At 39.7% G+C, this 72,089-nt stretch overlaps 5 protein-coding genes across 11 annotated transcripts in view; 2 read left to right on the top strand and 3 right to left on the bottom strand.

Annotated features, from left to right (window-relative positions):
- Positions 1–16,976: 16,976 nt before the first annotated feature.
- si:dkey-28n18.9 (sorting nexin-6) lies at positions 16,977–28,951 on the bottom strand. The gene is made up of 14 exons (XM_035381169.1): positions 28,795–28,951; positions 27,003–27,116; positions 26,713–26,820; positions 25,872–25,941; positions 24,987–25,114; positions 23,511–23,594; positions 23,256–23,330; positions 23,134–23,164; positions 22,959–23,046; positions 22,710–22,749; positions 20,783–20,869; positions 20,031–20,120; positions 19,205–19,270; positions 16,977–18,929 (listed from the first exon to the last, which is right to left on the bottom strand). The coding sequence occupies exons 1-14, from the start codon at positions 28,798–28,800 to the stop codon at positions 18,786–18,788; spliced, it is 1,131 nt and encodes a 376-aa protein (XP_035237060.1). The 5' UTR covers positions 28,801–28,951; the 3' UTR covers positions 16,977–18,785.
- A 191-nt stretch (positions 28,952–29,142) lies between these two features.
- Positions 29,143–31,156, bottom strand: zgc:152986 (uncharacterized protein LOC101884054 homolog). Its single transcript, XM_035381894.1, has 3 exons — positions 31,109–31,156; positions 30,363–30,585; positions 29,143–29,917 (listed from the first exon to the last, which is right to left on the bottom strand). Exons 2-3 carry the CDS (start codon positions 30,571–30,573, stop codon positions 29,523–29,525), a joined length of 606 nt encoding a protein of 201 aa, XP_035237785.1. The 5' UTR covers positions 30,574–30,585; positions 31,109–31,156; the 3' UTR covers positions 29,143–29,522.
- Positions 31,157–31,563: 407 nt separating this feature from the next.
- crbn (cereblon) lies at positions 31,564–48,275 on the top strand. The gene is made up of 11 exons (XM_035381892.1): positions 31,564–31,718; positions 32,288–32,397; positions 32,590–32,789; positions 33,920–34,075; positions 39,482–39,644; positions 40,642–40,704; positions 41,161–41,245; positions 41,403–41,518; positions 42,848–42,912; positions 44,328–44,459; positions 46,072–48,275. The coding sequence occupies exons 1-11, from the start codon at positions 31,625–31,627 to the stop codon at positions 46,253–46,255; spliced, it is 1,368 nt and encodes a 455-aa protein (XP_035237783.1). The 5' UTR covers positions 31,564–31,624; the 3' UTR covers positions 46,256–48,275.
- A 7,679-nt stretch (positions 48,276–55,954) lies between these two features.
- LOC118207818 (vasopressin V2 receptor-like) lies at positions 55,955–59,478 on the bottom strand. The gene is made up of 2 exons (XM_035381893.1): positions 58,193–59,478; positions 55,955–57,958 (listed from the first exon to the last, which is right to left on the bottom strand). The coding sequence occupies exons 1-2, from the start codon at positions 59,058–59,060 to the stop codon at positions 57,750–57,752; spliced, it is 1,077 nt and encodes a 358-aa protein (XP_035237784.1). The 5' UTR covers positions 59,061–59,478; the 3' UTR covers positions 55,955–57,749.
- Positions 59,479–69,583: 10,105 nt separating this feature from the next.
- The window catches only part of tatdn2 (TatD DNase domain containing 2), a 7,429-nt gene continuing 4,923 nt past the window's right edge, over positions 69,584–72,089 (top strand). The window contains exons 1-3 of one of the 7 annotated variants that reach the window (XM_035380950.1): positions 69,584–69,736; positions 70,657–70,924; positions 71,544–71,966. In XM_035380950.1, coding sequence (XP_035236841.1) covers positions 70,667–70,924; positions 71,544–71,966 — 681 coding nt within the window. In that variant the 5' untranslated portion in view covers positions 69,584–69,736; positions 70,657–70,666. Of the gene's footprint in view, positions 69,743–69,980; positions 70,107–70,151; positions 70,469–70,573; positions 70,925–71,543; positions 71,967–72,089 lie in introns of those variants that run through there. The other 6 variants (XM_035380946.1, XM_035380949.1, XM_035380945.1 and 3 more) reach the window with 6 other exon arrangements.

The raw sequence follows: 72,089 nt of genomic DNA, 5'->3' as shown, positions 1-72,089 counted from the left end.
TTGACTGGATTCAGGCCAGCGTCTTGGATTGTGAATATGTACAAGCATGTGTACAGAGGACTAATTTACCCCCCTGGAGCAGCATTAAAAGCATAGCCTCTCCATGCTATTCCCATGTGTCACTCTCTGATCCACGTACACAGAAGGACGCAAATCCATACGCAGTTGAAGCCTTGCAGTACTTAGTAGTAAAAATGTTTAATTATTCCTCTTATACCAACAGTCTGTTCCCTATCTAGAATGCCAGTTACCACAAACTAAAATAAACTTAAAGATAAAACTCTTGTGCTATCAGAATGCTTGGACTTTGATTAGACATACATTTCATGCTTTTTCAATAATATGATCCTGAATCCCCCCCCCACTCATGGTGCTCAGGTGGTGACTTTGGATGAAGTGATGGACTGGCTATTAGCTTGTGCATTTGGATGTTAACATTAGGGGAGAGAGGAGAAAAGGAGAAATCTGATTGGCCACCATTGATGTCCTGCACATTCGGAAAAGCTTTTTGCAGTTTGCACACGTGCATCTTAACTCTAATGTTCCGGCAGTTTGCAGTAACTGCATCCTGTGTGAACAGAGCCATAGTTGATTTTCCATGAAAGATGTTTTTACAACCTGAGAACTTATTTCTGGCACAATTTCTTTAATAAATGCTATACTGAATCTGTCCTTTCAACAATTCTTACACAAAGCTTCCCTAATAGAAGATATTGGAGCTGCATTGTAAATTGGTTTAATTAATCACAGATGTGCATCCTGAGTAATTCTGTGCCCAGCTTGGGCCCCCTTTAAGATTTGTCTGGACATGTCACTGCTCCATGCTAATTTCACATGGTTTGCCCAAAGCAAGACAAAGTCTCCCTCCCTGTAAATCCATGCGATTTATTAACATAACTTCCTCCCCCTGAAATCCAGACAGATTAGCAGGGTGCACATCTACAGTATATCCTTCAGGTGTCCCGCCTTTTCTCTGTTGCTGTCTCTCTGTCTGAGACAAATAAGCACCATATGTTAGCAGCCAGATTCCAGGATAATGGACAGGAGGTCAGACAGGTGAGCCATGGTAAAGAGTGCCCTTCAGTGTCTGGTCTCAGGGCCTGGGAGAGCGGATGTATGTGAGGGGGCACACAGCAAGAACTACTCAGGAGAAAGATAAATGTCTCCCCTTCCCCACGAACAGCAAGTAACATATACTGTTACACATAAACTCACAACCAATCTGACAGAAGTAATCAACCAACCCAATCAGCCTCTGTAGTTTGACAGTTCCGATCTATCTTAACTGTCTGCACTTGAAAACCCGCTTTAGATCACTGTGCTTGTTGTAAACTCCCAACATCGTAAACACTGACATCATTCCTGCCATCTCTGCTAAGCCCAGCAGTATTTTCCATCAGACCAATCAGCACCAGACATCGTTTTACAGGTCCATCTTTAAACCTTTTATAGTCATATAAAGAGAAAATTGGTTTGGTATCTCTGTCATATACAGCCCCTATTCAAAGCCATTATAGAGCATCATTTTGGTAAAAGAATCAGTGTGCTGACACTTCAGCGCTCTTGTGATGCGCGGTAGCACTCTACTTGTGTCCGATGGTCAGACTCATGGCATTACTCGACTTTGAGCTGCAAGTGCGTTTAATGATTTGAGTTACTGCAGATTAATACTTCAAGAGTGCAACTCAATAAGTGGTTTGTTTGCGTATAATCTCAGACGTATCAAACATGGACTATCAAATATTTCAGCAGAAGAGCCCCTTTTTGGAGACTTTTCTGAAGGGGAAGGTTCCGCATCAATCTATGAAGGGGTTTATTGAAATCTGCATTCCAGAATCCGTGAATCAAATAAAAAGTATCATTCCAATTCCATTTACGGACGTTTTATTTTGTATTCGCCTTGGACAGATGCCTTTAACATATAAAGGTTTATGATGCGGCATCTGTTCCTGTTGTTAAAACGTACTTGTGTGCTCTTTTCAGATAACGAGGGGCCGTTTGTTCTCTCTTAAGTGAACATTTAAAATTGTTTGAAGAGACTGGCCTACAGCACGGCAAAATCACTTCCCTGCTTGACTCAGTGGTGTAGCAAATGAATCCGAATAGAGTGCGCTGGTGTTGTTTAAACAGATTTAATCAATGGTGGCCAGATGTAACTGATTGATTTTGATCAAATGGGAGCAGGGAAAGTGCCTCTCTACCCTTGGCATGCAGTCAACGTTCCATAAGGCTATTGATTACTGATGTGCGCGCCTGGGCGCTGTGTGTTTTTCAGGTTTTTATTTTTATTTTCTTGCATTAGCTCACAACTGCTTCATGGCAGCTCGGTCCACTCGGTGCCGGTAAACAGCTGTGATCAGCAGAAATCTTGAATCTCTGGCAATAAAAGCTGATTCCATTTCTCCAATACCCAGTGGGATAAGACAGTGGGAGCCTAATTGCATTGACAGATGAATAAAGGCGGGGAGCGCTGAGCTTTTTAAAGAAATATCTCGCTTGTTGTTTTCTCCTCGTGATAAATCATACAGCAGAGCCGCATGAGTCCGGGTGACAGGCGATTCCCACCGTGAAGTCTGCAGCCATCTGCTAAACCCGCCTGCTGGCCAGTCTGCAGATGTCCGTTATTCATCAGTTACCCATGCATGGATAACGGCATAACAGCACGATCACAGGCGTGTAACTAAAGAGGAACCGCAGGATCATTAATGAGTAATGAGGCCATGTTTGGAGCACCCTAAGGATGCTAAAAGGTCCTGTGCTTTTTGGTTTTTAGTGTGGGCGGCTCTGAGTTAGACCTGTGTGGCACCATGAAGCCTATGGAGGCTGGCACTGGGGAGCCCATCCCCGTGACATCACGAGTAACCCCATGAAGGCACATCACCATTCTGACATCAGACCCCTATTAGTGCAAGTGCATTTGTACGCAATGTTATGAATATGCTGTCCGCTCAGAGAAAAGGCTGTAGTCAAATGCAGTTTTAATGTTTAATTAACCAAGCACCCTGAAGAATTCTACCAAATGAATTTAAATTACTTTTGGATGCTATGATTACAATCTGACAGACAGTGAAATTAATTATTTCCTTTTAATTAGTTTGTTGCATCTCGTTCTGCTCTAACCTGTAGAGGACAGGATAATTACTGGCAGCCACCTGCCCCCCAACAGTCACAATGTAGTTCGGATTCAGTTTTACAGGGAGCTTATACAATTACACTTTTATATCATGAAAGAAATTCACAAACGAACCTAGATAACTATGAGCATATACACATACCGAAATGCAAACCTTTGGTGGAGGCTGCTCTTTAAATGGAATGAAATTATATTCAGAGAATACAGTAAGATACATCTGAGGTTCACAGAACATTAAATGTTCTATTTTTCACAAAGTCTTTTAGAGTGTCAGGACATTATTTGCAGCCAACCCTGCTTCTTTCCCTGACCTCCCACAGTTACACATGTTGGATAAGATGGCTAGCAAGCAGGCGATGGGACCTGTCTGCCTCAATAATTTAGAAAATGGAGAAAAGACAGTTACATAAAGTGTAAGATTAATTATTCAGGCTGTCATGCATTATTTACTTTTGGAGGGAAAAAATATTGTGACTTGATTGTTTTGATACAAACGGGACATAACGGCATAGAATGTCAATGAATATTGTTCACATCTTTTTTAAGTCCCTTCCTTGAGGCTACAGATTGATCTTAGCCCACAGTTGAGCACACCACTGAGATTCAGACTTTTGTAAGCACAATAAAGTTTTGTTCATTGCAAGAGACGCATCACATTTAATTAATATGCATATGCAAGGAACACTTCCACATTTACAGGGCTTGCTGCTGTAACAGAAACATTAAACACAGAACGGTTCAATAAAGACAGTAGCATCACGTGACTGAAACAGACTGAAGCATCCCGTTATTGGCTCCCCAGAGTTTATTGGGTGATGGTTGGTCCTCAGCAATTCCTCTATTGAACCTGCTCCTACTTTTCCTCCCCTTGGTGAAATTCAACTGACGGCACTGAACTCTAGTTCTTGAATGACCCCTGTCAGCTTGTCTTTTTGCTTCGCTGTATCTGGGCAGCTTCGCTAGCTAGCACTCCTCTGAAATATGATCCCAAACCACAGGCTCTGTAGCCACACCCAGAGAGTGCCATGTACAGAAACATCCCTAATGCATTTTAGAATAACAAACACATGTAAAAAGGCATGAATTTGGCAAAAGTGCATGAAGACAGAGATTGCCAGTGCATCATGGATTGCCTTAGCATGGTTATTTTATAATATTTTCAAGGTAAAAATCCTACACAGTATGCCATTACATTTAGGGTTTTTCTTTTTTGTTTTTGAAAAATGGGAAGAGACTAAGAAGGACCTACTAATATGTACCAACTCAGGAAGAGATTGAAATTCAATGGGTGTATAACTGATTTTACATGAGTGAGTCTTAAAATTCTACATGATTACACTGAATGTTGAGTCCTTCCCACTAGTATCAGAGCACACCATCTTTTTGCATATTTGTTTATTCTTGCAAATGCCCCTCAAATTGCTATTTGCCAAATTATAGAATGTATTAGGCATTTTCATTGCTATATTATGCTGAGCTACTTTGAGACAGAAGGAGATTCAAAGAAAGTAATTTTTCACTTTGACACCATAAAACAAGCTTTTAATCCACAGTGATATCAAACTGTCCTAATGTCATTACAACAGGGTTCAGCCGGTGGTAGCTAGAGGGAGTTCCAGACAGAAGAAAGGTAAGCGATTCTTGCACTGCTGATTAAATTATATAATCAGCCTTGTATATGAGTGATGGACAGTGTTTGAAATTTATCAAATAAATTGTGTCTCTGCCCTTGTATATCCCCATTAGGATTGATGTAAAACAATTCACCAAGGCACACTAGCCCTACACCAGTGACAATGGATTGTAAAGAGTTTCTTGTGTCAAACAAGAAAGTGTATAGACCACAAAATAACCTTTTGTTGTTATCTAAACAAAAATTGCTTGTTATTTTTTGGAATATTTATTGGAAATCACATTCATACAATCTTCATCTTTTCTGATGTGAAGTCAAATACAACTAAGAGGTCCCTCAGGCAGGAAAAAGAGAAATTATTCATGAGTTGAAAGTAAAAGACAGAATTATGCTCCAAGCTCATGTGCTTATTGTTTGATTGTTAGTAACAGTAAAGAGAACTACTCAAAGAATATATTTAATTGTAGAACTCAACTGTGGGAGAGCAGTGGCAGTTTTCAGCTATACTGGGTAGTAGTTGAATATAGCCATTTCACAAATGTGTCACACCAGCACAGTGTCCTATCGGGGGGAAAGGGTAGTTGATAGGAATTAACATACCAGGGGTATGTCCGAACAGCTACGAAAGGCATGTGTCTTTATCATCAGTAACCCAATACTTGTGGGAGAGGAGATGAGTTGGTCAGAGAGCATGAGGTGAGGTTTAAGAAAAAACCCAGCCGTAGTAATTTATCATGTCCTGACTAGAGGCCTCGATCATAATTTATTTGAAAGAATACACATTACTAATGACCTGCATTATGTGAGAGCCCAGCCTCCATCAATCTGCATATTTACTAAAAATGCATCATCACTGAGCTGGAAAATTGCAACACTATTTGGGCCCATTAGCCCCAGGTACATGGCACTGCCACTTGAACTGAAACTACTGTTCTGTTGATACTGTACCCTTCCTTACAAAAGACCATAGCAGATGAGGCATCCTGTAATGTGGATCATTCTGTGGGATGATTTATTGCATAGTTTTTAGTTAATGCTGAAGAGGTTTCATTTAGATTTTCTTCGGCTTGTCCACTTCAGGAAGCCGATGATGTGATCAAGTGTTAAATGACTGACTTTGCCTTGGTTGAGGCATTTGTCATCCGTTTTCCTGTGTCTGCTGTAGCAGCTGCTGCATCTCTTCAGGCAGGGGAAGGAGGCTGCAGGACTGATGGGACTGTGATTCAGGGAGGGGGGTTATCCTTCCATGAGGCATTTTAGCATGTACCAAAACACTTCCCCCGGAGTGTGTACTAAAGGTTTACTGTAAGCAGCTTTGAATCCGTGATACAGCATTTAAAAGTGTACTGCTATTTGTCACTGCCACTTTGGAACTGTGCACTAGACCTGGATCAATTAATCATTGATTAAACAACTTTATTTTAAAATTTTGTTTTAATCTAAGGCTGTGTTGCTGCAGTGTTTATAACTCATTCTTTCGGGTTATGTACTGCTACAATCTGGCCTAGGTCTCTTCAACAACAACAAAAAACTTCATCAGTATTGGGGAAAGGTTAATAACAAATTGTAGTGAATGAACACAGACAGAATATAATGCCCTTAGCAGCATGTGAATCTTTGTACCATATTTTTAAAATGTAAGCCATAATGCCCCAGACAGTAGGATCCACCCATGTGTCTGACAATTCAGGAGCTCTTTTTTACAACACTGGTCTTGTGAGATTTCAACAGACAACAACAAACATGGGCCAGGCTGGGAAAGAGAAAAATAAACAGTATGCAACAAAAAGTAGATGCAGAGAAAAATTACTCAAAAGATATAAAAGGTCTGTTTAATCTTAAAATGCTGCTCACGGTTTCATGTGCAGTATGGTGGTTGAATAACTGCATATTTTGTTTTTCAAATGATTCTTTTAATTGCAGATTTCAGAAAATACAATTGTTGGCAGTTGAAGTTCAGCTGATAACTCAAAAGCATTCAGAATTTGCAAGACCTTTTCTCTAAGTGAAAAGGGTTCAGCAGGTCAGCGAGTTGAACACACAGCACACCGTGCAAGTTCTCATGCAATCAAGCAGGAGCCTTCCGAGTTGTTCCGAGAGTCCCTTTAAGATGACACGAAAAATCAGTGAGTCAGATAATCAACTACAACTTATGAAAGAATCATATTATAAATCAAAACATTTTTTGTTGTCATTTCCCACTCGTAAAGCATGTATTCATTCACTTTCCTCCCTTTGCTTGTTTATTTGCTGTTGGAGCACACAGACTCTTCAAGGACTGCAGCACACTGCTTCCACTCTGATCTACGCTTCCCAAAGAAGCTGCCAAAGATTACCCATTACCTCCACAAAAACACACAGAAGCTTATTTCATGGCCAAGTAGTGCATTATAAACCAGGATTTTAACGGAGGGCAATATATCCTTCGGTGGAATATTTTAGAAGAGCGGCGTCAGTTGTATTAGAAGTGATTGAAGTGTAATCTCTCAGGCAATTTGAAAAAACACACGGGGAGCCAGTTGTCTGCCAGGACCATGGGAGTCTAATAACACGGGTGATTGAGAGGGGAATTGTGATGGAAGGCAGGGTATTGCTGATGAAAGAGTGGAGATTTTGGATTGTTATTAGCTATGAAAGATGCCCTTGAACTGAACAGTTCATATACATTAAACAGCAAGTCAAACCAAAAGCTAGCAGGTGAGAGACACACTGGATTATTCAGTTATGTTAATCACTAGCATCACTGTACATTAATCACTGATGAACCAGATTGCTTTTAATCTCTTACCTTTACACATATAATCATATTCGCGTATCATATTCTTGCATGAGGAAAAGTTCTCTGGAATAATTTCCATCTCATTGTATTTTTTCACTCAGTGAAATACGTTTAAGTTTGACAGTGATGGATTCTCATAAATCTTACCACTTTTATTACCACCACTGAGATGAATAAGACGGTCATCTCCAGTATCTAACTTTATCACTATGTATTGTATTAAGGCTTTTTATATTTAGAGTACAAACATTTCAAATAGCTTTGTGGATGAAATTCAGTGCTGCTTTGGTGTCATTAGATATTAGGGACAATAAACAGCATACAAAAAAAGCTGTTGGGAAACCTTGTAAAATAATGATTAAAAAACATTTTTACAAAAACAGACATCATACAATTGTTTTATCATTGTCAAGGAGAAAAAGCAAAATGATTGCGTGGGCAAGCTCTGGCTTTATGTGAACATTACACAGTTGCTTGACAGTTCAGATTAAACAATGTGCATGGGTGGCAGAGGCTGAGACAGGGATATGGGTCACTAGCTTTACCAACTTTTAAAGAGTCAAACTAATTTTCCAGTTTTTTTCCTCACAGTGGCTACAAATTGAAAATTTTCTTTTTTTGCGCAGTTTTCTATTCTCTCTGAAAATGCTAATTGTCCATTCAAGCTCAGTGTGATAACCTTTTTATATTTGTGGCAATACAAAATATTGATTGAGTGATTGATTGATTAATTGATTGGGAAGCCTATTTTCAATACATGGTTCCAGAAATAGCGGTAGTTGCAAAGGCAGTTCGATCTTTCCTGGGTTAGAGGTGCAAAATAACATCTTTCAAAATGATTGTGGGATTATGCAGAGCAGCACTGGATATTACAATAAATAGTCTATCTTTCTCTTCTTTAAACACATACACTCCTGGCACTAGAAAATCTTGCTTCTGCAAATTTTGTGAGTTGCCTCAAAAACAATGATTGCACTTACCAGAGAGTCTACGTACACCCAGGATCATGTGGCAGACAGGAATTACAAAAAAAATCTTCTTGCTGTCAGGGGAAATTTTAATATCTATGACAGCCTAGGGAGTTAATACCTGGCTTGACTCAATAAGAAGAGAAGAACGTGTCAGACCCAGACATCACAAGACTTAAGAGAGAGAAGATAACTTCTGTGTGAGCAACAACAGGAGCGCTGTCATAGTGGCCAAACTGAGCTAAATTCACACAGGTGAATAAAATGGGTATTCCTACTATTACTCCTGTGGGCTGGAGAAGTATAAAATAAGAGAATCTGAGACTGCCGTGAGACAAGGTAGCACAGCAGGAGGAGATTCAATAGGAAAGATTCTCTTTCTTCACAAACCTCAAGAGAGTAAAAAAATCTGCACACAGGAATAATGCACCCTCTCAGAATGTTTCCTTTGAAAAATTAGAGATGGCAGTATAATAGCAGAGGAGTTGTAAATCGCTTGGCACGGATGGGTTCGGAGCAGCATTTTAGCTATTCCTTTTATGACACACTGTGGAGAGTATTTAGAGTGGACAGCTCTCAGCTGCTGCAGGCTGGTGGTGTCTACTGCCACATAATGGGAATATCAAGGACATCAATGTCCCTATTGTGCCTGGATTATAAAATCCTCTAATTCAGCTTCAGTGTAAAATGGGCTTTTTGTGCTCAATAATTCACGTTAGCCAAATCAACTGAAACACAAACTAGTAATTTTTGACATTTTACATTTTCATTTTTTTTATCCAGTGTATGCAGGGAACCTTCATGAGAAAGACCTGAGGAGGTGTGGAAGGCAAAGCCAAAAGGACGATTCCAGAGGTGTCAGTGACCGTAGAGGGAGAATGCTGGTGGTAAACAATTCATCCCATGTTACGCTGTAATGTTCTCTTTATTTAGTTGTACAGTATGAACTACTCATAACAGGCAGCCAGTCTCACCAAACTCCGTGAACTGATATGTATTTTTGACAGCTCTTGGCTGGGGACGCAGGACGTTCCACTGGCCCTGGATTACGGAGGACACATATTTAAATTGTACCTGCCCTGAATGGGGAACTTCTGAAGTTAACCAAACCCGTTACTGTTTAGATTTTTTATTTCTCTTGAAGTTTGGGGAAAAGTAAAGACTGAGAATGCAGTGTTTCATCACTTTTTGTTAGCTACTTTTTCTATACTTTTGTATGATGTATAACAATATGTATCTTTCTTAACTTATGAAAGTGTCACCAAAAATCAAACACAAAAACACCATCTGAGTCCTTTGTGCTTGACTGAGGACAGCACAATGAGACCAGATTGTTCAATAAATCAACTTAACCTGAAATCCGAGGAGACGAACATACACACGTGTTTGATCCATGAATGTTCCTCCCAGCCCAGCTGTTCACAGCCCCTGGTGGAGACTGTAATGTTTTCTCTCAGCACAACTCCCTGGACTCCAACGCCAATTCAATTTACTGAGAGCCAAACCTTTTTATGTGGACAACAAAATTAAATTACTGTACAAGACAACATGTCACAGTTAATGTTAGGGAGACAAATTTACCACATAAACACTGAACAGGTGTTTTATGGAGTAAGACGTAGCTAACATTGGCCATCAAAGATTTATTTTTTCCACAGTGAAACTATAAGGATGACCTCTCAAGTTAGCATACCTCTTTACATCAACCGAACAGCATTAATCTGAGTTCAGTGTGCTGGTATTTCACATTTTCCCCCTGACAAATACGGTTTTTGGATTTTTTTAACTGAAAATCGAAGTGTAGTCCATCCATCCATCATCTATACCCAATGTTGGGCAATGTTGAGTCTCCAACTAGCTTACCTGCATGTCTTTGGACTGTGAGAGGAAACCGGAGTACCCGGAGGAAACCCACGCAGACATGGAGAGAACATGCAAACTCAACACAGGACATGCAAACTGCAGGCCGGATTCTAACCCAGGACATTTCTCGCTGTGAGGCGACAGTGTTACCCACTGCACCACCATGCTGTCCTTCTAAGTGTAGTATTGTGTTAATTCTGCTTATTGTCACAAACACGTTGAGCAGTGGGTATTGTAACTTATGACAAAAAGCAGTGCGCAATTTCAGGAGTCACTTATGCCTTCATTTTTGTCCATATGTGAGAGGCTAACCCCTTGTATCAGTTGAAGTGTGCCATTGATCTGTGGAATTCACTGGTCCAATCCCCTCTAGGCAGCGCTTAAATTCAACACCAGGAACATACAGCTGGCTGAGCTGAGTGGGCATTTGTTTTGGACCAGCACTACATAACAGAGCACAGAAATAAACATAAATGTGTTGATACCAAAGGCATTGTATATTACGCAAGGAGACTTCTAGCTTTGGGCAGAGGTAGACTGGCATAGTTCCACTTATCTTTAGGGGGGGTGGGGAGACAGGGGTTGGAAAAACTGATAAAACATCGACTCAATTTGCCTTTCACAAGCCTCATAAATAGCACTAATTCCCGAAGGCTTCTAAAAACAATCGAGCAGCCGGAGGTCCAGGTCATGTCAGAGCCCGCCTCTGCACTGGGCTTCTGCCTCACTGCTTTGTGCGACAGTGATGAAGCTCCTCATAGCTTAATTGCAGAGCATCGGCTGTGACGTCAGGGAAATAAAGCAGAAGGGTGGAAACATTGATGGGCACTGCAGAGTGGCCTCACCCACGCATAAGAATTGGCTACAAAGCGACTAATTGCTCATTGAATTGAAGAGCGATCTTGTCAAGAGCGTAAATAGCCCAGTGTGACGGACCTACAGGAAGGACAGGGGAAATGGAGGTGTTTGTGTGCATGACTGACCTAACCATGAACCTGCTCAGAACATACAGGTGAAAATACAGGTTGCGCAGACAAACAACCTACTAGAACAGAGGATCTTCTGAAGCAAACTCACAGACTCTCACACATAAAGTAAACAACTTGGTGATGGACGTTTTATTACATAAACAGCACAACACACAAACCATGTAGCTCCTGCTGTGCATCAATCTCTAAAGTGCATTTTCACATTTTTATATGCCAGCCCCCATTAGCCAATCAGAATGCAGCGTTTACTTGTGACTGCACTAATGGTTTACCTTTTTCAAAATATATCATAGGGTTAATTCACTACACACATATAATGGACATGCACATAATGGTCATGAACTGCTTTGCTGTGGTGGATGGGTGGCAGTGTTGAGAGCTGTGGTTTTGATTGTCCCCATGCTAATGATTTCGAAAGCAGAGAGATTCACAATAAAAGCCTATTGATCTATAAACAAATTTTAAAAAATGACAATCAATTCTAGCAGCGCGAATACTTCAATCCATCAAATAATATATGTTAAAAGATATGACACTTCTAGTGACTGATCACGGTGGACTGCAGTGTCACCCCAGCGTCTGGTCCTACACTGTACAGTGAAATAAGAGGATGCCTCATTCTGATTAGACTTTGCTGTGATGAGGTGATAATTACAACGGCTAAAGTCATCCCCATCTCTCATCCCACATTCCTTGCCATTTCCTCCATTCATTTTCATCAGTCGATGCTTCGCAAGCACAGTGTCATTATCGCACCCCATCAAAGGCTCGCTGATTACATGCCTTTCATCAGCATTCATCTCATCGCTACCAAGGACCAATTAAATATTTATAAAAGACAGGGGCTGTGTGCAGCTGAGCCAACCAGAACAGGCTCGAGCCTCCAAATTAATATGACTTCATGCCTCAAGTGGTTTCTATAACATGACCACCAAGCTGCACATTTAACCATACAGGCTGCAGGCCCTTCTTATAGATTATATTTAGTGTGTTGTCACCGTTTTCTTACCTGAGGAATATTAAGCAGTGCGGACCTTTACCAGGCTAAAGATAATCCATGTACATGCTTCTCATGAGCAGCAGAGCTTCCAATGTGGAGAACTGCCCACTGTGTGTGTACAGCTGAACACTAAGAGACTTTCGAATGAAGAGACTTGGATTGATCATTGTGCAGACCACACATTTTAAAATGCATATTACACGTGTTTGAGTGTAATTGAGTGTGGAAAGACAGAACTTCAGATTTTGAGCGGATGCAGCTGGAGGTTTGCTTTAAGTTTGAGGAGTGGAGTGCAGCATTTCATAGCCAACTAAGTATCTTTTCCTCTCACTGTTCTTTTTTTCCCATCTGTTCCTTCTCCTGGTTTGGGATTTGGTTAGCTTTAGTGGAATGTGTTAGCAATGTTATTTGTCATGTACTTGAAATATCATGGTTCCCAGGGGGAGCAAAATATGTGACAGAATATTTTTTAATCTCTCTCGCACACACTCTCACACACACACTCTCTCGCTCTCTTGCGCACACACTCTCTCGCTCTCTCTCGTGCACACTCTCTCTCTCTCTCTCTCTCTCTCTCGCACACACACTCTCTCATTGCATACACATGCTTGTATACACACACTTATAGGACCAGAGGGCATAAAGATATATGTAAAAACATCATACGCAACAAATCACCCATATCGGCTATGCTCTGTAACACTTGCATGTCCTTTGTCTTCCATGCTTCCATCCTGCGTGATTTTAAAAAAAGATTCTACTACAGACTTGCAGACTTCCCTTTAGAAGAGCTAGGCACATCATAAAAATGCAGCTCTCATTTAAATCCTTTAAACACTCTGCTACACACATAACATTAGCACTGCACAGTGAAACTACTTAATATATTCATGCCATTAGAATTTGATCTTGTGTCTGTAATTAGAACCGACAGCAGTATTATCACCTCGACATCTCTGAGTGCCTGAGCACTACATCATCAATCCATTATTAATTAGCACTGATAACATTGCTTTGTTCACATTTTTTGGTAAGAGATTGAAAATGGTAATGTGTCACATGACCACTATCTGTCTCCACATTTGTGTCAATTCAACCTATATTGTGTTTTTTGTACATGGAAATCTATGTCATAAATTGGAAGATGTAAAAAGCGTCTCTACATTTTCTAAGATAATTAATGTCACCCCCTCTAGGACCTAGGGTAACTTGCTCTATTCCTATGAAACAATATAGAGAGGTTGTTTGGCCTGTTTAAAATGTTTGGCTACAGGATTTTGTTCATCCTCACATTTAATTGCACTTCAGTGTTCTGTAATACTTTCTTTTGGACAATGCTCAGTCTCTCCAATGAACAGTCCAAACTAAATGTATGCAGGTTTATAGGCTTGGAATTGGACGGTGGGATGATAGCTCTTGGCATGTGAAAGATTATTGGGATCTGTTGGTTTACTATGTATCTTGGAAGAAAGGAGAGTACCTTCTTTGCTAACCGTAATATCTGAAAAATGAATTGTTTCAGTGTTATAGTTCATAAAGAGCTTTGAACCTTCATGTTATTATGTTTATGCAAAAATAATGAGTCAGACAATGAAGAACTTTTACAGTAGGTTTCAGGTCAAGATAGTCCAAATGTTTTATGTTCAACACTACATGACATCTCTAGTTGTAATGATGTGCTTTTATTATGTTAAATGAGCATACATATACTGTATAAGTATTATAGAACTATAAATGGGCAATCAGTCATTTGAATATAAAAAATTAAGTATATGTATTCTACTATTATATCTGAGTACAAACAAGTACCAAATATGTGTTAAGTGTGTGGTATAGGTTTTGTTTATTGAAATTAACAAACTTATGCTACATTGGCATTAACAGTTTAAGTGGTATGAACTGAAATCGAAACTTGACTCAACATAAAAAATATGTTAACCTCACAAGGCATAAGTATTTGTGTCAATCGAACATACAGTTTTCATGTTAATTTGACAGTGTGGAACATTTCAGTAGTGTATACACTAAGTTTTTGTGCCATGGGTGAATAGGGTTTACAGTGTGGTGGTGCAGTGAAATGAACACTGATGATGGCTCTAGCTGCTGATAACAGATGATTCATCAAATGATGGTGACTGACAGGGTCAGAGCCCTCCCCTCTTATTATCTTTTACTGTGCTAAGTTACATATCCCCATAAGCTGTGAGTTTGCATACAAACTGCATAACCTTTAACACATCAAGGGACATGTAATGAATCATAATTTGTCTGCTTGGCTGATTTGACTTAATGACGACTAAATAACTTTCAGCAGACACAACTCCATGTTTTATTAAAGTCAATGGAGAAGCTGAGAAGCTTCAGCAAGCACTCATTCAGGAGATATTTATGTTACATTTGTAGAGCTGGGCACTCAGTTAAGGTGAAGGACATAACATGATAAAGTATTGCATCGTACTGAAGTGTCTCTGGAATCTGGAATCTTCTTTCACATGTCCAGGAAAATGCCTGTTTGTGCAATTCCACATCACCTCTATTGTATTACCATGTGTACTACATATGCCATTCATGTGACTTCCTGTAAAAGAGCTGTTCATTTCAAACAACCAGTTAAATCCAGGGCCCATACCACAACCTGTGGCAAGTCCCTTCCAAAATGCAGCAGATTCAGCCTGAGATTTCTATCTACAGTATATCTACAGTATATACATAGATATCTATATATTAGCTCCAAGCCGAGTTGTAAACTGACGAATGTGTCTTTGGATCTGACAGGACTTTGGTGCTCCCTATGACATTTAATGTCAAATTGTGACAGGGAAATAAACTAGCCAAGTCAAAATGTTACTCTTATTTTAGTACACTAAAAAATATAATTCATGGTAATGGCAAATAGACCTTATTCCAAGTTAGTCAATGAAAACACAGATCTCAATCTATCCATACATTATCTATACCCGGCTATCCTTGTCAGGGTCACGGTGTGCGAGAGGCAGGAATAGACACAGAAAGGGTCACCAAACTATCACAGGGCACACAATCTCAATCTATATAGCCCCATATTCATGAAGATGTGTATTGTAATTATATTTTAGGAGTCAGCAATTTCTGAATAAGGGTTCCAGGCCTCAGACAGACACAGTTGAGCTGAATGCAGAAAAGCATAAGTCTGGGTCTCCCAGGATATCTGCCATTCTATCATGCACTCATCCATTTCAATGAATCATCCATGAAGGAAAAGCATTGGCTGTAACCGGTAAGCTTTGGGGATTTTCTGTGACAGACCGAAATTACATTTCCAGGATTTGCCTATGAACTCATGCAAGACATCTGCTGTTCTGAAGCATCTTTAGAACCCCACAAAAAATAAGCAGTAAGTATCTACATCCTTCTGGACAAATCATTGTGTGCAGTACTGTCAAATAATAGTAATAGACATTTTTTTTTAATCATCTTCAGCATGGAGTAACTATAAATAAGCCTTGCATCAATATCAAACACTTGTTGAATAAATATCTGTTTTAAATGTTAAGTCCGGGTCCTTGAGGCCTACAGGGTCCAACTTTTTGTTCTTGACCAGCACTGGAACAGTCTGCTAAAACACCTCACTCCCTTCCAAATTGCAATGGTTGAGGCATCCACACACAGTCTCTGAGAGAGGGCAATGAACAGAACCTGACAGAGCGCCAGCTCAGCATGAATAGAGAAGATATTATGGCAGATATGACAGCACAAAATCAATGGTGAGAGCGCAGAAGGCCAACAAGAGAGCCTGGACTTTATAAAAAAAAATCCCCTATTGAGTTTAAATGCAAAAATTGATCCTCATTTCAGTGTATTTTGATGTGACAGCGTTGTGAGTCCACCTTAGAAAAATTAATGCACTGTCATTCTTAAGCATGTTATTACATATTATAGTTCATATATACAAAAAGGTTTTTTTTTGTAGTTCATATATACAAAAAGTGTTTCATGCTACAGTTTGACTGCTGTAAAATACAATCACGTGCTATTTTAGCAGTTGAGGAAACCGACACTAAGAACGAAGTCTGCACCCCCCACCCATACTGCTCTGTGAGCCAGAGAGACTAGTTTAAACCATAGGTTTAAACCCATTGCCTTTGAACAGAGGCCTAGGGTGTTTGAGCAGTGTGAATAGGACCCTCTAAACTGGCACTCAGTAATAGAGCTTTCCTATCCTTTCCCCTGCCAAAAGCACAGCCAAAAGAAACAAAAATGTATGTGAATCACTGTGGCTTGATGGCACTTTCCACATATCATTCTCCCAATGTTGCCCTGACACTACAACAACACCATTATGTTGCCATAATATTGCAGCAACATGGTTTTATGCTGCCAAATTTTCGGGATAACAGGGAAAAAAAGATCATTAGACTCATTCATGGCTTCCAAACAGGAGATGGTAGAAAAGTGCAAAGGCGAGATGGGAGCCTCAGCAGTGCTGAATGGGAGAACAAGAGACTTTCCCTGCCCCTGTTCGTACTTATTAAGTCCCATTAGGATTGATTCAATTGCCCTTTCAGAAGAGTTCTACAGAATTTGTTGAGACAAGCAATTGATTTAATTGTCTTGGCAACAAACAGCCTACTTGATATGGCCATTGGGACTTAGCACTGTGTGCTTACCAGTAATCAGCCCCTTCAAGATGCTTCAAGTATACAGTAAGAACAAGTTAGGAGTATGCTGTGCTTTTATTGCCACAGTTTACCAAATGCTTTGTTACTTACAGAAATGCAGTATTTTTCAAAAGGTGTCATGTCCTTGTTTTCACATTTCCTAATATATGCTCTGTGTATCATGCCTGTAGGTTGCTCTGCAAAATGAATAAAAGCAACAAAAATGCAGATGTTGCACCAATTACCTCTCTTTGAACAGGCTTTTGATTTGTGAAACTATATACAATATATATTGCAACAATTTACAATAATGTCACATGAATTGGCATAAACTAATGTAGTTAACTACTAACTACTGAAAAGTTAATCTGTACAGCTTTAATGTATGTGTACATCATTAATTTCTGTTAACAATTACATTAGCTAATGCCAGTTCAGATTGGGATTATAAAAAAAAAAACATTTAATGTATTTGTTAATGTTTAACTCATTTTAGGTTTATCCTATGTTTTGACTATGTCTTTCATCCTAAAAGTGTAACATTACTAGAACAAAATGTATTAAAATAAAATTTAATTTAATTCAAATGGTAGAATCATCCAATAAGTACACAAAAATAAAGTTCTAATAACTTACAGATGATGGAAATGACCTAAACAACTCATGGAATATCTCATTCATACCAGCTCATAATGATAATGGAATACTTGGCAGATCTCTGGCCATATTCTCTCTGGACAGCCATAATGCATTCATAATAGTAGCACACAACCCATAGGTCACATCTTTAAGATTATATTTAAGGTTTCCATGTTTTATAGTATTTATTTCCTACTTTAAGTGCTTAAGCGTATATGAGTGTGTGTGTGTGTGTGTGGGGGGGGTGTGGGTACAATCGGTCATTTTTACTTCAACATAGATTTTTTTGTATTCCTTATATTCTTTTCAGCATTATGTTGAATAAAACATATGCACAGCTATTCATTATTATATAATTGTATTAAATCTATGATGAGCATGTCTTTTCAAAAAACAGAATTGGCAATACATGGTGACATTTTTTTTTTTTTTTAACAGACAAAGAAATCATAATGTCTGTTTCCAGACACTCCTTCACTGTAATAGCGTGGTGCACCATCTTGTAAAGGCAGCAATTTATCTTCTAGATGACATTAATATAAGTTATCCTTCCTGGTTTCCTGTGCTATAAGGCTGCATACGGTTTGCGTGTATGGAAACAGAATGCGGCAATTACGCTTACAGTGTCAGCATTGAGAAGGCCCATGTCCTTGGAAAGTGCCTAAAGCAGGCTGATTAATTGCACGAGGATTCCAAACAGAGGACCCAGAGAACAGAAAAAATCTACAGCGCGGCAATCAATTTATCACAATTCTGTCTGCTGATCGGACTGTGGGGAAGGATAGCCACGGTGCCCTCAACACGCATGGGAGTAGACCACAGCAGAGCAGCTTGTCCCTCTCACCTGCACACATATGCAGAGATATACCGGACAGGTAGATGAAAGCATTGTTGTATGGGAAGGACTATATATAACACAAATAAACCACAAGAACAAGCACAATGGTGTGTCTCAAGCCTTAGGGACAGAGGCTTTCATTAACCCCAGTGCAAGACAGGTAGCTAGGCAGGTTCAGGACAACAGTATTATTCTCATGAGTTTAAAGTCATAGCAATTGTCTGGTGGTGTGATTGAATGGGAGCAGATTATCCTGGTCTGGAAGGGGTGTGCCCTGGAAGGGGCGTGGCCTGTGCTGTGCTACAGCTACTCTGTGGCCAGCAGCCTGAAGGCCGTGAGTTGCTGGGTGAGGAGGACACAGCGCTCCCTGGCAGTGCTGAGCTGGCTCTCGCACCACTCCACCAGCGACTGCTGAAACACCTCCACCCGCATCCTGTGAAACTTCTCAATCTGTACATGAACAGCCAGGGACAGGTAAATCCACAGAGAAACACCAAAACACGCAACATTTATTCAGCCAAAAATTACAGAAAAAAGCCAAGCGCTAACCATGATGCAGTGGTTGCTATACCGCAGGTGAGGATTTCCAGGATTAAGCTTTGGTTTATACAGAATTGAAAAAAAAGGTTCTTAAAGTACATTTTTTCCTTGGTGCTTGGATTCTAAAAACAGTTAAAAACAAGTAAATAAATAACAGTAAATGTATATAATATAGCAAGGCTTACCTCCAGCTTAGCCACGGCAGAAATGTGGTCAAAGTCCTTTTCAGCAGACTTTTTAATTTCTTCCATCTGAATGAAGATCAACAAAGTCACGTAAACACAGCTAATCAAACATAGCTACATTGCTGTCACAAATCTTTACATTAAAACACTGTTAAAATACCAGCTCAAGGTCAGCCATCTCAAATAAGCATATGATCAAACTAGATAACATCAAGTGAGTCCCCATGTTCTTTCACAATTTAACAGGGCAAGGCAGTCCTTTGATCGTGAACAATTTCAGGGTTTTTCCAAAAAGTAAAATTCTCCATTATTTTGGGTACTTTACAACCCATAAAACAAAAACCCAAATTATCTCTGCAATAAAGATGAAAGTTGCCTACTCCTGAACAAGAGGACTCTATTGCCATCTGCTGGACATATCAACATCAGCGACCCACTAATAAACCTTAGTGAAGAACGGTGTATCAAAAATGACAGTGAAGGACATCAGACTCATTTAAGAACATTGAACTCATTTATAAAATTAATGAATTGTACAGTTCTTTATTCCATTCATGCAATCAGTTGTGCCTTGTGGTAAATCAACTCAAATTAACTCAATGCAGTGCACTGCAATCACATGCTATTGTGTGTGCTACAGTACATATAATGGTGTTTGAATGTACCATTTGATCAAAGCTGCATGTGCTTAGTGATCAAAAAAATAAGACCTTGATTCCAAAGGGCTCAGCTTAAAGAGCAAAATCAGCACAGAGCCCAATGGACTGAATGAACAGGTAACATTTCAGAGCTGAATGATAACTGATTTGTTCAATAATACACTTACTGTTGCTTTCTTGATCGATTTGGCTTTCTCTGCATTCCTGTTGGCATTCTCTAACTCCACCAGTTTACAGGTCCTTCGGAAGAGCATTTCCTTCAACAACAGGGTGGGATGAGGCTCCAAAAATAACCAATAATCATCAATCATAGTCAATACCGATATCAATAAACTTGTACTGGGGAGGGGAGGGAGGTGGGGTATTTGACATTACTGCAACATTTAGTACATAGAATACCTCATAAATTCATTTGCAAACGAATTATTCTGACCTGTCTTTCTGAACTAGTGAGATCTAAGTACTGTCAGCTCCGACGACAAGACAAAAGAAAGCATAAACACAAGACGTAGCATGAGATGGGCTTTATATGTAATATATTAAGCACATTAATCTTAAAAATGCTGGCTTTGAAATACTTATATGGTGACACCCTTTCACATCAGTCATAACTGCCACAAAATCTCTGGTGCAGGTCCTTTCATGTTGCACTATTGAAAATCCACAGTACTGCTTTCATTCAGACTGAACTACACCCTGAGTGGTGTCACTGAAATAAGTGACAAAAACTGATTTTGCAAAAGAGCAATTCAACAGGAATTTAGTTCATGGATGAAAGAATGCAGTGTCTGAAGTTGCAATGAAGAGTATGTAAAACATTAGAAAACAAATGGAGAAACCCAACATAAAGACGCTACTGAAAATTCCACCTTGATTTAGAAAATGATGTTTACCTGCAGGACAAAAATGCATTTCTTACCTTCTTCGCCTCTTGATAGCGTAAATTCAGGTCCAGGGCCAGGCCTAATGTGTAGATGTCGTTGTCAGCAACACTTTCAAAGTTTTTCTGAAAGAATAACAGGCATACTGGGACATGGTTTGTGGTTTGGATACTCAGGTAATCACTGGCAGAGGCACATGGCACAAACATTGGCTGAACTTCATGTTCAATAAATAAAGGAGGAAAGCGTGTGCAGTCTACATCTTCAAGTATGGTCTCCTCCTCACTGGATCTGCACCTAACCATTAAGCTGGCTTGCTCTAACCACAAACAAAATTCACTTATGGAAAATTCAAAGACAAGGCAAATGGCAATGAGCATAACCTTGATTAAGTTAGTAGGTTTGGGGGGGGGGGGGAGAGAATTAAAAACTACAGTATACGCAGTACATTGCAGTCCATGTCATATTCATTGTTTTATTTCGAATTATTACTATTATAGACATTATCCATGTTATTTTTCAATGTACACAAATAGATAAGCATGTTGAAAAAATTTAAGGAGACACAAAACTTGGGAAGGCCATCTGACATTTGAAAAGTGGATTTGTATGCTACCTTCTTTTTTAAATATAAAATGTAAATAAATAGAATAGAAATATTAAAACATTTAGAAATTCATGGCTAAATTAATTTAATGTTTTCACTGCACTGTGGTATGAGCAGAACTTTTTGACATAATTAAGAGTAACTGCCATAAGGCTATGGACTCTCCCAGGTCTGCCTGATCTCTCTAGGCCTGGCAGTCTACTTTAAAATCATATTTAAAATTACTTTCCCTAATTAGCCTCTTTCTCATTCTCATTCAACTCATCATTGCCATCATTAATAAAAGTCATGAACACACCAATGGCTGTGGTATAATTAAAATAGCCTCTCAATTACTTATGGAAAGCTGAATGCGTACTGTACAGTAATGCCAAATAGATTTCATGCTTTCATTTTAGTGACATAACCAGCTGAAGGGCCCTTGCCTCTGATAAGATGCCCCTCTGAATGAATTTCTACATGATTAAATCGACTGCCTTTCAGTTCTGATTGCAGAGTGAAATTTGACTAATGCAGCAGCTTCATTCTATCCAGTAATAAATAAATACATCCACCATGAATCTTCATTATGGTTTTAAAAAACAGATGCAACCTATCATTTTTAAGAAAAGGGATGTGAAGAATTTAATTGCTTTAGTTTGCCAAAAGAAAAAGGCTGAACACACTGACCCAGCCCCACAATTCTACAAACATCAATACAAGCAGCATGAGTATAAGTATAATGACTTACAGGCCAAATGTCAGCATTCAGAGCTATTGTTCTTACTGACACCCCCTGTGGGCTTACTAACAGTTCTTAAAAACATTTCATGTCCACCGAGGTCCTCAAAGCTGTCCAGAGACAAGGCCGTGCATTTTAACAGCAAGATCAATTAAATCTACTAGACCAAAGAAAACAGCAGAAACATTATTCTGGTCACGGGGGATGCAGACCACAGATAAAGGCCAAAATTTGTAGATTCTGGCTCACTATTGATTAGGTTGTACATCACAGTCAGAACATGCAGTCCTCATCTTACTTTAAGCTGTCACCAGCATATATGCGCATGCATACTCAATGGTACATGGACATGTCTTTTTGTTTTTTTACATATTATCTGTCCTTTTTTTTCTGTCCTCACCAGCCCTGCAGAATGTTGCCTCTACTAAGAGCCCGTCAAATACTGCTCTTTACAAAGTACTGTCGCAACAACATTGATGTACCTTCATGGTTGAAGAAAATTGCATTAACAGCTTTTTCTAGGTGTTCAGAGATATTTTCACAGAAGGGAAGGAAAGTGGTCAATTGTAGTCAGAATGACTGTTAATTAGTCCAGATTGAGAGGATGTGCAGTCTGATTACGGGGTGGACTCCATACCTTGACAACGTCAATAACCTCAGACAGCTTCAGGCACATCCTGCATACACAATTGAGAGTAAATTCAAACTTGGTCTGAAATGATAAAAATTCTTTAAAAGGCCCAACACTGGTATAAATGCATAGTTAATATATATATATATATATATATATATAATATGGCATTTAAAAATGTTTCAAATACTTACAAAAAGTCATTTCATGGCATATTAGATATCTTTATTAAAAATATTTGAGACAAAATCATACTTTGAAAAAGCCACTAAAATGGGATCTTCTTCTTGCCCAATGACCAGGTGCAAAGAAGTGGAAAAGTGTCCACATGCCACAGCAATTTCTGAGAAAACAGAAAGACCGCAAACATAACCTTCAAAGGCATGAAATTCAATCTGTAAATAAAGCTTTAAAATAACCTCTTACTTACTCTGTTCTGTCAGCACCATATCGAGGAATTTCTGTAAAAACCATGAAAATGTCAGGGTTTGGATGAGCAAAGTGCCCCATAGGTAAATCAAAGCCTTGTCAGGGAGAAAGCATTAAGCGTACCTCCGCTGCTGTTCTGGTGAGCCCCACGAGTGTCAAGTTGTCATCTCTCTCAGTCTGAAAAAAATCATCTACATCCTGCAAAGGAATTCAGCCATGGGTAGGCCCATTATAAACCTGCACAGCAGTCCCGAGCATTTCCACTGCCGGTGAAACAGCTTGCTGAAATGTCACTTCAGTTCTCATAGATGCGTGTTGGGTGGAAGAGTTTGGGGGGTTCTGGGTAATTACGACCATATGTACCACAGGCTGATTTACCTTACGATTCTCCTTCCTCTTCTCCTCCACTGCCTGGCTGAGCCAACTAAAGAGCCCTTTCCTCATTCGCTGCTTCCCAGGGGGCTGGAACGACAGACAGCGGGCTAATAAAATATGAATAAAACTCTTACTACCTTCATGCACTTTGACACAACACTGACACACCACACTGTTTTTCTGATGATGCAGTACATGGTCAGTCATCACTATTTGTTGGAAAAGTGTTGTGTAATCAATTTTCACAATGCCAAGCAATATATATTGAACATGCCCAACTAATTAATCAATTAATTTGGCTAATGGATAGCATCACACTATCCAAATGAACTAGTTGGCTTAAACTGTGAATCCTGAGAAAAATAGTTGCAAATTATTTCAGTGCTGTTATTTTGACAGTATATATAAATATGCCAGTGGCAAATTAAAAATCTTTCATATTGAAAAGATGTATAAAGATTTGGAAATATTTCAGTAAATTTTGCTGCTAACTAGAGGTCAAACAAGCTACCTGCTGACAGGGGAATGCATCCTTATTTCAAGAAATATGGGTGCTGTTTCTATCTGTGATGTGCTCTTTGCATAGTGTAACTGAATATCAGAGTTACTGATAAGTTATATGTATAAAAATGAATTCCTGCTTGGTAGGCTATAGCTGTTTCTTACTCTCAATACGTATACCTCATTTGCAAGGTTTAAACGCATATGAATAGAAAGCCAGAGAATGTAAGAGCAAGGGAATGGCTTCAAGTTGTTGACTTCTCAGTGTATCCTTTCTGTTCTTTTTACACTGTCAGATCTTAAGCCATGCTCACTAATGCTGAACTATAACAGCATTTGTTAGCTGCATCAGGTTTATTCTGTCTTGACCTTGAACCCTGCACAATCAGCTCTGCATGCAAGGCCAGGACTCCTCAACTCTGCTCACGTGCTCTCTGCACTCCATGCTGTCACTGTTAAAAGGACCAATGACTTAAGTGCTCTCAGCAGATCTCAGATTAGTTGGGGATTAGAAGTTGAATCAAGCAGGAATGCACTCTTTCCTTACCAGTTCTTATACATTAGGAATTAAAGTTGTTCCTAATTTTCTTATTTTGAAGAGTCTGTTACCAAATCTTATTCTAAAGATCATATTCATTGAGAATTGTATAAGATTTTCTTTGGTGTTTTTCAGTTGTGACCCACGAACATCAACAAAGCTAATATAATGATGTGTAATCATGATGAGCAACCACAAACAAAGAACTGTATGACATGGGGTGACTAACAGCGTGATTAGCCATTCATCTCTTTGCCAGTTAGCACGAACAGGATTTGCATATATAGTTTTTAAAAAAGTGAATGCCTGTCATGACATTCGATTTAAAAATAAGAAAATTGCTTATGTCATGAAACAGGACCTCTCATTTTAAAGAAAATTTAAAACAGCACTTTTTAAGACGGAGAGTGATTCGAAACTAAGTATGTGCACACACTCACATCTGTGTGTGTGAGGAAACTGGGCCAGGCCGTGTTGGTCCCGAGCGTGGAGTGTGCTGCCACCTGCTGGAGATATTTCTGCAGGGCAATGCAGTAGGGTTTCCAATCCTCCCCCAGCGCCAGGAAACCTAGAATTAAAGTAGTGAAGGCCTACAACATTGTTTGGTTGCCTTTCTGTGTGTAATGCTATCTGGTCTAGAAAAATCGACTGCACCATAGAAATGCAGATAACACACGGTGAACATGCATTACTAATTAATGACCAATCAAGACAATTACCTCTACTTCCCAAAAAGTCTAACTATTATGGCTTGTGATTTGTTTGTTATGGCTAAAGTAGCACTGAAAAATATATATAAATACAATACATAGAATTAGACAGTTTACTAACAAGCTGAATCCTTTTGCAAGATAGGATAAATAAATATGATTACCTTGCTGAATGCCAAACTGGCCATAAATATAAATATATTAGTAGGTAGGTTGATAGCAAAGGAAAATATTGTACAATTACAGTCCTCCAACAGATTTTCAAGCAGCACATCTTACAGGGAGCTACATTCAAATATATTTAAAATGTAGATTACATAGTTACATTGCACATGGATGCTGGCAACAGCAAATTCTGACTGGACAAAATATTGAAAAGATGACACCATTAACTCATTTTTATTTGTTAATTTATTTGATACAGATAAGGCAACTGCTTGAGAGTAAAAAAGATTCTGTTATAGAATATGTCCATCATTTAAAGCATTTCTTTAAGTAAAATAAGAGACTAAAATCACAGAAAGATGTTTAGAATGAGTATAGTTGTTATTCAAATGCTATTCCATGCTGCATTTAAAAGTTTTTTCATTCTCCTAAACTCAACTCAACACATACCAAGCTGCCGAAGAACCTTTGGCTGTAAGTTTGATTGAGAATGAGCAGGCTTTGGGGGTAGCGGTGGAAACTGAGGGAGATAAAACATTCACATGGAAATTACTGTAATAATGATGTCAAAAGGCTGCCACGCTGCTGTTGCAGTAGTTTATTTCTTTGTTGTTCATCTATAGTAGGATTTTATGCTTAAACTCTTCCCCTTTCCTTAGCTACCAATGCCAATACAAGTATTGTTTTACATGACCGGTACATCAAAACTCTTTGCCTGAATACTTAACAGGCTTAAAAAAGCTGCCCAATTAATTTCATTTACAATAAATAATTAATGCAAACATGTCATGTAACTGAGGCAGACAGATGAATCCCAAAGTACCTCTAAAAGAAATTAATGGGGATTATGGCTTTTTTTTGATGAAACTTTTGTTGATATGTATAGTTTGTTTTTAGTAAATCACCTTGCCTATAGTTTTCATGTGTAAATAGAGTAAAATAGCTGTATATTGGATTTAGCTACCCCACAGGAAACTAGTGCAAAAACCATCTATGCCACATTCACATGAGATCCATGGAAAAAAAATGTCTGGGCAGATTCTCAGCTCATTTGGCTGGTTTTCAGCTTCATGCACTAGTACCTAAATCTAAATGTAGTAACCTACAGGCAACTATCTAATTTACTTGCCAGGCAAAAAATGACTAACAAGCCATTCATGGTTGCTTAACACAGTTATATAAAGTAGATATATGGTGCAGGAGTAGTTGTAGAGTTTATAAAAAAATTTTGTGTGAAATCAGACATCATAGGCTTGCTCCTAAACTGTGGGAGAACATGAAAGACACCAACTATGACTCCTTGCAGCCCTGGGACGTCATCCTGTGTGAACAGGCAGTGCTGCAGCCACTCAAAATCCTCGAATGTCCTTTCAACTCGATGTTCCTGGTTGCCAGACAACTGGTGAAGAGAAGCAGCATTTGCACATAATCACAACATGACCACAACTCTGCCTTAATGAGCCCATGAGAGTCATTAAAGATGGAGAAAGGGTCTCCATGAAAGGTGATTCACCTTGCCATAAACTAAGTGTGAAATATTGCATTATAACCACACACATTTTGACCCCAGTGTTCACTCACCTCCTGGGCCGTCACAACAAAGACCAGCGAGTCTTCATTCTTCATGGCTTCAGTCACCCTGATACTGGGAATGCTAATGCTCTGGACAGGTCTCACCGTTTCAGTTGCCTCCTCCTGAAATCAATGGCTTGTGATCAGTGCCAGAACCATTTTGTCTACAAATTGTTTCTTGAACAAGAGAAATGTAATTATCTGCTCTGTAATCACAACTAATTATGATTAACTGGTTTCAGATGATGCTTCATAGTTATAATTTGTACTTTGTAACATCCTTCATTCCTCAAGAAAACCATCTGGGCCAATTTGAAAGCATACACAAAAACTGAAATAATCTATTCAAAAAACAGAATCTATCCCTTTTAAAAGGACAGGGGTCTTGCTCTAAATTGGGATTTCACCTCAGGGGGTGAAAGTTGAGTGTAGTCGAGTTTGACGTAAAAGGATTCTTTTTTTTGCTGGTTCATTCCACTAAACTCCCATGTACACATGGTCAGTCCAAATATAGGTTCTGGTTTTGTTGGACTTGCTATGGATAGCACACCTGACAGTTCTGTGAGAGGGATAGAGATATGACACATGCAGTTCCTCTTTCTAAAGGCTGCCTTTGCCATTCCCTAGCATGATCTTTTCAACACTTAGAGACCATCCCTCTCTTAACACTCGGGTGGTCACATGTTTTACAAGCAGACCTTCAAGCCCACTTCGCAAGTGAACTACTGGAAGTTATAAAAAGGCAATGGATATGTCTGTGAAGACAGATGTGTGGAAAAAGTTGTTCTGCAAAAACTTTAAAAATTTAATGTGGGCAGCAATTTAGAAAAGAGATTAATTACTTGGTTAAATAAAGTTTTCCAAAAGAGCATTAATGAGCTTGTTTAATGGGTCATTATTTGTGCCCAAAGCAATGTGTCTAAAGTAAGAAAAGTGCATCCATACCTTTTTTTTTTTTTTGCAAAATACAAAGTAAAACACCAATTCACTGTGAGGATAAATAAACTGGGAAACTGTGAACTGCATACCCCTAAACCTATGCAACTAAACTTCTAATTTGTATAGGGCATTAAAACTGACAAACCTTTAAGTAAGCACAGCTTTTTCTGATAGAAACAGATACATATCAACAGACTTGAATCTGATGCATTGTATCATAACATAACATTAAGCTCATTTCTAACACATAACCATAAATTGGTTTTTAAGCAAATTATGTAAAGAAGTGCTATAAACAATAAACAAAATATGGTAAAGACTGAACTGCCATATTCTAAAAACTGAATTAGAAGAATGACTGCAAATTAAGAATTTACACAATTGCGCACTGGATTGCCTGCTCAGTATTATTTAACTTCAATTTTAAACTGTTTAAAATTGCACTGATTTGAAGGTTTGAAGGAAATTCATTCCAGATATTGACAGAGAAATTGAACAGCCCAGATGTTATACAAAATGGGACTTTTTCCATTTTCACTCACCTACGCATTAAACCAGACTGTCTTCCAAAAACATTGCAAAAATAGCATTACAAGTTATTTTATTCATTGATACTCTCACTATAATTCCTCCAATAAATAAAATTTTTGTATTTAAATAAACTTAATTGATAACATACAAAACTGTATACAGTATTAAGCTGCATTTTGATTGCATTGATTGTGATATTAGAAATGTAGTAAACAGTTCAAGTGTTTAAAGGTGTCTTGACTGAAACAAAAGAGATCATATGATGCTCAGAAGCAGGAAGTTATGCATTCAGTACAGATCCATTTAAATGAATAATCTAATTGTGGCTTACCATCATTTAAGAAAAGTAGAAATATTCAGCTACTGGAGATATAGGTCTCCTGCGATTGCAAGTAAATATATAAACAAATGAATAGTTTGGCTTTGTTCCTTTCAGTGCTGTAGGCAAAAAGCTCTAGTTGCTGGAGTGTTGTTGAGGCGAGCCAGAAATTTCAGTGGTCAAAGTGCATGTCAGTCCCGTGAGAGAGCAATCAAAGTGCTAGTGTAATGAAATTTGCAGATGTGAATGGTAGTAACATGTTATTCTGTAACTAAGTTTACCCAATAGTACACCTCAAGGGAAGGATTGTGGACTATCTATTGGGTTCCAGTCTCTAAACATTTCCACTCAACAAATTACCAGAATGGTAGTACTCATTTATTGTGCATTTTATATGGTTTATTTGTTTAGCAGACACCCTTATACAGAGTAACTTGCAAAGCTAAAGTTACATACTATACATTTGTATAACTAGATATAAACAGAAGCAATACAGGTTGAACAGTTTGCTCAAGAGCATAACAGCAGTGTCCCATTGGAGATTTACATCAGTATTCTATGAATTATTAACCCAGCATCCAAACTATTATACTTCCTCCCACGGCAGAATTTTTACGGCATAGTGCAATATATTACCGTATACAGCCCAACTAAATAAGAATTACTGATGTGGCGATATAGAATTTAGGCAAATTAATTATGTATAAGTACAATTAAGATGCCCTTTGTCAAGACAGCAGTTAATCCTCCTCACAAACTCTGGTGATGCTGCCATCCGAAAGTGTTTTTATCCAGCAGAAGCTTGGCTCTGGGTCTTGAAAGCCATCCTCTCTGTGGTCTAAGCTCATCTCGTTAAAATCACCTCCAAAAAAAGAAAAGAAGTCACTGTCAAAAAAACTCCCTCCCTGATGCATGTCACCTTCATCAACATCCCCCATCTGAAAGCTCCAAGCATCCTCGGGGGAGTCCAAGAACAGGTCATCTTCCAACCCCAGACCTTGGAAGAATTCCTCAAAGCTGAATTGGAAAATGTTTGAGTCAAATGTGGTCTCGTCCTTGGAGCCTTCCTTGAAGACCTTGTGACCGAGTTCATCATAACGTCGCCGCTTCACATCATTGGAGAGGACCTCATATGCTGAGAGCAAGGTGGAGAGCATTTTCATCTTTTACGGGTATTTATACAGCTGACCACACTAGCATTAAAGCAACCATAAAGTATGCCCCATTTACTCAAAGACAAAGACCACTGAGCTGACTGCTCCTCTAAGTAGGACTACAATCTGCAGTATCCTTGCGTTGTTACACAAGCATGCCTAAAACACAGTACACTTGGTAAAATTCATCACAGCACTCCCCATAACAAAATATCATACACTGTATCCTGTGGATATGGCAAAATAAAAACCACAATTACGGATGATTCAATTTATCTTCACTTTTCATATAAATATGAGTTTTGGCACAGCCACAGAATCAAAAGAAACAATACCAGGCTGACAGCATATCAGCTGGGAGCAGAAAGAAAATGTACATTCAGTTGATTTCTGCTTTTATCAGTGTTCAATTAATGATGGTCTTACCTTCAACGATTTCCCTAAAGATCACCTCAGCATCGGGACTGTTGTTCTTGTCTGGGTGGTACTTCATTGCCAGTTTATGAAAGGCCTTTTTGATCTGGCGCTCGCTTGCTGATTGTGGCACGTCGATAATGTCGTAGTAGTCTCTCTTTGCTTCAGTTATAAGACAAAATAGTAAGAAACATACAGCGGAAGCCCAGAGCTTGGATAGCATGACTTGCGTGGTCTGCAGAAATATAAATAAACAAATAAACGCTCACAATTACACACTTACTTTCGTTACAAAATGTGCATGGATAACTAGGCCGCAGTACACGTTTTGGTGAAGGCTATATGCTTAAATTACCTGAAATATAAACATAGGAATTTCAACAATTTATCTTAAGAGGGCTACAACATTGATGTGACCTTGATTACCTTCAGGGAGAATAGAACTTAGACTTTGTGAGGGTATTATTAGGAATAATAGGCCTACCAAGGGCAATTTTAACTTCCCATAGAATATAGGCTACGCTTATTTTAAGTAGTAGTAGCTATAGATCGACCTGCCGTAAAACAGACAATGATACATACTTGCGTTCCCTTTATTGAAACCAAAGTGTTTCAGTCCAACCACCGGTTAATTCAATCGACCTGCTTTACTGGCATCTGCAACCTGCATGCACCATTTATTTCAATAAATTTTCCAGGCCTAGAAAACGTCGTAATGTAAGGCATAGGTTAGCAAAATAAGTCCTGGCTGATGGTACCTTCGGTGTTTTGTCGTGCCTGTGTCCATGCAGTTTTCTGGAAGCACGAGATATCCCCATTTCAGCATATTCAGATATCCCCCCTGAACAAGAAATGGAATCTTAAGAAGATTTGTGAGTGCTTACACACTTACTGACCTCAGCAGCAGTTTTTTTTTTTTTTTTTTTTTTTTTTTTTTTTTTTTTTACATCCAGCGTAACATTACTCTATTAATTTTGTCATGAGGAATTGCAAGTGAGTACATGTTAAGGGGCAGGTAGTAAGTAGCCTGGTTCACCTATTGCTACAGCCGACAATTCAGTATATACAGTATTTCAGTAGGCTTTAATTAAGCACCGTCAGTCCATGGAGAGCACTGATACTTGGCGGTGGCGGATACATAACAAAACTACTGCATTCGTCTTTGAGGGCGATACATATCACGCGCCACTAGTTGTCTCCCTTCATTCACAGGTAGGGTAAGTTTGCCCTTCTTTCCGACATGAAACCGCTCGTTGTCAGAGGGTATACAGTCTATGGTTGTAGTTAAGCAGCTGGGTATGGCCGACGAGGGGGGAGGAGGCAACAACGATAACAACAACATGGGAAATCACTTACAGTTATTGCCTGGTATTGATTATTCGTTCGTCTTAACTGATTCGACCATTTACAGCTGTGAAGCTAAATAAATGTGCTGTAATTTAAGTGTCGCAAAAATAGTATTATGTCGTATATAGTTACTAGCAAACAAGTATGTAACTAGCTAGCTACAGTAGCTAGCTAAACGATTACCTTGAAACACAGAATCGCTAAGCTTAGTAAAGCTAACACTGTTCTCTATGTTGGCAGTTAATATGATAACTTTGAAGTTATCGCAATGCATAATACTGTGGCGAGAGGCTTTACAGTGGCAAAGGCATTCCTTTCGTTGAAAACGGAACCTGAATTATTTTACTGTTTTATCTGTAAATTAGCCATATATGAGTTGGTACAATCTTTCGTTATCTAAATTGTAGTCGGGAAATTGGCTGGTTCCTTTCGTGAGAACGATGATTCGCTTTAGAGTTGCAGGAATTGGCTAGTCTCATTGTTTGTGACTGATGTGGTTAGTTATTAGTCACTACCTTATTTGCTGCTAGATATTTTGCGCAATCATCTGTAGGTTCAGCATAACATGCATGCTTATTATTTTTTTAAAGAAAGTGAAGAGGACGACGAGGATGACATGGAAACGGAAGATCGGGATAGCGAGGACGCAGAAAAGCCAAATATCATCAACTTCGACCCAAGTCTTCCAACCTCCCATGCTGTAGGTGATGAGAATGATCTGAAACCTACAGTGCAGCTTTATTTAACTCAGAAAATAACACAGGACTTTAATACATTATTGTAGCTGTTGTGCATACTGCAAATAACGTAGAAAAGATCGATTGTGCACGTGTAACTTAAATTTTGGACCTGTTATATTGATGGTGGCCTGTCACCCCTATTCCCTCGGCAGTACTTGGGTGCGGACATGGAAGAGTTTCATGGTCGCACGGTACATGACGACGATAGCTGCCAGACAATCCCAGTACTGCCGCATATGGCCGTGATGCTCGTTCCTGGACAAACCTTGCCCCTGCAGCTCTTCAGGCCACAAGAAGTCAGCATGATGCGCGGCCTCATCCAGAGGGATCGCACGTTCGCTGTGCTTGCAAGGTAGAGAGCCACTTGACTTCCTGCTGTATTAAGAATGCGGTTAGCCCTCTTGTGCAGTGCCCAGTCCTACCCCTGTTACAGATGCGTACGTTTTACACAGTTTCGCCCGCGTATGCAAACCTTTGAGGCTCAAAACAGCTAACACATATTTCTTGTTCTTCACATAGTGCAGAAATGTTGCCCAGTCTTAATATAAATAAAACTACACTACTTCTTTCTAGTCCACGTGTACAACCATAGCAATCAACTTACTTTACTGTGCTGACTGTTCATTTTATATAGGTCATTGTGGGTCCACTCTGTGTCTCACTGTGAAATCCTTTTACCATGTTATTCAAGATATTCAGAACCAACCACACTCTGTGAATGGAAATTATCTTAAGTAATGAAGTAACAAATCTGTGGGAAAGGGTAAGTCCACAGCAAAATTTTCCATCTGCTATCAGAACAGGGTTTACCGGTTCAGCACATTTAACTTTGCATCAAGTAGAAAAACATTTTCACACAATGGATATATTGGAAAAGAAGTTCAATTGAAGTGTGCTGTACATTACATTTGGAACAACTGATGTATGTTATCATTGGGTAGGAGTCCAGATGGGTCACACCTGTAGGACAAAGTTGTTTATCCCTTAGGATATCACGTGCAGAGGGAAAAGAGACAAAAAAAAAAAAACGAAGCAACAAAACATAAGAGAGAGGTGGCGATGGGGCGGTGGAGGGATTGCCCAAACGGTAGATGCAAAAGCAGTAAAGGTCGGTGACATTATTTATAACTGTGGGGGAAAAACAGTTTAGCGGGTTTAAGGCACAAGGGGTTGTCTGAATTTCTCCTGAATTTTACTTTTTTCCTTTAAAAGTAGTTGTGTATTCACCTTTACAGAAGTACTGGGTCGAATATTGACCTTGATCGTACAGGGAAGATTCCCTTATGATGGAATGAAATGTAATAAAACCCTGCACTCTCAGTCTGCTCTTCAACTCTGCGACCTTTTACGCAACACTGGACAAGAGTACAGGCAAATATCTCGCAGTCCATTTGCTTTTGCATCACATTTACAAAAAAGAGCATTTTTAGGCCATTTGCATCCATAGAAGGTACCTGTGACCATTTGTCTCGCTCTCTGCAGTGTTAGTGATGCGGGGGAGCAGCAGGCAGAGTTCGGCACCACGGCAGAGATCTACGCCTACCGCGAGGAGCAAGAGTACGGCATCGAGACGGTGAAAGTGAAGGCCGTGGGCCGGCAGAGGTTCAAGGTGCACGAAATAAGGACTCAGGCGGATGGGTAAGAGTTCTTACACTTCAGTCTGTCTGGTCTTCCGGACTTCCCTTAAATCATGTACGTCCTCATCACACAAAATAGAACTGTGAACTGCTTTTTAGGCACAATATCTTTTGTTGCATTGGACGTAGCTTGGAAACTTGTTTATGGTCTTTTTGTTACTTGAGTAATACCGCAAAAGACCATTAGGTGGCACAGGTTCTCTAACTTTACGTCGAAGGTATGTTTATAACCTTTGTAAATGTGTTACAATAGTGGGTACTTATAACAAACTAAAACCCATGATGAAGTATCAGCTGTTGGTGCAGTTAAACAGGCTGTCAGATTTTATATTTTATACATGCAAAGTAAACTGCCACTTTTGAATATTTTGGCTGTGACATAGCACAGAGAAACTGTTGCTTGTTTTAAATCGGTTATCACACTCAACGCCCTTAATGTGTAGAATTTTCAGTGTGCTTAGAGTGCTTTTAATATTGTTTACATGTTTATGTCCTGTTAGGAATTACCATGTGTCGTGTTGTGTGTTGTCAAAAATTAAATAATAATATATGTACATATTTTTAAAAGTTTGAATTGTAAGCATGGTTTGAATTGTAACAAGACGTTTCTTGATCATTTGAAGGATTTAATAGCAATCACCAGCTTCATAAAATCATATAACATCATTTTTGAAGTTCTACATTTTTTTCTCTCTGAATGATATGCACAAGAAGTATATCTTACTGAAAACTGGTAAATCATACCCACCTATTGACTAACTAGAAGCTCAAAAGTTATTTTAAGTCATTTAGTATCCTGTACTAAATTGCAGTATGACAGTAACAATTCTACACCATTTTCTCTTTTTTCGCTCTCTTAATATAGAAATCACAGATGTGATTTTAAGCATTAAGTGTTAGTTTCTCAGAGTGTTGAAGTGTATACTTCTTTACTGTCGTCTTTTTCAGGTTTTTCAGTCTTTTGACCACAAAAAGAAAGATTTTGTGATTCCGTGGTGGCTTTCAGCTCTGTCAGTGCCATATCTGACATAGATGCACTCTCCCAGGAGAGGATTATCAGAAGGCTGTTCACCCCAGCGACATGAAAACATCTTCTGTGAAGCAGTGTTGCTGCACTGTGCGGGGAATGAAACAAGCCTCATTATTAAATCTATAGCTTGGTTGTTTTGGTCTTATTATGGGGCCAAAAGGTCATGTAGTTTTGTTTATTTTTATTATATATACAGGAAAGTAAGACCATTGGCTATAAATATTTAACTGTATTTTGGAGGCATGTTCTTCAAAAAATGCACTTATTGGTAAAACCTTTGCATCAGACTGGCCATTTTTGGTTTGTTTTATTTCATCCGTTTTGTTTTCAAGTCTCTTATTCAGTGACACTAACCATTTTACCAGTTATGTTAAAACAAATTCCTGTTTGATGGGACATTAAAATGAAGAGCTGTTATCCATAAAAAAATTTTCATCATACCAGTGTGCTGCATTTGCAATTTTGTGGCGGGACGGTTCAACAGAGGACTAAGTTTGGTCCAGTGTTCACCTGCGTGCAAGTAAAAATTGACGGAAACATCATTAAGTAGTTATTGAGGATGAGCTTTTAGTGTAATTATGGTTGGCGAAGATTAGCGCTAGTGCAGGTAATTAGCTGCGGGAAGACGCTTATTCCAGAATGGAAAAAAAATGGACTGTACTTCTACCTTCAAAGATTAGAGCTGATCCATTCAACATGCCTCATAATAAAAATAATTCTGTTTAATTCACATTCATTGTGTTCCCAGGTTATTTAGAGCCTGTATTTGGATGAATGACTCATAGTAACACAGTGTTTTTAGTAATGTAATATTGGTGTAGCTGTGCTCAGACATTTGATTACTGTAGACTGAGAGCCTTTGGATGCTGTTGTTTGATGGCAGTCACTGTTTGGAGAGGGAGATTGTTGTATGAAGTGCATGTTGAGTCCCCTACAGAGCTGAATTTAAAATTTGTTTCTGTAGCTCAGTGAAATCCTTCTGCTTTAAAAAAAAAAAGTAAAATAAAAAAAATTCTCTATTTGTGCAAACTGCAAGGGCCTTTGTTTGCAGCTTACGGCAGACCTGGCTACATCTGTGTCAACTGCAACACTTTAAATGGGACATTTATGAGTGTACATCTTTATAAGGTTGTTGATAATAAGTACAGCTTTTGGTCTCATTCTTTTTGACTCTTTCAGGGAGGCTGTTATTTACAAAACATGGCGGTCTTTTACATTAGATTACCTTATTTTGTGCGTGCTTGACTTGGAAGACAAGAAAAGAAAGGGTAGAGAAGTGTGCAGTTTTAATATTCTCGAAAGGCAGACATATTCTTTGTGAGGGCAAATTTATCATGTTTTAGACCTTCGCTGTAAGTTACTTGTAACTTATGAAGGTTTAACTGCTGCAAAGCCAATGGCCTATTACATAGCCACCTTGAGACTGTTCAGTAGAGAGCATTTGTTTGGCTCCCTTAACACCTATAGAAGCCTCACATAATTGAGGTTCCACTATACTGTGAATTTCAGAAAAACAAAACCAAGCAATACCAGGAGGCCTCACACATTTAGCACTTAGACCCATAAGATTTCCAAACTGTACAAACCTGAAGGATGAACAAAATGATGATTCTGCCCTGTAGTTGCCTGTAGTCCTTATGCATGCCTTCAAAAAAATGCCTTCTAAATTAGTACAACATTCTGTAGGATGTTAGCATGCAGTCTTTAGCCCACCGTCCTGTAAATTCCTTTTATGACTCTTTCCTAGTGATAATTGTGGAATAACTGCAGGAAATCTTGATTATTTTAACACGATCGTGTTTTCTAAAGGGTAGGAGCGAAGGCTATCTGGATGTGATGGCTGTCTGCCACACAGGTTCCCTTGATTTGTAGGTCACCTCTAAGCATATGTGAGTTTTCCTTTCATTTGTGACATTGTCAGTAGAGCTCATGGATATATTTTCGTCTGCGTCTTGGCATTTCCCATTGCTCTGTAACAGAGAGAGCCCGATGCTGTGACTCAGATTGCCGTCTTTATTCCTCTGTGGGCAGCTCGTTTGGCCATTTCATTTGGGTATTAGAAGCACTGTTTGGTTTGTGAGCAGCAATTCAAGAAGGTACTGACAGAATGTGAATGAAAAGTGCCAGAGCGAGATTCGAAGCTCACACCTGTCAGTATGTTTAGATCCATGATGATCCATGCTTTCTTTTCTTAGGTCTTGATTTCTGAGTGTCAGCACACTTTTAAAAGGAATGAACTTAGCAATGAGAGTTTGACTGTAAAAAAATTAAGAGTGCTAACAAACAACTATAACAATGAAATGATCCACAAGAAACTTTTGAGTGGGAGGAAAAACAAAACAGAATAAGGAGTTTGAATAGCAATGGCTGGCAGTGGAGATGACAATATATGCCCCAGCCATGAGTTTCCTATGGCAACATAACTAGGACAGGCTGGGGATCTGCACATACCTGAGAGAAGCAAAAAACCTAGCCACACCTCAAGACCCTGTGTGAAGGTGAGGTCACAAATATAGATAGACGACAGTATGTAAATGTATTGCCCCACATCAGTTGCTTGGAAGCCAGCAGAATCCCCCAGTAGATCTATCTCTGTTACACTATACATGGCCTATTTGGTTATCAAAGCACAGTCAAATAAGCCTTCACTTACATGTGGCCTACTTAGCTCAACATCTGCTACTGCTGAAACTGTTCCAACTTTGACTGTCCAGGGTGGAACGCAAAGTTCACTACAATCATTTAATGCAGGCCCACTTAGTTATATAAAAATGTAGCTGCATGTTTTTTCTGTTTAATTTGTTCTAATGCATGTTGACGGTTGTTGGATTTGGACCTTTCTTCAGATTAGGTTTCCATAGTAACACAAGAAGCCTATTTGGCTTCCAGGGACTCGTGTTGTTAGGCTCAAGCGAACTGCAAACAACGTGCAGGACGCAGGTGAGCTGGTTCAAACGCATTAAAGAACAGCCGCGCACTCTCAAAGAAAAGGCCGGCGTGTCTGGTGTTGGCTGGGCCTGAATAGGAAAGGGCGGGGACAGGCGAGCAGCAGGGAGCAGCAGCTCTCTCTCTGAGTTGCCCCGTAATTCAGGACAGAATGTATAAACTGGGCTCCTCTGCTCCTGGCTATTACGTAAGCATATTGGGGAATGCAGTGGTCGCATGGTGATACCTCGTTAATGCCTGATTGGAGGGTTTTTATTCCAGACACAGAACAGGAAGGAAACTGTGCCCTCCCTTGTTTTATTATTTTTTTAAATCACTTCATATTACATTCATTTTCATTTGGCAGACGCTTTTATCCAAAGCGACGTACAAAAAAGTGCATTTCATGGTCGTAGACAACTGCTAAACACGGGTTCAGTAAGGTACAATACTTATTTCATATATTTTTCCTTCCTCATCAATCCTTTCTGGGAAACACAGAGGACGAGCCACTGTCATCGACAATAATAAGATAAATAACAGTGCAGAGATCGTTTAAAATTCCCCGTAATGGACTATGTTCAGTTTAGAGTACAAATTATGCGGTCTGTGTTTTTGCACACAATCAGTCTGTTAAGTGTTTTACCCCCTGCAGCATTCTTTTCATTCTAAATAAAGGTTATTATGGCCATCAAATGAAACCTTTGTGATATTGTAAAAAAGAAGGATTTTTTCTGTATCATTCTCCATGGAAGAAAATGTGAAGAATCGGGGGGGGGGGGGGGGGGGAATTCACATCAATGTACTCTTTGGTCAAGTGATGTAATCAGGGCTTGGCATTTACACCAGCCGCCCAACAAATGCGGGTAGAATACGACAGTGGCGTGTAATTCCGCCACTTTGGCAGGTCATTTCTGGGAGCATTGTCTTTGAAAAAAAAATCATTGTAGTTTACAAAAGGAATCTGAAATAATTAAATCAATTTGAGGTGATACCGCATGATACTACAACTCCCATTAGACCTGGATGCACACTGCGCTCATCGCACTGGCCCATCTCAGCTCTCTCGGGGCTTGCCTCCTCAGTCAAGCCGGGAGTGTAATTGATAAGAAGGAGAACTGGGCAGAAATTGAACTACTGTCAAACATGGCACCGCAAACAAACTGTGTACACTCATGGGGTGGAGGGGGGTGTGGGCTGTGGGAGGATTATGCTGGTGAAAAAGCTGTTGTGCCAAAGCGTTAATGTCAAGCCCTGAATGTAATATAGTCACTATTCAGTATCATAAATAATGTGTCATCATTTAGGGCAATGATAATACACAGTATGTAGATTTATTTACGCTACTTAATATTTGCGTTTGCGTTAGTGTACATGTGCTTGTATTAGTTTACTTCTTTTGGTGCCGCCCGATTAAACTGGAGGGCAGTTTTAATGCTGACCGTGTTGCAGGATCCGACAGGCTAAGGTTCAGATCCTGCCGGAGAGGATTCTCCCGGACCCCCTTTCTGCGGTGCAGCTCACCCCCCTGTCCAGGCTCCACACGCACCCCTCCTCCAGACCCCCCTCTGAGCACTGCCGGCAGGTCCAGCGTTGGCGGGACACCTACCAGAAGGCAAGTCCTTCAGTCCTTCAGACGAGTTCAGGATTCCACCACCAGGGGGCAGGACAGAGACAAGGGTGGCAGGGTTGGAGTGCAGAGGAGGAGGGGTTAGGCATTCTGAGGTGGCAGAGCAGATCAGTCCGGCTGGTGCATAGGGTCTGATGATAGCGCTAAGGCTTTGAATTTGATGCGTACTGATATAGATGAACATGAGAAGAGGATTGACATAGCAGAGTCTGGGGAGGTTGTAGATCAGTCGAGCAGCAGCATTCAGGATGAGCTGCAGAAGTTTGATAGCAGAGGAAGGGGGTTGGCTTACCTGATATACCATTACAGCGGAATTATAGCAAATGCCTGAAATAACATAGTTAAAATACAGTTAAGAATTGTTTACTTTTTTTTAAGAACGGTCGATTTTAATTAGTCACAGCAGTAAACGTGCAAATTAATCACGTGCATGCATGAAGAATGCACCACTCCTTTTACCTTATTCATAGGCGTCAGGTACATATGCTCAAATGCACGGAAGTAGCCATGTGCACTTCTCTCACTGGAAGAGAGACGAATTGGGACAGTGCCATTAAGACTTGCGTGGAATCGCTCTGAAGTTCTATGCGATCTTTGATTTTACGCTGTTGCATGCAGATGAAAGCTATAGTAAACTGAAATGCATTATAGACAGTAAACACATGGAGTTCTAATGATATGTTGTTGTCTAGTCTAACTGATTCTTCTGCACTTAGCAAGCACTTACTGCATTTAGCATGTTACCTCGGCACCCTTTTATGTGTTTTTCATTTTATAAGATGGTATTTTCTTATTTTGCAGGGTGACTTGCTAATTTTTACAACATATAATTAAAATCTGTTTGGAAATCTTTTATTTTTGTGTAACATTAGTTTTAATAGTAACAAGCTAATTTGAGTAAATTTACCCTAATGCTCAATCGCGAATGCATACAACCGGTGATTGTCTGGCTGAATTTGCGTTTGTTCCCTCTCTTTTTTAGCGGAAGTTCCATTGTGCGAATGTGACATCATGGCCTGCCTGGGTGTACTCACTGTATGACTCGGTATGTACTTATACCCTATGAGAGTTCTGTTAAATCACTTTCTTACACATGCACATTTAGACAGCCAACCAGGGCTTCATCCAGTCAGGACAAGACCTGCCATACTGTTACCTTGAGTTCTTCTGTCTTGTACAGTCATTATGGCCGCAGTGCTATATATCATATTCTGAATATCAGTTGGGACACAAGACCGGAGAGTCCCGAATTCCACAGATAATCGGGGCTGTACTCCTGTACATTTTATCAGTACAACACCCATTTTCTGCTATATACAGTCAATACTTAGTTGTGGAAACGAGCTTTGAATTAATACGATGTAAAATAATTGCAGAGCCATGGATGTGACTGCATGCAAGACAGAAATCTCTGGAAACATGCAGTTTAATGACTGTGGCTGCTCTCATGCCTGTTGTAGAATGATCCCGTCCTGTCTCTTCCCTTACATTTGTTTTCCAGGAAATTCTGATGAACAGAGTGAAGAGACAGTTGCACGAGTGGGATGAGAACCTGAAGGATGATTCCCTCCCCACAAACGCTATAGGTACTTTACTGTAATATCTTTATTGAAGTACTATATGCAAATCTGTGTGTTGTATTTAAATTTATTTATCAAGTAAATTCAATCGATCAGCCAGAATGGGCACTGTCCCCAGATCTGTTTGGGCCCTACTGAGCGTGGGTTTGTATTCCTGGGGCAGATTTCTCCTACAGAGTGGCGGCCTGCCTGCCCATTGACGATGCCCTGCGCTTCCAGCTCCTGAAGATCGGCAGCGCCATCCAGAGGCTGCGCTGCGAGCTGGACATCATGGATCGGGTGAGGCCACGCCCCCGCGCGTCACCAGCCCCGCCCCTTCTGCTACTCAAACGGGTCTTCATGTAGGAAGCGGTGTTGTTAATGGACATGCTCAGTGAGATAACTTGGCCTCACTCTATCACAGTCCACCCAGACTGTATTAACTGCATGTGGTTTGAGCTCAAAATGTAGCCATGCTGAGCGGGTATAGTGCTAGCAGTATTCTATAGCCCAGCCCCTTTGCTGCTTGGCTTCAGTCCGAACTCCAGCAGTAAAAGCCGGAGTCACATTAGTGATCCACCGCTGTGGTCTGGTGCAGTTTCTGTTTTACGCGGCTCTTTAAGACACACTGCGGAATTAGCAGGTCCTGAAAGACACCACCCTGATCCCTGTGCCTCTTTCTTTACATTAGTGCCTCACATCCCAAAGTGCTGCTGATTTCACACTGTGACACATTGTTCTGCCTCCGTCTGACAAGGACATAATACACGTGTTCAGAACTCCCTGTCATTCCCATACCTGCCCCCAGACCTCCAGTCTGAATATGCACAGAGAAAGGAGGGGAGCTGTCAGTGTAACTAGTGTCTTAGCATGATAATAGAAATAAAGGTAATTGTTACTTGTGACTCACTGTGTTAAGCTGTGCATTTGTACTTGGGAGAGGAACCGTTGGAGTGGAACAGTGCTTTCCAGAGTGAAAATGTGCCTTAACTGATTCTGTGTCATGAAATAATCCCGAGGTGCTTCAGGAGTCACGGCAGAGAAGAGATTTGGAGGTGAATGTGACATGCAGGGCTTGTAGGGATTTTCAGGGCATCGCCTGTCATAGTCTGGCAAGAGCACTCAGACCGCAAAGTCCGTGTAGACTCCCATTAATGCATAAAGGGTGTTCATCACCTTGGAATCTATCACAACTTAGATTAATTTCTACTCCTTTTTTCAGTCAATACTCAGCTGCAATATTGACATTGTGTTTTTCCACACTGCCCCAGGCTGAATAAAGGCCCGATTTGTAAAGTAGCTTTCAGTCATCTAAGCGTGGCTCACACACGGTACAAGTCCATTTGGTTGAGGCTGAAATGCCTCCCGCCTGTTCTGATATTCGTCTCTGTACCGCGGATTGATTAAGATGAACAGCCCTGCTTCAGGGAAACGTCAAAAAGCAGGTCATACCGTTTATGGGTGTCTCTCCTGGGTCGTGGATATTCAGGTCAGTTAACGTGACCATAGAAAGTGTCTCAGGACGTGCTGTGGCTCTGACCTAGAATCAGGCCTGGTGATTATTAGGGTTCTGCTAGGATCTACACAACATTTTCACTCTCTCTCTCTCTCGCTCTCTCTTGATCATAGTGCACCTCCCTGTGTTGCAAGCAGTGCCAAGACACAGAGATAACCACCAAAAAGGAGATCTTCAGGTGAGTGTGGCAAGAGGCACAATTTCAGCAATAGCCTGAAAATAGACTATACCCACGATTAAAGCATTCTGAACAAAACCACCACACATTCAAACTTAAGCAAACTTGTTGAAGTGGAATCAAATATACGTGATGAAAGTAAAATATTTTGATATAAACTGCTAAAATATACTGAGATTATTTATATATATGAATAAACTGCTGCTTAAATATAAACCTTGGGCATGTGTACCAGTTATTAGAGTATGATGAAAGCCAGATGTCACGGTGCGCTGTAGCTCTCTGTATGTGGTGCCTTACCTGTAGAAGAGTGTCACATTTCCACTCTGTGGCCACTCATATCATGCTTTTCTCTTTTTCACCATCTCAGTAGCTAGCCAGCTAACTCCTGACTTTAGGATCACTTAGGTATAATCAGGATCAAGTAAAACTCAAAATTGCAATTTAAGGCAAATCATTGCAACCTGTTGATCTCCAGCATTATTATTATTATTATTGTTTAGCAGTTTAGTAAGCTATGCTATTATAATGACCAAAATGGAGTAAAACCATTTACTGTGGCTGTGGTGTCAAAAATAGTTTTTTGCACATTCCAGCAGTTCCTCTAGCCTGCCAGTTGCACTGGATTAATGGCCTGATCTCCAATAAAGTTGTTGAGACTGCTGTCTGACTTGGGGATGAACCCAGTGAGGGGAACTGTAGTCACATGTAACTACACGTAAGTGTACTCAGGCAGAATCAGTGTGTGCCCTTCATCAGACATGTTTTTGTAACTTTTGCATAATAAGAATGACATTTAGCTTCAGTCTGTTTTGAATTAGAAACATCTTGTGAGGATCTTGCAGTGGCGATCTTTTTGATAATGGAACAAATGTTTTGTATGACGCTTCAAAATAATCATCCTCCCATTACTGAATAAAACAATTTTGTTAATCCACTGTAATTTTTACTTGAATGCATGTAATTGAGGTAATTGATTTAATTTTTCTACCTGGTTATTACATAACACAGTTGAAGCAGGCACACTCAGAACAAAAGCACACCACAGTTCTGTCTCTGTCTGAGAGATTTCATTTCCATGGTTTGTTTGTGTAAGAATACTTTGAAAGAATGGCAGATCATTTCAATCTTGTGCATAGCAGAGATGCTTCTCTTTGTGTAATGCATGCCCATACCCCGTGCTCTCTCCCCGATTTAGTTTTTCTGTACTTTGTCTCTGATGTAGATGTTGAAGGGATAACCTTTTTATGAAAATGTCTATGAATCTGTCCGTATGTTGCAATCCCCTCTGGTCTTTGGGGGTTCCTGTCCTAAGATACTCTGTGCTTCACAGCAGCCTAATAACCTGCTACCTTGAATGGTCTCTCTCTCTCTCTCTCTCTCTCCCTCCCTCCCTCCCTCCCCTTCTCCTGCAGTTTGTCTTTATATGGGCCAATGGCTGCCTATGTGAACCCTCATGGATACGTGCATGAAACACTGACCGTGTACAGGGCCAGCAGTCTCAACCTGGTTGGACGACCATCCACACTTCACAGCTGGTTCCCCGGGTAACCTCTTCTGCTTATTTTGTCATGATAGCACAAATGGAAATAAAATGAAGGTAACCGTGTGGCCGAATAGAACTTGTCACATCTCAGCTTGTTGAAATTCCGACTAGAATTCATTGTGAAATTCATTTGTGTATTCCAGCATGGATTAGTAAGGTAAACTTTGAAATTCAGTTGCTTTACATGTATTCCAACAGATGACTTTCAGAAGAAAACCTTTTTAAACTAACTAATAACCTTTTCACACAGATGAAAGAAAGTTAAATATTTCATGAACACAAGGCTGGGCATAAGCTCTGGCAAATTTCTGATAAAATCTCTTCAAGCTGTTTCTCCAAAGACCTTTTCAGTTGCATAAGCACATATTTTAAAGCAAAGAATGTCAATTCTGTGTGCTGTCTTTCATGTGTGCAATCATGAATTATGTGCTGAAATTTTGATTTGGAAAAGCATGGTACTGTACCCAGTACAGTTTTCAGCACAGATGTTGCTCAAAACTGTCTCTGATCCTGTTTCAAGTGAGATACTTAACAAGACACGTTCTGTCCTGGTCATGAATTATGATCTTGTTTTGGATTCATTCTGTCTCAGATTTATATGGGTTTGTGCTTGTGTTCCCATTTTCCTTTTAAATAAATTACGGGTGAAGTGGGGAATGAGTAGCAGGGAGGGAATGACTGGATGGCGAGGCCACAACTGAGAAGGCTTTCCCATGAAAAACACCTCAGACTCTCCTAAGACCACAAAGCAGAAATACAGGACTAATTCCAGTTTTACTGTGGATCTGTGCCTTGGGCTGATCAGATGCATTCTGCTTTGTGTTTAGAGCTGGGGGGACCCATCCAAGACTCTTAGGTCTTCAGTGAAAGCAGTATTCATAAAATGGAAATTTAAAAATATATTTAAATTATATTAGATTTTTTTTGTTCTTTGGAACAGTTAATAATAACAAGAAAATTTTATTTAAAAAAAATAACTTGGCCTATCTTCCTAATGTTTGTTGGACCATTTCTTAAATGAGTGAGATGACTAGTTGATGCTAGCCATGTAAATCCATTTTTTTTTCAGCTGCTTTGGAAAAATGGTCCTCCAGTGTTCCCGAACAGGCCATGTGTCTTAAATATAAGCAGGCACATATGTTTTAATGTGCATTCTGAAGGTATTACTCACACGGCAACGGAAACTGCACCTGAGCCCAAATGGCTAATGCAGCTCCTTAGGCAATCCCATTATCTGGATCTGAAGCAGCTTGGCTTTCATGTTCTCCCTCCCCCGATAAAGGACACGATTCCATGTCAGGGCCAACTCATATACGGCACCACTGTTCCCCAAGATTTACTGCCAAGGGTCAACATTTCTGAGCCGTAATAACACACAGTGGGCACAGTTTTTGCAACTCTATGGTGTAGTACTTGTTGCACTATTGAGCAAGGTAGTTAATGTGAACCTCTTGGGTAAAATATCTCTCTGTGTAGATAGATTGTGTGTAACTGAATGAAGAATAATGAAAATGAATATAATATAGCGTGATGTGCACCCGCCCTAGATTGTGGGTATTTCAGGTGTGTGTTGCACAGCTGAGGACAGGTGTGTGTCTCCTGCCCTCTGACAGGTACGCCTGGACCATCGCCCAGTGCCGGACCTGCAGCTCTCACCTGGGCTGGAAGTTCACCGCCACTAAGAAGGACCTGTCCCCCCAGCGCTTCTGGGGTCTGACCCGCTCAGCCCTGCTGCCCCGCATCCCCAAATCTGAGGGCGAGGAGGGAGAAGAGGGCTCCCGGCTGCTCTGCCTGTGAACCGGGGAACCCCTGCTGCTTCCCCGGTGACCCAAAACAAAGGGGTGTGCCCACCCATCCCCAGATCCAAAATGGTGGGGGGGGGGGACACCACTAGTCCACAAAATAGGTGTATCTGTTTTAGAGTCATGAACACTGTGCTGTTTTTCCCTAGTCTGTTACGGCATATTGCACTTTCGGCCACTGAGGCTGAAGCTGATCTGCAGGGTTGGGTCCACTGAAAGCAATAGGTGTCCTGATATGTGCCTGTGAGCACTGCCGTGCTCCTTAAGGCTTGGTGTGGGAGCAAGAAAACTGAAATATTGTCTGTCACAGTCACCGTCCACCCATAGCATGGTAACCCTCTCAGCCCTCGGCTGAATGTACAGTGTTCAGCTGGTCATGTATCCACTAGGGAACCGCACCGGAGGCTGGGGTTGCTTGACCCCCATTCACAGCCCTTTCTTTCCCATGTCCCAGTAGGTGTGCTGGTGTCTTGTCGACCACTGTGACTGCATGCACGTTCAGGTCGGGCATGAAAATTGGCTAGACACATGCTTTTTGTGGGAGATTTTTCAACGTTTAACAGTATGTGATTTTACCTTGTTTTCGTTGTTGTCATATATTTCTGAGCCATATTGGATCATCTGAAACACAGAAAATATATATCTGCAAATACGTATTTAGTTAACTGTGGGAGTTTACTGTATTGCAATACATTGTGCCTCTGAATAAATGTCAGAAACAGTATATATACAAAGTGCAAAATGTGAGGTATGGATTTTAATAAGTTTCCAAATATACTGTGTACATTAGAAACTGTTGATTATGGCCACTTTCATATATATATATATATATATAGAAATTGTAACAAATTATACTATATGCTCTAAAAACATTCATACAGCTTCATACATTATATTGTGGCAATAACGTACATTTAAATATTCTGTATGTTCTAAAAATATAGTTTGAACTATGTTCCTAATATTTTGGCTGTTATATTTTGGTGTTTATGGTGGGAGAATGAGGTTTCAAATATTAGCAGAGCAACATAAGTGGTCACTGAATTGACTGCCTTGCCAATGAGAGGACAAAGCTTTCCATTGGTTCAGAGATGCTAATGATTGTCAGCTCAGTGTTGTTCTGACTGTTCATTAAGCCTTACTGTCCTATCCCTGCTGTTCTTTACGTTTATCAGAATGGGTACCTCGGTATACTGGCATATCTTCAGGGCTTTGGGCTTCATAAATGGTCTCCTACAGCTGGACTTTAGGCATTGGGTCAGATCTGATGTTCAAACTGACCCATGTGAATTTACTAGCTTTGCAGAGATATTGTTGGTAAAAGAATTTAAGGCTGTAATTGGGAGTGAATGTATATTTTCTCCCTATTTTTTTTAATTTTTTTTATCTCTTTATTGTTTTTGCGCAGATAAAAGTGAATGTTTTTTTAATTATGTAGCTCTTGTAAATAATGGACCCTTGACTGCACACATAATCAGATGTTGCCATGAGTTATTTATAGAGAAATTGTCCTTTCTTCCATGTGTCGGTTCTCAGAAGAAATTCGGAGCTAAATAAGTGAGCTTGTGGCAGTTACACTTCATCGTAATTGCTGTTTGCCTCATGTCAGAGTGGGAAATGGGAAATGTTCTTTTTCTGTTCTTTTCATGTACCTGAAAATGACTATAACACAAATGGGGTGCAGCATAGAGCAAAAAGGAAGAGGAGAACATGGAGGGCAAAATAGGCTGATTTGCACAGAAAATTTGAGCTGCATTTGCTGAATCATTGAAAAGCTTTTCTTTAAATCCCAAATAAAATCTGACGTCATTCGCCCTAAAATGGCAGGGCCAAGTCAGGCACCCTTGGCTGATGCCCATTTGTGTTTAAGAGGTGAACAGCTGAAATGTGCCCTCTGACAGGAAGCGTAAGGAGCTTTTTGGGCAGGGGAAAATTGATGCCATCGGAATGACAACTCCACATTGTGAAGTCTTGCATCTCATGCTGCTTTTCCCAGTAAAGTCTACTGCAAATCACTTGTCAGTTTGTTGTGTTGTCATACAGTGTGTTGTCCTACAAAAGACCATTCCTAACTGTACATAATTTTACTGCATTGCATACAACTTGACAAAGACCTCAGGATGGTGAAGTATAGATTTGATTGGCCACTTGGTAAACTTTTTAAAGACCCATTGTTGTTCACAGAGTATTGGCAGGCTGAAAGGTAGATTAGACCATAGCTGAAAAGGTTCCGATTCACCTTTGAGCGAGTGCAGTCCCATCACTAGACACAGCGAAGCTGTAGATATTTGATGTCTCTTCTGAGTACTTCGGTCATGTTCACTTGCAAATGGAAACGCAATATTTTTCCATTCCTGTGCCCCCAGGTCAGTGCCAGAAAATGGGCACTGATGAATTTGCACACCACTCTTGTCACTTCCCTTTATTTCCAGAGATATACCTTATTGCTGCATTAATGCGTTACCATCCCTGTGGAAAGTTCTGCTTTTACATTACGGCTAGTGGCCACCGTGCTACTGCACAACTGCATCCTGCAGGAAACCGCAGTTCTCTCCCTATAATGAAATTCTGAGAATTCTTTGTTCTACAATGGATGTCAAGCAATTCAGCATAGCTCTCTGTAAAATGAATTAAATTTTACGCCACTACCAAATATAATGGCCTTTTCTTGGGTCTTTATAAAGACCATTACTCATCTTTTTATATGGAAGTGATAATGGCACTGTGGATGTTGAACAGACTGAAGTGAAAGCAAACAGTCAAAGCATGAATGCATTTTTCTTTTGTTAATGTGTTTTCTTCCGATTGGCTCCACTTGCTTTGCGTAATTTTAGCATGCCCTTTGGTTCGGAACAGCAAGGAGATGCTCAGAGTGGGTTCATTCACAAAATATTTATTCCAAAATGTACAGTGCCTTTCCCCTCTGCCATTTCAGCCCCCATTGCATGTCTTCGCTCATCTGTGTATCATGAAGTACCTGAAATAACTGAACGTGTTTCTTACAGGTCTATTTATTTCTCTATGTATGTATAATTTCCGAGGCAGCCTGACAAAACCTACACATGTTTAAGTAGATTGCACTGGACAGCTTAATGTCGTTTTGTCACGTGTAGCTGGGGACTTTTCATGCTGGAGCATAAAGGTCTTTGTGGAAGCCCCATAAAGCAAGGTGATTTTTATTTTTTATTTTTTTGCAGTCAACATCAGCCTAAGTTTGTCATACGTAAGACGTAAATCGTATATATGAGATAAATGATAACTCCAACGTGAACATGAGAACATCTGTGCAAAATATTTTTGGTTTTTTACTCTTTTAATGTTCATTTTATGACTTTACGTCTTGTGGATGTGGGTGATATTGACATTTTTCACCAGTCTACGGCTAGTTGCCATGGCAAATATTATTTTCACTGCACATTACACGGTACACACATGGAAACGGTGCACATTGCATGAGGCTGTATTGTGATTTTCCATTTAGAGGAGAGAGAACAACATAATGGAGAGCTCGGTGTGAGATCCCAGAAAGACTTAATTTTAAGTAGTTCAGAAGAAAAGACCGGAACACAATTTCTGGTCACGTTTTCCTCAGCATTTGTGATTTCAGAGCCCGTTGTCAAAAGAGAGATTTCAGCCTGGATAATGCTTTTATCCACTAGTGTTCTTTGAGGCTTTTTGTAGCATTCCCTGTGTGCTGACAGACAGGTACTGAATCTCTCTGGGATGGTGTTAATTAGGCAGGAGTATTGAATTGAAATGACCAGATTACTACCATGATAGACCAGCAGGGGACAGTCTTCTGGAGCAGGTCGAAAACGAATCCCCCAGTGAAGTGACGGAGGCACTTAGCTGTTGGAGCTGCTGTCTTTAGGATAAGATGTTAAAAGGCAGTCCTAATGCATGGTGGTCATTAAAGAGCTCTTGGAACTAATCGCTAGTAGCTTGACCTGTTTTGGATCCCATGGGTTAAATATGGGATCTCCCCCATGTTCATCTGCTTTTATAAATCCCACCTGCTCCGTTTCAGCTGGTGCATGTAAAGTGTTCTGGCACAAATGGCTCCTGTGAATCACCCAGGTGAGATTTGTATATTATCTACTCTTTACAAATATCCCTAATCTACTAAAGCCGTTGATATATACACTCGTCTATTGAGTGTACAGTATTGACTGATGGGACAGTGGCAAACTCAGCATGTTTCTAACAACAGGATTTGTAAGGTGAGACAAGTTAAACAATGACCACGAGAAGATTTGCTTAGACAAACTGCAGTAACATTTTGTTACTGGCTTGCTGTATTTCGTAAGCACCTGGGAAGTCTTGCTTATGCTACAGTGGTTATGCTTGTTCAACAACAAACATTTTATTCCTCAGATAAAGGTGTCTAGGTTCAGCAGACTGTAATTTTCTTTCAGTAGACTTTCTTTCTGTGAAATCTGTCCTGTTCCTCAGTCTCTTTTTTGAGATTTGAACCTAATTGCACGAACATCTGACTTGCTTTAGGTTGGCTTTTGTTTTCAATGTCATTTGTAAATGTCTCTAAATTTCTTGCAGCTGCCTAAAGGCTGTGTTTTGTTAATTTACAGTTTGGTTTTGTGGTTAACTTATCTCTTCATGAACAGTACAAGACATCTTGCAGGCATGTGTGAGGACAGTTAAGGGTCAGAGAAAAACTGACTTCTGACAGAATACAGCAACATCCACAATGGCTCATACCTTTGATAAAGATGACCATTGAAGGCTGCATAAGATAATTCTGTTACGGAGCTATATTGTTTTCATTCAACAGAAATGTATTTGCACTTGTTTTCAATCAATACAGAGTTGTTTCATCATGTACATAAGCAATCGGACGCATACTGTTCAGTATGTTCAGGTCACCTAAGAATTTTGGGCATGTTCAGTCACAATCCAAATATGGTCAGGCCAAGGCAGGAAGTCCATAAAGTTTCAGCTTAACTTCATTATAAGAAACTTGCATTCATTGAATGAAGGCTTTGAAAGCCTGTCAGGAATAAAAGCCTGGTTATACCTGTGTGATACAAAGAAAAGTCATATACGCCTCTCAGACTGAAAAGGCACTTTAGATACGCACCTGCAGCACCTGAATAGATACAAAAACGTGAAAGTTTAATTACCACCTCTCTTCACCCCACATCACACCATCTGAGCATTTACCATTCCTGTATCATCTAAGTGATGATGTCTTGTAAAATGCACGTGGAGAGACTCCTGCTGGGACACGTGTGTCAGCAACCCAGTCCACAATGATCAAACCGTCATGTTCCCAGCACGAGGCTCGCTCCATGTTGGGGGCCCCTGTTGCCTACACTCACTTTGTGTAAATGTTTTTGGCATTTTATGCCCAGCGGTATTGTTGCAGAGGCCAGTGTTAGCACCAGCACCTGCAGCTTTTGAAATGAGGAGGCTTTGAAAAGATGATCACGTTAATCAGCTTTGGCATCACTAGTATTGAAACCTAGTCAAGCCTTGATTATTTTTGAAATATTCATCTCTAAATGCTACAGTGCATTATATGCAGTTAAGTGTAATCACCATACCATTTATTGTCATTATGAATGATACCTTTGCAAGGCTTTCTGTGTCTCACCTGTGACCAAGAGTTACAGTTTTCTGTTTTAGGAAAGGCTAAAGGCCTCTTGACAACATCTGCTTGATAAAAGCAGATCAACAAATTCAGCAATTGAATTGATAATTGTAATTTTCTACAGCAATTATTAAAGTACTAAATAAATAATAGCACTATATGCCTTTGCTTCTAGAAGTTAAATACTTGTTAATAGCCTACCCCCTAAAACCCCCTAAACCCCCCCACCCCCCCACCCCCACCCCATTCGTACAGGATAAGCGAAGTCTATATTTTACTCGAATTTACTGACATTATCCCCCCGCATATGATTGAAAATGTCAAGGCTCTGCTCTGCGTAACAGTAAAATACGACCCCAAATCACCGAGATGCCGATTCGCACGGGACTAATATTATCACATGACCTCTGTGTTTGGCGAAATATGGTAGGTAATTTGCGGTGGAATTTTTACTTTACAAATTACGGACATGGTAGATTCGCACGGGATTAAGATCACAGACGACCTCCGCAATTATTACAAGTTCCTAGAGGTCCCCAAGTTATACTAGTCCCGTGCGAATAGGGTTTATGACTGGTTTTCACACGTGGTGTTTTATAATTAGCCATAAGACTTCCAGCAGCACATAATATTTAAAATATTTCAAATAGATATTTGACACAAGTCTTCTATACTAGAATAATTTTTTCAGAATGTTTTTATTTTTTGTTATGTGTATTAATATATAAAAGCAACATTTAACATATACAGGACGTAAAACCTATGAAAAGACACAATGGGGATGGTTATATACATTGTCATCACTGATTTAAGAATTTGAACATTCATGAAGCATTTGATTTCACATAAAGTCGTACACTCTGTCACTACTTTAATTAGTCTGTCCAGTGTCCTCCCCTCAAGATAAGAATCTCTCAGCAGACAACAGAGTGCAACAGAAAGACAGGGCAACCACTCTCTAACGGGGTGAAGGGAATGAACGAGGACGAGGGAGTCACTCTGCTCATAGCTGAAACTGACATGAACCCATTGATTCAAATTCAAAGATTTTATACATACTTATTCACCAAGCATATATGCCCTTCTATTTTGGTGCATGGGTGATTCTGAGATTAGTGGGGGGGGGGGGGTTGTTTGTTTGTTTTTTTGCTTAAGAAGACTGTAAGTGGCCACATAGCTTGCTCCAGAAAATTGCTTTTTTGATGGAAGACACTGCATGCCCTGGCCATGTGCCTGTGGTGGGCACGTGAAGCACTGTCCTTGCATCTTTGCTTTTCCACATCTCTGTTCTTACCACTCAGCCTCTGTTTGTCTGGAGATGGAGAGCATCAATAACACTGTGCACTTACTGTAAGTGTGAAAACAGAGAGATAATGAGGGAAATTACTCTGACTAAGTGTAAAAGTCAGAGTGACCAAAACTCTCAGTTATTGATATATTTGATATAGTCAAGAGAATTTGCAATAGAGTTTTTGGGTTTTGTAGGTACAGATGAGGCATGGCCAGACGAATTAATTGCTGCTAATTTTTGTTTGTTTTAGGTTTCATTTCATTTTAGTTGAACAATATCTTAGCTTTCATAATCTGTCTGTTTTAATGCCAAATTCAAAGTAAAAATATAGTTTTGAAGCTATACGTAAGACAATAGCACCAGAATTTTGCATTTTCACTGGTCACCAGTCACATAATCACATTAACTGCAATCACCTTTGGAGTAGAGGGATCATTTAGATCATTAGAAAGCTTACGTTTTCCTTTTCCAAATATATACAACTCAAAACGTGTTTTGGAGCCAACGTGACTGATTATGATAGAGCGGGTCACATATATGTGAAGCTGGTGCCCACCCTCGTTGTGTCTATGTATTTGCCAACTGTTACTGATGCTGTCTACATACAAGCGTGCTCATATATGCCCCCTGATGCTGTGAAGACACGTGGTTCTCTTCTGATACACATGGTGCCAGCCAACTACGTGAACTGGCCACAGGTGTCAGGGGCCAAGGTCAGATTAAATTGGAATTGCACATTAAAATACAAAATGACTTTTTGTATTTAAATTAATATAAACCTCTGTTTTATAACTTGTCGATCTTGTGTTGTAGTTTCGTATTATTTCCAAAGAGCTGTTTTACTTTCATGTATTAATCCAACTATATAGGATGAGTTTCACCATGTGAGGAAAATCAGGCATTCAGTCAACAAGATTGTCAATCATCAGGCAATTTGCTTGTCTCCACTAATCAGAAATGGGTGTGGTGCTTGCCAGTCAACAAAACAACTATAGATCCCTTTTTTTGCTTTCGCACCTGGGCATGGACCATTGTCCTATTAACTGGTCTAGCAATCTTGTGGCTTCTCTTGTTCACACAACAAACAGCCAGTATTTACCAGGCTGACAGCAGGACAGAGCCAGCAGGTTAATTGCTGTCTGAACCCTGCTGGTGAGGAATGATTTTATGCTGGCTTATAGAAAAGCTGGCTAATGTTAGTGCTGTAGCAATAATATAGCTTGCTAATGAAGAAAGCTACTTCATTGTTAGACATCCTGTCATTCTTTAATGTACATGTACATCAATGGGAACTTTAGAAACCTCTGTTAACCATAACCAGTCCTTGATCTGGGACCTCTCAGTTTTGGACTGCCTGCATTCCAATCTGGCAACTCTCGAAGGGGAAGAAAAAAAATATAAAAATAAAAATCCAGGCATTGCGTCCATAATAGTTGGCGGCAATCTCTTGTAAGACACAAGTAGGGCATGGAATACTCTCTCCGCATTCAGTAGGATTTGGCAGATTCTAAGCCAACCATGCATCTCTTAGATTGTTCCTTCATCCTTAGGAATGGCTTGTAAATAACTAGCAGACTGTCTAATTTTGGACTGCCATTGAAAAGGAAGAAGAAACACTGACATGCTTCCACCAAGGCATGTTTGGTCAATGAACAAATTGAACAGGATCCAGACCAGTCAGAAACAGCAGGCACAGAAAGACTGGCAAAGAAGGACCCCCATTGGCTAGGATGTCGTCTAATATGACACATACCCTAAGGGCAGATGAGACGTTATACCTTAAATGGAACACAGGTTAAACCAGAACATGTTGGCGTGCATCCTGTCTGATCCTGGATTTTTCAGTGTCTGAAAAATTGATTTTTCCACTCATGTTGTTATGTTATGTTGTGTTGTGTTATGTTGTTGCATTTCTAGGACAGTTTATTTGTTCTTGCAGATGTTTGTTTGCTTGCTTGTTCCAATTTTGACATTCAGCATATTTTGTTATTCAAGATAACCAACTTCTGTTCACTCAGTCATCCTACAATACATCAATGCAAAAATAAATTAACTGTTGGTGGAGTAGAAATACCCAGTAAGAGTACATTTGTAGTGCCCTTGTGATAGTCTAGGACTGTACATTGAGACTTGCAGCTCAGAGCAGTGAAATAAACATCAGAGATGTGTGTAATCACGTGGCATTTTATAGCTGCTTCTTTCACTCGTAAGTGTACAGAAGGGTAAACCCAGTATTCATGAAGGTTTTTTTTACTATACAATCATGGTGATTGTAGTACCTGTAATTTTACTTGACATGGTGGAGATGAGACATGGACAAGGATTCACATTTCACCACAGGGTATATGAACAGAGCGCTGTCATCAAACTGACAACATATCATGAGTACCACAGACATATCTCTTGGACAAATTTCACAATAAATTACCTGCAGACCAGAATGCATGCACCACACAATCTCAGGAAGATTGGCTGTGTGTGCTACAGAGCAAATATTGATGACCGTTTTGTTTGATGCAAGTTCCTAAACCTCAAATTGGAATGTATACACATGTATCACAGTAATCACAATCAATGTGCCTGCCCAAATACATTAATTGAGTTTATTGATTTTTCCTTTTTTTATTCAATGTTTATTCAATTCTATTTTTGTTTATTCCCTTCATTTCATTGTATCTTGCATTCTACAGCTGTGAAATATGAACCCCACTACTCCTCTCCCATAAACTGAATATACTGTTTTAAAAGTGCATTAAAATCCACAGTTCCTAAAATCACAATTTTTTGCCACAACCTGAAAAGTTTGATAATAGCATTCTTCTTAGTGTTCTTATGTGCATGAATTTGAGGAATGTTTTTTTGTTTTCCACAATTCATTTTAATGCTATTTTCATTCAAGCTGTATTGACTTTACTCCCACAATCTACAACCCACAACTCCAAAATTAAAAAAAAACTATTCTACAAATGAAAATGTATTTTCAAGTACAGAAATGCATTTATTATACAAATTGTGCTGGAAATTATTATCAAAGATGTTCAGGAATTAAGTTTCAAACAACTGATTACAACACAATGACTTAACTGTACATTCAATTTGAACAGAAATGAGGACACAATATCAATGGACAATATGCTGCAATCAGCCTATTATACAAAGAATAATGTTATCTACAGTGGTTATGATTTTGTGCCAGTGTGTGCAGGTGCAACAAACATGATAATTTACAGGCAACTGATACAAATACTTTACATACTTGTTCACTGTGCAATTAAATTATTCCCAAATGTACAAATGGGAAGAAGTCTATACTATGAATCTTGGTTGAACACACAGACAGAAGGGTGATATGTTCTGATATGACGGATACAAGATTTATCAAAATAACTTGTAGTGTAATATGCCTTTTAAAAATGCCAAACTAAAGTGTGTTTAAAATATAAAGGTTTGTTTTTTGTCTTTCACAATATAGCCTATACCACTATATCTTCTTGCCACAATTACTGACATTGAAGTGATCCACAAATGTAATTATAATAATACACACATTTCTGGCACCTTGGTTTACATTACTTTGAGTTTGCAGCTGAAGGTAAGTTATCAATAAAATAAACTTATTTTCTGCTTTCAAAAAATATTTCAATTTTCAAAACAAATACCTTGACTATGCAATTCAATTAATGTATTATTCTTTCTTTTTATGTTAACAACATATTGTTCTAAATTGTCACAATACAATATAACGTTCTTCACAAGTTTTACATTCACATATTGTACATATTGTGTGTACATATATTACATATTGTAGACAACTGTAATTTAAAAAGGTTAAGATTACGGAATATACGATGCAAATGGGGCTCCTATCTTTCTCTGGTTACAGTAAAACTTTCAGCATTAATTCATCTCCAGGAGGCCCATAGTTTATACGAGTCCAGCAGTCATTAAATGTTCCATATCGTACAGAAACGTAATTGTATCGTTATCTCATAGTTTTACATATAGCTTCAAAGGATGTTGCAATTCTAAGTTTATTCAGATCCTACACTTCCACTTAATTAATGTATGACATCAACAGAACGTGTTTTAGGTTTCAAATGTTGGCTACATCACGCATTAGGCAACTTTGTGTATGTTTGGTTCTTTGTATGCGTATAAATTTACAAAAGAACAAAACCATTTTGTAATTGTGCAGCAGTCACGTTCCGAAAACAAGCTTGTTGAAATAGCCTTCACAGTACGATTGTTTTATATCACGTAGGCGACTCTTCAGAGATTTCAGAAGTTGGCGTTGATGTAGCTTTGCAGCGGGACAAACTTGCGCGTGTCCGTGGTTGTGGTGTCTGTGTTGACGCTATACAGACTAAACCAAGCAGTCCTTCAGTGCGGTCTCACATGCAGCGTCTCTCATTCACACAATAAAAATATTAGCGATTCTGTAAACATGACTACTTTAAAACCTCTTGCATGACCCATCCAAGGCTGAAATAGAATTATCGCTGCAGAACTAATGTTGTTCAGAACTGCTATTCGCCGTCCCGAAAAGCCTGTGTTATCTCATCACTGGCAAGCATGCTTCAGACAACGAGTTTATCTGGAGTCCGGGGGGTTTCTAAAGCTCAAGTAGAGAGAACTGACCATGGTGGCTTCCTCGAGCATTGAGTCCTTGGGATCCGATGAGTCCCTACACAGTAGCGCCATTAGCTTCTTGGGCAGCTGGCCACTGAAGATCAGGTAGATACAGGGGTTGGCACAACTGTTCAGGCTTGCCAACAGCATCAGTATAGTGAAGGTGGCGGCTGAAATGGATATGAAAAGAGACAAATTGCCTTAATTACTGCGTAAATCCATAACGAATGCACTTCAGGTTACAAATACAACTTAGACGCTTTAGAAAAAAGTTTAGAAGTTATAAAGTTCTAAGCGTTAATATCATACTTGTGTCATTAAAAACAATCTCACACGCATGTCACTGTTTGCATGCTTATAACGTTTAATAACAATTATTTAACTAATAGCCTAGATATTCTTACTTTCCGTGGGGGCGTTTTGGTCCCAAACGGACCAGAGTTGGACAGTGAAGAAAGGAGCCCAGCAAAGAATGTACGCAAGAACAATAACCACTGTCATCTTCACTGTTTTTATTCTTGCTTTCGACACTCCAACGACGCTGCTTGCTCTTGATGGCAGGGGGTGGACCACGCCGTTTTCCCCTTCCTGATGCGTCTTAATGTAAAGGTTGATTTGAACGGCTCGGCAGATCCGCACCTGGCACACTACTACCGTGAATATGGGCACAACAAAAATAACCAGTGTCGTCCATGTTACATACGTTTTCAGTCCCCAGGGTTGTATGAAGTGAGCCCAGCAGTCAAAGACTCCGGGCGCGACTTGGACCATGGAAAAGATGAATAGCTGTGGGAGACCGCCGATGAGTGATATGACCCACGCCATACATACAGGAATATTCCAGCGCGCTCGCCTTCTTCGGAAAGTGACCATGGGGTTGCAGATTGCCTGATAGCGATCGATGGTCATCACCACAATCATGTAGGTAGATGCGAACATGCCGACAACCTGCAGATACTTCACCAGTCGACACACCATATCGGGTCCCATGAACCTGTCTGTTATGTCCCACACTAGCTGAGGACAAACTTGGAAGAATGCCACCACCAAATCTGCCATACAGAGGTGAAAGACAAAAACACGCATTCTCGACACTTGATTTCGTCTCTTCCACAGCACAAACAGGAGCCCTGTGTTCAGGATTGCAGCACTCACGAATATAATGCTGAGAAGCGCAATTTCAATTTTGGCCAAGTTTTCATCTCGCGGCTCGTCCTCGGTCACTTCCATCTTGAAACTAAAGTTATTGCTGCTGAAATTGAATGATGACATCGTTTTCTCTGGAAAAAAATAAATCAATAGTTCTGCTAAGTGTGTACGTGGTTTTGCTGTTGGAGTTTGATGACAAAAGCTAATAATTGAGTGTGAATATCAATTAGCACGTGTCTAGTTTTGTATAGGCCTATAGCAAAAGTGTTGCGTAGGCTACTTCATATATTCAGTTCTGACTGTCCTGTTTCACTTTTATAAATACGTGAAGTAGAAGAAAAGGCATGGAGGTCCTTTAAAAAAAAGTCTGTTCTCAAACTAGCTCAGAACAGATTTGAAATTCTCGTAGTTTTAGCTTTAAATTCCTTTGACTGCTGGTTATTAAACGTTCCAACATATGGTGGTAAGTTAAGACTCACAATTACATCTTTTCACGGTTTCAACGAAGTAATTGATCGTGAAAGCAGGCGGAATGTTTGCAAAGATGTTGCAATGAGCTGGGAAAGCTGTTGCGTGTTGGTTTTTATTTTGCACGAGTACAGGGAGGAGCTATCCTTCAGCACCATGCTTCTGCTTTGCAGGCGCGCTTCTGTAGTACCGTTTATTCGGCTACAGAGGAACATATATTTAAAACCACCGAGCTAAATACGAAACTATGCACGCTCATCTAAACACTTTAGTCAAAATAGTATATGTAGATTCATTAATGCATCAAAGTCAAATACGTTGCTGTAGAAAATTCGACATTCAACTGAATGTTTCATATTGGTATGCTGTCAAATTCGATCTGTCCTTGCACAAGCAATAAAACCCATGAAACACATGAATTACGTATCTAGATTTATTGGCATGCAAGGGGCAGTTAAATGCAACAATAGTTACGATCGTAACCTTTGTTAGGAATTGTATGTTTTGGGAAGGTGTTGAAAGTATTTTACAAGAAGGAACTAACAAGGTGTATCCTTCGTCGTCAGAACCATGATTGAAACCATGGAACAAGGTTCGTGGCAATGGAGAAATGCGGGTAGCCCAAAGAAGGTCTCAACGGTGAGTGTATGGATCTTTTTTATTTTTATTTTTATTTCACCTTTATTTCACCAGGCAAGTCATTAAGAACAAATTCTTTTTTACAATGGCGGCCTGACAAGCGACAAAAGTCACTTAAGGGAAGGGGAGGTGGGCTAGAAGATAAAATTCAAATTCAAGATCTTCAAATTAGGGTGGGAATTGGACTTGTGCAGCCCTACATTGTACCCCAAATTTTGGAGTAGAACTCCAGAAAGTTCTACAGAAATGGCCAGCTCAATTTTCCATTCTTGTAAAGAGCCACCTCTGTTGATCCTATGACATTCCCCTCATTGTGTTTTGCTTCCTTTGAGCAAGGTGAACATTCCAGCATTCCCTTGCCACTATAGTTCTGAGTACTACCCCTGCTTCTGTCAGATTCTCCAGCTGTTGCAAATAGGTATTGCATATGTGCAGCAAGTCTGAATTTTCATACCAGCGCAATGCATTAATACAAAACAGAATTAAATCTTTCATAAAAAAATTAATGTTATGTTTCCAAAGAAATTATAACTCCTCTAAAAAATAAAGGCAAAAATTAAAAGTGTGAATTCGAAAAGGCATTAAAACACAAAACAAAACATACAAGCCTTTGCAGTGACAGAAATTAAACATAGCTTGTTAGTCTCTTTGTACCTCTTTGTCTGGAGCCACCCCTGAACTGAGTCGAACTGTCAATTAAGGTTAATCAGTTTCAAAGCCATCTCCAGGCAAGTGACATGCACCTGAGAAATATTTTTATGAGGCATTAATGCTTCTGACTAGACAGACGTGGTGACGCTTTGACACTGTGGATGCCTGCTGATTAAAATCTCTTTAATGAGATTTGTGAGGTGAATTTATAATGCCTCATACAGTCAATAACTCTGTGTCCCACTGTGCGCACACCCTGCTCTAGCCCTCAGCCACCTTCCTGGTGAGAGCCAGGCAGGGATTGAGGACAGGAGCACAATTATCAAGCAAACATTTATGAGCATCAAGCTTCAGGAGAATCCAGAGGCTTTGGATAAGAGCAGGTCCTCTGGGTAAGGACATATTAACATTAAGATACATAGCTCTTCTCCCAGTTGATTGCAGCTCCTCCTCCTGATACCTTTCCGACTCTGGAAGGATGGTGCCAATCTCTTTTCCCAAGATAACACCAATCATATTCAGGTTTGTGCCCAATGATGGGTGGGGGATGGATTTCAGCTGATGAATGCATTTCACCCTACAATAGCAGTAGCAAACCACAGACCTAGTCCTGGAGGTCGGGTTTGGAACGTGGAAAAAAATGTTTATTCAGTTTATTCATGTTTATTTTTTTGTATCATCTTAGTGCAGTTATCCAGCAAACTCAATAATCCTGCTTTGTGAAACAGGGCCCAGGTGGTGTGTATGGGATGTGAGAGTATGTAAATAAAATACATTATACAAGCACACAAATTTTACCTCAGTCATTCTTTTCCCATTACGCATATATTATTGCACTGTTGAAGATTGTATCATTAAGGAGATGCTAATCCAATTAGGCAAACAGCTAGTATTTGAAGACGTTTGTAAATCATTTCAAAATTTCACTTGAATTTGATAGCTGACTTGACTGGTTCACTTTCTGTCTTGGTACCTAAACACTTTCAATGTATTTAAACTTGGTATCTGTTATCTAAACACTTAGCTGGCCATCAAGCTGTGAGATTAGCAAGGAATGCGCTAGCTATATGATGTTACCTACCTATTTAGATATCTGCCTGAAATGTTTGTGGCTAATGATGCAAAGGAAGCCTTCTGACTTCACTTCAGACTGTAACTACATCCATGGTCACACTCATATTCTGTTCTTCTGTTGCCATAACTTCACATTTCCCACAATCATGACATTGTGATAGGCTAATCCAATACAAGCAGCGGTTTTAGTTTTCTCAATGTGTGCATTTCTTCAAGGGGGCGAGTGCAAAAACCTCCAATGCTTTTCTGCTGACCTGTATTTGAGCCAGAGGGTCTTCAGGGGTACTGTTCCTAGGGCCTTTGATGCAATCATAATGAAGCCTGTCTTTATAGAATTTTAAGAACAGTGTGATAGTGGTGTTTTTACAACCCACTCCAAAAGCACTTTCTTCAATAATCTGTCTTTGATTTGGCTGTCCCCCCTTTCATTTTGGGACAGTCATCTTTGGCACAGATCCTTTCACTGGCATCACATGAATGGCTAATATGTGATTTTACATGCACTCTAGTTATTTTCAATGTATTCTAATTGCAGCAATATTTCTGAATCAAAAGTGGATTGACTGTGGTCAAATTGTTGAGATATTTTCTCATCAATACCAGTGAGGGTGAGTTCTTTTTAGGGGAGTGCAGGCCAAAAAACAAATAGTGAGAGACTGTGACTGCTGAAGTGGGCTATAAGACCTTTCTGAAGCTTTCAAGTTATCAAGAGCCCCTCATTTACCTGACTGAAGGTCTTTATTCATTAGAGCTGCCAGCTAAAAGCATTAGGCATCAATCAAATCAATGCCTGCTTTTATGTATGCATGTAATTATTCAACTCTGGTTTTTAGCTATAAAGCGGAGGAGCGACTCTAACAGGAACAGCCGAAAGAAGAAGAAGAAGAAGAAGATAGAGAGACTCTTGAAACTCCACATGAGAGAAAACCTGTCAGTCAGCACCCACATTGAGAAGATTCCTTTTCATAACGGATTGAAACCCTCTGTGATATTTTCAAAAAGATAATGAGAACGACTGTGATTAGAGAATGGTTATTCATCATTTCAGCACATGACATGATGTTTGTCAGGTTGTCTGCATGTTTCATCATATAGTAAGTCCTGAAGCAAAGAATAGTAGATAGTACAGAGAAGTACCCCGCAAATGCAAATTAAGGTGGTTTGCTACAGGTATACAATACACAAAGGGGTATGGTAGCTAGTTAATTAGCTATGTATTTAGTTTCTGTCAGGTTTCTGTGTGGTTGTTCACCCTACTGTAAGTGAAAGCGTGTGTTCTATCAAGTTTCACATTTGCAACCTGACAAAAATGGTAGCATACTTGTTCCAGTCATTAAATTCTAAACCTACAGAATGTGTAATTTTCTAAATGTGTAAAGTTTCATAAAATCCTGTTACAAAGAATGAAGGTGTAGACATATATTGCAGTGTTGTACATTGGGTTTATTTTTTTCTGAACTGGCATAAGAGGCACTCATCGTATGTCAATGTCCAATATGCAATGTTTTTACAAAAAGCAATGTGCTTATTTCCTGGCCGGGAAACCAGCAGCCAATAAGTAATCACCACATACTGTTTTTTTACCTTCACAGAAACCCTAATGTCCAGAGGCTATAGGCAGCCTTTTATCTCAAGAGCCTTTACACTGCACTGATCTGTCTGTGAGAATGTTTTTGTCGCTAGGATACAAGGATACTTGATCTGAGCTTCTGTTCCTGGGTCAACACAGAAGGGAACATGCAGGCTGGGGGAAACCGGGAGAAAATATGGGATCCCAGTCCCTTCAGACAGCAGAAGTAAGTGTGGACATAATTCTTGTATGGCATTATTTTTTTACCTTTCATATACTGCACAAGTTTCCCCCTGCTGAAGGCAAAGCCAAAGCATGGAAACCATGTTGTCACTTGAACATTGTGCTGCTGAGGCTCTATTCTACAAACAAAAAGCCTGTTTGCTGTTTGAGCTTTGCAAAGGGTGTGTATTAGATGTTGCCAATTTGATGCATTCATATTTGGCTATGAAAAATGTTAGTGTGAGGAATGGTAAATGAGGTTCTCAAACAATCGGCCATTGAGATCAAAAGAAGAATCATTTAGTACTGTAGCACTCATTGTGTTTAAAGTCCTTTGCAAATTAAATTGGTGCCTACTATCCTCCTTATATTTGGTATGAAAAAAATATGAACTATGTACAATTTAAGCAAAATGATTTCAGGGCGTTGCATAAATCATGTAAATCATGGTGATTAAAGTGATGTGTGTCCCAGTGAACATTTTTGTGGTGAAAAGCTTTCTAGATTTACACTCCTCTAGACATTTCGATTCTGGCTTTTGCTCACTAGGGTGTTTTGTAGGCAGGCATTTCAGATTTTGGTGCATTTCCATCTCATGTCTGTAACAGTTTAGTATTTTCTGTGGTATTTAGGTCAATATCCAACAGATGGAACCTGGTTGCCATTTGCACAAGCAGTAAACATTTATTTTCTTCAATTTTATGTGTGTTTACTGTATATATTTTTCTTAGTACGTTTTCTATCAATAAATACTGCAAAAAACTGTTGTTCTCAGCTGTTCGTGTGCACACTAGGACAACCATCATGGCTTATTTGGGAAAGGATCTGTGGTTGGAAAAGCATCAGACAACAGTGCTGACAGCCTCCCCTTTTCTATTTCCTCAGCCTGACCTTTTGGCCCAAGAGACACCCGGTGCTGTTTCCACATGTCCACACGGACCACTGGACCAAGATGAAATCTAGAGTAAGCTCATTAACTCGGAGGCCCACTGCTGTGCCTGTTTCTCATGTTCAGTGGCTGATGTGGAATATGCTATAGGACCTGCCCCATCTGATGTCTATGACCTTCTCCACAGCAGTGTTCTCAAGCCTGGTCTCCCCCTGCATTGTGGGAAACGTATAGGTTATCAACCAGTATGGGCAATGTGCTCATTTCATTAAAGTGTACCGTATGATCCTATAAGAATTTTTTGTCAGAAAATGTTAATATGAGAGCATTCATTTTTATTTATTTTAAATGCTATCACAGACTGACTTGAAAATTCAAAAGCATATTTACTTAGAACCCTATATTTCTGTAGCTCTTGGGTTCAATTTTACCCAATAGGCAGATCATATACAGAAATGTTTGAGTGGGTTTTTAGGCAGACAGTGTAAAGATGTAGTGAAACACTGGAGGAATTCAGAGGTACTGAAAGGTGTTTTTCTTCTGCTGCTTAGGTTCCATCTTGTCTGCTCTCCCTGCCACCAGCTATGGTAATGGAGAAAGGTATAGTGATCAATAGCACTAGAAAGTCTTTAGAATGTCATCAGATTAAAAAAATACTTTCACCTCTGCCCTTCTCAATCAGTCTTCAACTAAATAATGAAATAGAATTCTTTTTTTCTTTGCATTGTAACCTAGCATGAGATTATATCTGACCACACTGTTCTCCCCTGGATGGATAAAATCCATTAGAGCCAGGATTTTTAGCGGAAACTAATTTTACAAAGTATAACTTTCCTTTCTAAATATACAGTGTCTAGGAATAGGACTGCCAATTGTGCATCTTGAATAACAGAAGTGTCAACTACATGAGTGCATTCCTCCAATAAACTCACCCTTGGGCCAGTGATTATTTTCTACAGTACAGGCTACACCGCATTACTATTCAGAGGAGATGCCGATTGCTTATTGGTGCTAAATGGATGCCTGTGTGCACCTCGTATCATTAGAATTAGCTAATACAGTGTTAATTCAAAGAAAGCTTACCAACTGAAACCCACACTTGGTTCCTGGTACTGCAGACATAGGCCATGCTCAGACCTACTGTATAATGTGACATCTAATTTATAAGGCCCAGCCTGCAACTACAATACTGAGTGAGGCAATCGGGGACCCTAAAAATATACCTGTATTCTCATGTCTGTTCACCACAATATTTTACTGAAAAAAAAAAATTATTTAAAAAAATTTATTTATGTACTTTTAAAAGAAATGAAATTGCTTTTCTCAGCTATTCAATTTGTAGTATATTGGGAAAAGTGGCTTATTGGGAGTTGGTAGACCGCTGTGGAAAATACATTTCCTGATTTAAGTGCCTTTTGATTATAAATGGTCTCAGAGTAAATGGTCTATTATAATGGTCTTAAAGTTCTATTTCATAACTTTGGCTTCCATATTTATTTATTCATTTTGTGATAGCCATTACCCTGAAGACTTTTTCATGTACTATCATGCTGCTCTTACGTTGCATCAGTAACTCATATCTGGCATGTCTAGAGCACACTCCTGCCTATTACGATACCAAATATTAAATATTCCTCCTTGTGTCATGCTCCTTGTACTGGATCATCTCCAGAAGTTTACTTGTCTCTCACAACTGACTATTTCTGCCCCCTATTGGTCAGAATGTGCTCTGTCATCTCCCTCATTTAACAGTAAGACATTTTGATGACTTACTGTTGACTGCTGTTGACTTACCATTGACTGCTTCTCTTCTCCTAGGTGTGTCCAGGAGGGTCACTCCCTTGCCTGAGGGACATAGAGAAAATGAACCACATTTGCCTCTGCTAGAGCCCATTGTGACAGAGGTTTTGCAACTGCAGGCTGGGAAAAAGGCATTTGGTAGATTGGTTTTGCATGCCACATCCTACTTCATAAATGTGCATCATACACCGGATATAGTTTAGGGTAAAAAAATCACAAGTTGCCATAATGTGAATATAAAAATCTTGTTAGTAATTGCAGATGCTCACAGGCTGACTTTTAGATAATATCAGTTTGTGATAAGAGTGTTTTCGGTACTTCTTCCAACTGGGTACACGGTGCAAGGTGCTTTCCTCTATGAGTCTTGCTCTGTTCTCTCCTTCTCCTCTCTCAACCAGGTGCATCCCACAGTGCCCCCTGTGGCCACGGCTCACCTCAGAACCTGCCACAGTACAGGAACGAGTACAACGACCGAGCCAGAATGGGGTTTCGCTACTGGCTCATTGAGAAGAAGGTCCCAAAGAGTAAGCATTCTGTTTACTAATCATTCATGCATGCTTCTCATAGATTACTACTGTTATTCTTATCTCAGCTCTTTACAACCTTGAGGAAGAATGCATGAAATGAAATCTCTGAGGCATTTATGGACCTTGCACTGGTTTGTCAAATGCTTCTCCTGTCTAAATATGGCAACTTCATTCTTGGTCTGGATTTTGCTCATGTATCCATCACATGATCTGGAAGCAGCTTCTTAGTCCTGGGCTAGGTGGAAGGAACCAGGCCTTATCCACTGCCCATCGGTCCTGTTCCTACAGGAGTTTTCTACAGAGCTAAGTTGTGACCATGTGACAAAAGACTACACAGCTGTTTCTACAAACACAAGTGGCTGGTACACATCCTTCATATATTGACTACAACATGGCAGTTCTTGAATGTGGCATTTTCAGTGAAGTGAACAACAATTAAACGGGTTTGAAAAAGGTCAACATGCCACACAAGACTGTCAATCAGTAGCATACATGGACCGTAGTTAAGCAAAAGAGAAAGGCATGAGTGCACAACAGGGTTACATACCACAGGTTGCCTTTTCAAAAAAACTGGGAAAAACATTTTATATTTTATCCTAGGAAACCACAGTCAGAGGGAAAACTGATCGTTGACACTCCTTAGGTATCAATACATGTCAGTGAATTGTGCCAAGTAACAAACTGTCTTCTATCATTTATAGGTTCTGGATACAGCTTTGGAGCCTACAAAACTTTACTTGGATTACCAAGAGTCTGAAAACAGAAAGGGCAGTTTGAAGATTGTTCATGCATATTAAATATTCTATCTGATGAAGCTTTCTTTCATTGTTTTTATCATTTTATTATTGTTATTTTGTTATTTTGAATATGTTCAACAATTTTATTGTTGTGGAAGTGAGGATTCAGTAAAATATATTTATGTTCTGAATACAACAGTGTTAAGAGCTAATGCCCCCATCTAATGTTCGGCACTCTGAATACCAAACAGAAGTGCATCAACAGTTAAAACTTATCACTTACCCAACATATAGAATATATTTATTTGATTTAATTTAGCAATTATTGTCAAATTATGCAACCTGCTGGATCGACCTTTATCAAAATGTGCAACTGAAAACCAGATTAAAATGAATAAAGTTACAACAAATATTCAAAGTCAAATCTAAAGATGAAGGTTTAATTACCTTTAAACAATGCTACAGACATGGACAGGTTACATTCACCAAAGAAATGAATGAGAGAAAATACCAAACCACAGCTTGTTAATCTCAAGACAGACCCAAGAAAACCAAGATCAAAGTTAAAAAACCACAAGATGGCAGAATATTCCAAAAAGCCAGGAATAAATATGTAAATATGCCAGATGAGAAGGCCAAGAATGTCTGCCCCTACACACCAAATACCAAAAAACACCAGCCCCAGATGCAAGTTTCAGATTCCCCAGATTCCAACAGCAAGTCAACCCCCAATTACCACTGCCACAGATGTAAACTGGCTGATGTTAAGCTAACTCAAAAGTATAGAAAGGCCCACATTTTATGTAGTTGCAAGAGGGGGAAACGTCCCCTCTTCTCCTGGCCCATGCGTACTTATTAAATGATCAGGTGAGGTGTGGAAAGGGCAGAGGTCTAGAAGAGGTGTCAGACAAGGACTGGCTTATCTGAAAGCTGACAAATGTATTATTAATGTTGCCTTATATTGCTGGAAGCAGGGCTAAGAACTGTTATATTGTCAAAATATCCATGGTTTAAGCCTCTTTTGATGGGACCAAACATAAGCCTTGATACGGTGCTATATATTTTATGAATCCCATATATTATGTCTTCTATAAAGAAGGAAAATTCCATGGATACATTTGGGATGAAAATTTTGGGTAGGGAGGGCAAAATCAAGCTTTAGAACATAGACAGCAATGTGTGCACGTGTGCGACAATATATTTCTCACATTACAGGCATTTATCAGATGCTCTCATCCAGAGTGACTTACAGAACTTTTTTTTTACATTCCATTTATACAGCTGGATATATACTGAAGCAATGCAGGTTAAGTACCTTGCTCACAAGTACAATAGCAGTGTCCTACCTGGGAATTGAACCTATGACCTTTACGTTACAAGACCAGTTCCTTACCCATTATACTTCACTGTTCAGGACAGTTTTCCTGAACAGTTTTAAGTTATTTCGATAGTTTTAAAACAAAGTTAGCATTCTGCATAATTTTGTTTTTCATGTCTTTTATCCCACCACTTCTGCCACTACCCCTCCCTCACTTAAACCCCATGATCCAGCTCAGCTATAGAATACCTTTACAAAAATGGAAGTTTCCTTCTTCTTCCAACTACACAGGTGACAATTCTGGACACATAATTATTAAACCCGGTCAGTAGTAATCTTCACCTTCACTAAAATATTTCACACGTAACAAAACCAAAATGCACCCTGTTGGTTTCCACTCGGAACTGGAACTGCTTCTAAAATTGCAACTGGCGGCCCTCAATAACCATTATTTATATACACGTTAAGACTTACAATTGATGATTTCAAGTAAATGTCACAGTTTGATATTCAAACTTAAAATAAAAAAATGAAACTATGGTTCTTGTGTCCTTTGTGGCCATGTTGGCTCTCTGACCCCCAGGGGTTCTGGTGTGCTGTGTTTCTTCAGAAGGAATAAAAAAAACTTCAAGGAAAGACTCGAGAACAGCCCAGAATTGTATACAGACATAAGATCTGCAGCGTGAATTTGAGTTGGCTACATTCCTTTTTTTTTGCCTGTGGGAGGGAGAAGACAGAATAGAAACAGACAACGTTCCCTTTTTTTTTTTTTTTTTTGATCCGGAAGTCCTGAAAATGGTAGCGCAAGCGAAGGGGATGACGACCTGACTTCTCAGGCCCATACACACGTGGAAGTCGGTAGGCGTCAGCTAGCTAGCGTCTAGCTGTAAGTGGTCGAGTGCAGGTACAGGTAGGATAACCTTATTCTCCAAGTTCATTTCCAAACATGTTGCAAGATAAATAACTATTACACATGGTCTGAACGCATACGAGTTAACTTACCCATAGCTTTATTGCTAATAACTACTCACAAATGAAAATGGTTTAAACACGCGCGTCAGTTTACTACGTTAGCTTTACGAGTTGACAACAATTGATAAATACAACATGATTTAATCACAAATGGGTTGACTTATTTAGTTAGCTAAGTTTGATTCCATAATCAGGCGCACAAGCTGTGCAGCAGTACCTGAAGATGGTCGGTGATCAGGAATAGTTGACAGGACGACGGTTTAAGTTGATGTTGGCGAGCTAACTACTGTTAACCACATGAGGTAGCTCGTTAAAAATACAGTGTTCAGGATGTCCCATTAATAATAAAATGCGCAATGATAGCCAGGTAGCTATATGGTTGTTTGCTCATTTAGAAAACACTTGGTTACAGTCATGCTACCCCAAAGTTTTTAGTCGTTGTGTGCTTGGAGACACTTGTGCTTGTGGATGAATAAAATGAACCGTTAATGAAATTGTTTGGACTGCAGCCATAATCATCTTAAAGAGTAATTCTGCCTGAGGCTGGTACCATGGATCTTGTTCTGTCGTTTGGAAAAATCGCAAATGATGATCCGTTTAACTTTCTTTGCGAACCTTGGTTTTATAAGGCTACATCCAGAGGGTAAACATGTTATTTAGCCAGGTAAATGTAATTGGTTAGGTAATGTGTTTCATGATTACCATTGAGCTCTTAAAAGCGCGTGATTTCCTAGAAAACCTGTGGGGATCTTTTTGTCTTCTAATACAGCACAGGTATTGCGAAATGGAAGATAGGAAGAAGGTGAAATTTAAATGGTTAAAATCGGCGTTATGGTCACCTACTAAATACAGGAAGAACAGCATGGGAGTAGCTACACCAACCCTTTGGCACCGTGACCCCAATGAAGAAGTCTGCTCAGATTCCCTGAACGTGTCAAAGGGCTCCACAGACTCGAATGACCTGGAGAACTTGGACATTCCAAGGAGGCCTTTCCCATCACCAGATAAACGGAAGGCTTCTAGCTGCCCACCTGTAAAGACTCCAGTCAGGAGGAGGAGAGGTCGGAAAGACCGTAGGAAGCTATTTCACAGGGAAAGCAAGGTTTTTTCCCCTCATAAAGTAAGTTTGAACCAGAATCAGATACAATCACATTTGTGACACTTATCAATTTCACAATTGCATGTTTTGAATACATTTAACTTTAGTCTTACAGTAAGATTACGAAAGAAATACTGCTCTGTTGATGCTAAATTATATTTGACTGAGATTAATACAGTTAGTACTTATGCAATACCTCTTTCAAAAGAAAGCTAACCTCACTTGTCAGCTCATCACCATTTGATACTATGAGCCCAACCTGGTCTACATTGATCCAATGCCTTAAGTGTTCACCCCCTTCAAATTCACATTTTGTCTTATTCTTTAAAATTCTAAAATTCGGCATAGCCTATATGATGCAAAAAGATTGAGAATGACATTGAGAATACTCAAAAGCCAACTTTCCTTTTATTGATTTTTGGCTGGACCGCAACAGCGGGGCCAGCCCTACAAACGCGAATGTCTGTGACTGACTGATTGAGTGAGTGAGTGAGTGACTGAGTGAGTGATGAAGTTACACCATTGGTCGGCCGAGTTATGAAGTCACACCATTGGTCGGCCAGATCACGTGTGTTAGGTCCAGCCATATACTAGGTTTTAACCTGGTCTTGTTTTCATGTCATGTTCATTGACTCTCCAGGAAGCTGAGGTGGACAACCCATGCACCTTGAACGAATCCTTGAAATCCTTAGAGAGAAAGGTTTTAAAATCTCCTCCTAGTGGTGAGAAGCACAAAAGCAGGAGTCCAGGGGGTGGTTCCAAAACAATATACACTAAGGCTCTGACAGCTGCCATTGTGGGAGGTGTGAAGAAGCCAATGGAAGTTGAATACTGTGCAGAGAGAAGCTCCTCTACAGCACTAAGGCCCCAAGATGGAGAGTTATCCCTGGACACCAGTGAGGAGATGCCTGATCTTGAGCTTGCCCACGGCATGCATTTTGATCACTCCTTAACAAACAAAATGGAGTCTCCTGTGGGTGAGCACGTTGAAGACCACGACACCTTAGAGTACATTGACACAGACCAGCAAAATGACATGGTTTTGGCTGGGAAGGACACAAGGGTAGGTATTTTCTAATTTTCCTTCCTCTACTCATCAAAATAAATTGTGCTTATTTTCCATGGTAAAGGCCATTTCTGAATGTTCCTGTGTATAGTCATCCATAATCATGACGCATGATTGCAA

Source organism: Anguilla anguilla, chromosome 11 (assembly GCF_013347855.1).
Source record: "Anguilla anguilla isolate fAngAng1 chromosome 11, fAngAng1.pri, whole genome shotgun sequence".
Lineage (NCBI taxonomy): Eukaryota > Metazoa > Chordata > Actinopteri > Anguilliformes > Anguillidae > Anguilla > Anguilla anguilla.
The sequence above is the reverse complement of the archived record's forward strand: the minus strand, read 5'-3'. Positions and strand labels throughout refer to the sequence as shown.

Coding starts and splice junctions, on each gene's coding strand:
- si:dkey-28n18.9 (XM_035381169.1), bottom strand. Junction 25,115..25,871: donor AAAGGTTCTTCGGCAGCTTG/GTATGTGTTGAG, acceptor CTTTAATTCTAG/GTTTCCTGGCGCTGGGGGAG. Junction 20,870..22,709: donor AGGTTATTGACGTTGTCAAG/GTATGGAGTCCA, acceptor TTATTCTTTCAG/AAAAACTTTGAAAGTGTTGC.
- zgc:152986 (XM_035381894.1), bottom strand. CDS start 30,573: ATGCTATCCAAGCTCTGGGCTTCCGCTGTATGTTTCTTACTATTTTGT. Junction 29,918..30,362: donor CTTTAGGGAAATCGTTGAAG/GTAAGACCATCA, acceptor CCTTGCTCTCAG/CATATGAGGTCCTCTCCAAT.
- crbn (XM_035381892.1), top strand. CDS start 31,625: ATGGTTGTAGTTAAGCAGCTGGGTATGGCCGACGAGGGGGGAGGAGGC. Junction 31,719..32,287: donor TCACTTACAGTTATTGCCTG/GTATTGATTATT, acceptor ATTTTTTTAAAG/AAAGTGAAGAGGACGACGAG. Junction 41,246..41,402: donor CCTCCCCACAAACGCTATAG/GTACTTTACTGT, acceptor TTCCTGGGGCAG/ATTTCTCCTACAGAGTGGCG.
- LOC118207818 (XM_035381893.1), bottom strand. CDS start 59,060: ATGTCATCATTCAATTTCAGCAGCAATAACTTTAGTTTCAAGATGGAA. Junction 57,959..58,192: donor CCAAAACGCCCCCACGGAAA/GTAAGAATATCT, acceptor TATCCATTTCAG/CCGCCACCTTCACTATACTG.